Source organism: Arachis ipaensis, chromosome B2 (genome assembly GCF_059453495.1).
Source record: "Arachis ipaensis isolate K30076 ecotype BB chromosome B2, ASM5945349v1, whole genome shotgun sequence".
NCBI lineage: Eukaryota > Viridiplantae > Streptophyta > Magnoliopsida > Fabales > Fabaceae > Arachis > Arachis ipaensis.
Genome location: NC_142437.1, coordinates 28,201,824 through 28,273,912, shown reverse-complemented (window position 1 = coordinate 28,273,912; position 72,089 = coordinate 28,201,824). Strand labels below are relative to the sequence as shown.

General features: G+C 34.6%; 5 protein-coding genes and 2 long non-coding RNA genes across 7 annotated transcripts; 5 read left to right on the top strand and 2 right to left on the bottom strand.

The window, feature by feature from the left end:
* The first annotated feature begins 19,719 nt into the window (after positions 1-19,719).
* LOC148573415 (uncharacterized) lies at positions 19,720-22,332 on the top strand. The gene is made up of 4 exons (XM_088505764.1): positions 19,720-21,544; positions 21,635-21,839; positions 21,922-22,088; positions 22,181-22,332. The coding sequence occupies exons 1-4, from the start codon at positions 19,720-19,722 to the stop codon at positions 22,330-22,332; spliced, it is 2,349 nt and encodes a 782-aa protein (XP_088361890.1).
* Positions 22,333-23,805: 1,473 nt separating this feature from the next.
* On the bottom strand, positions 23,806-24,897 carry LOC148573414 (uncharacterized). Its single transcript, XM_088505763.1, has one exon. The coding sequence runs from the start codon at positions 24,895-24,897 to the stop codon at positions 23,806-23,808; it is 1,092 nt and encodes a 363-aa protein (XP_088361889.1).
* Positions 24,898-24,963: 66 nt separating this feature from the next.
* LOC107627067 (uncharacterized) lies at positions 24,964-27,462 on the bottom strand. The gene is made up of 5 exons (XM_088505762.1): positions 27,240-27,462; positions 26,961-27,146; positions 26,462-26,852; positions 25,628-26,283; positions 24,964-25,496 (listed from the first exon to the last, which is right to left on the bottom strand). The coding sequence occupies exons 1-5, from the start codon at positions 27,460-27,462 to the stop codon at positions 24,964-24,966; spliced, it is 1,989 nt and encodes a 662-aa protein (XP_088361888.1).
* A 25,736-nt stretch (positions 27,463-53,198) lies between these two features.
* Positions 53,199-54,215, top strand: LOC107628264 (uncharacterized). Its single transcript, XR_001617665.3, has 3 exons — positions 53,199-53,643; positions 53,880-53,973; positions 54,104-54,215. It is a non-coding gene; the product is annotated as an uncharacterized LOC107628264 (long non-coding RNA).
* A 426-nt stretch (positions 54,216-54,641) lies between these two features.
* Positions 54,642-56,817, top strand: LOC107628263 (protease Do-like 2, chloroplastic). The gene is made up of 9 exons (XM_088505760.1): positions 54,642-54,698; positions 54,850-54,894; positions 55,040-55,060; positions 55,209-55,316; positions 55,487-55,564; positions 55,672-55,738; positions 55,899-55,957; positions 56,565-56,615; positions 56,731-56,817. Exons 1-9 carry the CDS (start codon positions 54,642-54,644, stop codon positions 56,815-56,817), a joined length of 573 nt encoding a protein of 190 aa, XP_088361886.1.
* A 5,043-nt stretch (positions 56,818-61,860) lies between these two features.
* Positions 61,861-62,358, top strand: LOC107628262 (uncharacterized). Its single transcript, XR_001617661.3, has 3 exons — positions 61,861-61,946; positions 62,152-62,225; positions 62,343-62,358. It is a non-coding gene; the product is annotated as an uncharacterized LOC107628262 (long non-coding RNA).
* A 3,388-nt stretch (positions 62,359-65,746) lies between these two features.
* On the top strand, positions 65,747-66,151 carry LOC148573413 (uncharacterized). Its single transcript, XM_088505759.1, has one exon. It carries the CDS (start codon positions 65,747-65,749, stop codon positions 66,149-66,151), a length of 405 nt encoding a protein of 134 aa, XP_088361885.1.
* Positions 66,152-72,089: the final 5,938 nt, after the last annotated feature.

Sequence of the window (72,089 nt, the reverse complement as noted above, 5' to 3'; positions counted from 1 at the left end):
AAGATACAATGAGCAACCTTGTCCGGTGGGGCGAGTAGATGCTCGGCATGATAGTTCCTCTCAACCATGGCGGGGAACACAAGTTCATAGAAGCATTTGGGGAATCTTGAAGAATCCTTTGCCGGTTTGCTCTTCTCTTTCTCATCAATAGGAGCGGGTGTCTTCGCCTTCTTAGACAGGGGTCTGGCTCCTAATGAAGAGTGCGCCTTGGAGTTTGACTTTTGGGGTGCCATCTTTGTGGCTGGTCTCCTTGAAGCTTTCTTCTTGCCTTTTTTGGTGGCCATCCTGAAAAAGGAAAGAAAAGAGGGAAAGCATTAAACCCAAAGAATCATCTCAACAAAAACATGCAAGTGAGAAGTAGTGCCCAAAAGAAATAGTGCAACAAAGTAATCACAACACTTGGCATGGGATGCAAGAGGGAGTAAAGCATGCAAGATGGCATGAGAAGAGTAATCTCAAGCATCCATAACAAAGAGCAAGTCATGTTCAATGAGTATCTAATTAGCAAGCATACACGCTAAGCAAGCGAAGTGGACTCAATGCATGTATAAGAAAGCAAGTGAGTGAGGAGGAAGCACCAAATTGAAGGTACATGATTAAAATAAACCAAAATGACATTTGTGCATTTTCTCGAACACTTGGTGTGCAGTTATCAAGCAATGAGCAATTATGAGATACTCAACCAATTGGAAGCCTAAAATGAAATATCAATCATCACACAACATCATCCACTGACAAAGATAATGAAAAACAATCAAGAAGATCTATTAAAGCAAATGAAAACTCAAATTCAACATCCATGGAGAAGCAAGAAAAAGGAAAAAAGTAAACAAACAAAAAGTAAGTAGTATAATCATGCAACTAAAAGAGAAAATAAGAGAAAACAAAGAAACATGTAACTAGAGAAAGAATACTATGCAAAGAGAGTAAGAGATGAGATATAGAAGAAGTAGAACCTTGAGAAGTGTAAAAGAACAAGGTGGAGTTTTCTTTTTGTGAAAATGAGAAAGAGAAAGAAGATGTAGTGCCACCGGAGGTGGTGGTGGTCACCGGTGAGTAGCCGGAGATGGTGGTAAAGTATTGAAAAAGAAGGAGAAGAGAATAGGTGATGGAGGAAGAAGAAGAAGAAAGGAAATAAGAAAAGAGGTTAGAAAGAGGGAAGGGACAGGGCGTACCAGGTTTAAAATTGGGTCGCGCAATCACATAACCAAGAAAACTATCTACAATATTCACATTTTCACATAACCAATATCAAGGCATATGTTGCAACCACTCCCCGGCAAAGGCGCCAAAAATTTGATGGCTCCGGGTTACAGTCGGTAAGAAATTTCACAAGATTTTTCGCGTTGCAAGTATAGTCCTCAACCGAAAAATAATTCGCAGATCAAATTTAGAAGGAATTGGTTGTCACAAGTTCAACCCCAATAAAAGTAACCGAAGTATTCAAACCTCGGGTCGTCTCACAAGGAATGGGCAAACATGTACATCAACATTGGTTAGAAATCAGGGGTTGCAAATCATGAGCAAGAAATTAAACTAGGAATCCTAATAAGCAAGTAATCTTGAAGTGCAAGAAACTAATTCAAACAACTAAAGCAAGATGTGAGCAATTCCAAACTAATAAGATAACATCCAGTATAATTCTACTCTAAACTAAGCAAGTAACTATAACTCTAGACAAGCAACTCTTGGCTAGACATGGGAACTGGGGTCACTGTCCTTGTCTAATAACTATATCTTGACAATTATGAGGAACCAAACTCATTAAGTTTACTTCTATACTTGAAGTATATTAAATGGTTTAGTCAACATCAACCCATAAGGTCCAACCTAGCTACTAATTGACTTAGTAGTAGGTTAGTGTCAATGGTTATCAAATTGACCACTAAGGTTTCCTAAATCATCAAATCCATTAGACCCAATGACTCAAGTTTACCCAATTCCCTTAGCCTAGGCCAAGAGTAAAGAGAACTACTCCATAATCAAAGGAAACATTTCATCAAACACATGGTAAGCATTACTAAAAGACATAATTAAATTGCAATTAAATTGAAATTAACAAGTACCCACTAACAATTATCAACATACAATCACTCAAACAACACAATTAACCATGAAAATCATCAATGCAACATTAACAATTCAAGATTCACAAGATTCATGAAATGGGTATAAAATGACAATTGACAAGAGAACATAAAACTAACATAAGATCTAACAAAATTATGCTAAGGAATTCAAATTAAGCAATTAAAACTAGTAATTAACAAGATCCAATTTAGAATTTAACAAGAAAAGATCAAATTAAACTAGATCTAGAGAGGAACAAGGGTTTCTCTCCCTAGAAGAACAAAAACCAAAAACTAGCTAAAAATTATGTCTATGTGTGAATGAATGATCACCCCTTTTCCCCTAGCATCCTTGGGTCTTTTCCATGCAGAACCAGCTTGAATTTGGGCCTCTTGAGCCTCAGAAATCGCCAGGCACGATTTCCTTTAATGAGGTCACGTGCAGCTTGTCGCGCATACGCGCCATGCGTGCGTGCGCGCCGATTGATTTTGTGACCCACGCGTGCGCGCCATGTACGCGTGCGCGCCGGTGTGGATTTCTCTAATCCGCGCGGATGCGCCGATCTTCACGCGCCATTTCCAGCTGTCCACATCCATGCGTGCGCGCAAGGTGCGCGTGCGCGTCCATGCTAAAATTCCCAAAATCCAAATATTCATGTTCCTTCCTCTTGTGCATGCTTTCTTTCTCTCTTCTAGGCCATTCTTGCCCTATAAATTCTGAAATCACTCAACAAACACGTCACGGCATCAAATGGTAATAAAAGAGGATCAAAATATAGCAATTCTAAGGCAAAATAAGCATGTTTTTCATCATGAAGCAATTTTAGGAAGAGAACACAAAACCTCGCAATTCTTGTGAATAAGTGCGGAAAATATTGACAAAACCCCCCAAATTCTACACAATATAAACCACAAAATTGGGGTTTATTACTATCTCGCCGACTGTGCGTACGCACACAGGTCTGTGCGCACGCACAAGTCGCAAAAAGGAGAGGGTGCGAACATACAAGGCATGCGAACGCTCCCAGCAGAAGAGGTGTAAGCTGGTGTGCACACGCACAGCTGGGTGCACGTGCACAGAACGCAAAAATTGGGGTTGTGTGCGTACGCACAAGTGTGTGCGCACGCACATGCTCTATTTTTCTCAAAAATATTTAATGCTCCAAGGCACCAAACATGACATCCAAAATAGTTTTTCAACCCCACATCATATTATTCATCAAAAACACATGATCTAACCTAAAATCTAATCGAATTAAGCTTGAAATTAAACTAAACCTAAGCTATCTACAAGAGACAAAATGCAATAAATTGAAATTATGTACAAAGAGATGGTTAGAAAGGTGTTACCATGGTGGGGTGTCTTCCACCTAGCACTTCTATTTAGAGTCCTTAAGTTGGACTTTATTGAGAAGCTCTAACAATGCTTGGGTCTCCAAACTCTCCATTGATTGCACCAAGCTTTGATGGTGTGTCCCACAAGCCATAAGCTCCCAACAAGAGGAAGAAAAAGCAAACAAGAGAAACATATTTACAATAGCAAACAAAAAGCAAGCTATTCACATATCAACATATTTACAAAAGCCGAAAACAAGTAAGCAACATATGTACAATCAACCAAAAATAAGCTATTTATATATTATCATATTTACAATAGCCAAAAACATACACCATTGCAACTCCCCAGCAACGGCGCCAAATTTGATAGTGAGAGAATTTATTGTCGATCTAGAATCAATCAAAACAAGAATCAATTCGTTGGTAGCATAGTCCAAACCAACAATGAATTCTCATAATCAAATGTTTAAATTCAAATTAAGATTAACCGAGAGTAATGAAATCTCGGGTCGTTCTTCCTAGGAGTTACAATGAAATAATCTATTATTGGCTATGGGGGGAATGGGGATTGTGAATGCCAGAGAGAAGCAAGTAATTTAAATAGCAAAAAAGTAGAACAAGCATGCAAGAATTTAAAAGGAAGCAATTAAAAGCAATGAAAATGGAAATTAAATACTAAAAAGGACTCTTGGTGAGAATAGGGTAATTAAGAGTTCATATCCTAGTTATGGACCATAAACATAGTAATTGTGTGTGAATTAATCCCAATTAGTCAATCCTACATCGAGAATTAGTCAAAAGGATATAATTGATCCCAATCCCCAAGTCCTAGTCAACACTAGTGGGTCAGTTAGAGTTAGGGGAAACCAAACCAAACTAATTAACAATCCTCACACAATGTGGAATGGACATCCACAACTCAATTCTACCCAAACACCCAATTTTTCAACCAAGAGTGTAAAAAACTAAACATGCAAGAAATTAAACATCAAAGCAATAAAAGTCAAAGCAATTAAATACAAGGAAAGGAAACTTCAAATGTAAGAAACCTCTTGACAAGTAATTGAGAACTAAGGTTACCTATCCTAGACATTGACCACAAACACATGGTGATTATGAAGAGTTAATCCTACTTAGTCAATCCTAACATCGAGGATAAGTCAAATAGGCATAGTTGATTTAAATCCCTAAGTCCTAAGTCAACACTATTGGGTCACTTAGAGTCAAGGGAGAACAAATCAACTAACTACTTTAATGTATCAAACAAGAATGGACATCAATGACTCAAGGGTCACCAAGGTCATCAATTCCAAGCCAAGAGTGGGGGAAAACTAAGCCAAGCATTTTATCAAACACTTGGGAGGCATGAAAATAAAGCATGGTAAAATAACAAGGAATGATAAAAGCTACAATTACCAAAAGCAAGTAAAGTAAGATAACAACTCAATTAAACAATAAAGAGACATAAAACATAAATTGCATTAAATGTAAATTAAAATAACAAGAGTGTTCATAAATATGAAAGCAACTAAATGAGAAATTAACAAGATAAACAAAGGAAATTAAGACAATAGAACAAGGAAAGGTAGAAGAAACTAGATGAAAACAAGAATTAAAAATAGAAATTATAAAGAAAATAAACTAAAAACCCTAGGTTCTAGAGAGAAGAGAGAGCTTCTCTCTCTAGAAAATGAACTACATGATGCTAAACTAACCCTAATTGCTCCCCTCCCCCCTTCACATGGAAGGAGGCCCTCTTTGATATAGCACTCAATCAGCTTCAGAAGGTCCAAAATTGGGCTCTGAAGGCCCAAAACTCGCCCCAGCAATTTGCAATAAATGAGTCACGCGCTGGGACCTGTGCGTGCGCACAGATGCGTGCGTACGCACATTTGCTGATTTTCTTCTTGTGCGTACGCACAGGGTGTTATGCGTACGTACACATGGCTGTGTGGTTCTTATGCGTACGCATGGTAGGTTGTGTGTACACACACGCCAGTGTGTGCTTCTTCTTTGATTTCTTCATGTTTTCTCCCAATTCCATGAGCAAGATTTAGTATAAGGGTATATGCATAGACCATGATTTAGAATTTGTGGCAACACAAAATGATAATAAAGCATGCTATGTAGTGGAGTGACTCTTGTCTTCCATCATAAAAATATTTTTCTCTGAAATGACAAAGCATAGTTAACCATAATAAGAGCACATGTATCTTATTTCAGCCATCAAATCATCAAAAAAGTGTTGATAACACAAACTTCTGCCTCCTTTTCTTCTTTGTCGCCGCATTCCGTGTTCAGCATTTTTCAGAAGATAATCTTAAGGAAGGTTAAGTCCAAAAATTACAAGAATTAAAAGGAAAAAATTCAGAACCTAAGTGCAAGACAACTAATAAATTTACTATCTTGATAACATAAACTGAATCAAACTGCTTCTCCTACAAGGATGTGACCCACTGGAGTCTCTTAGAAAAAAGGAGCTCTATGGGGTGTTCCCTTTCTACTTCTCTTTCACAGACTCGCCGGATTAGCATTTTTCTCCTGTCTTTCCCGAGGAGGAATCTCCTGTCCTTCCTGAGAAGGATTCTCCTATCTTTCTGAGGAGCATTTTGGTTCTCGTTGGGAATGACAGCAAGAACCAAATCCTTTACCTGAAAATTCAGATTCAAAAGTTAGAAAACAGCAAGTTACTACTAAGTTAATATCATAGATTCATAGGAAGCATGTAGAGGGGAGAAAATAAAATGATTGTGATTCTCAAATATCTGTCATCACTCATTTCCTTGCAAGAAATGGAGCAGTAGAGTACGTTGTAATCTGACCACCCAACTTTCTAGGGTTGATGTTGCATGATTCTAAACCCGAGTGTTTTCAGAATAAGAACATTTTTGTAATTGCATACGTAGGTAAGGTAAGGTATCTGGTTGAGAAGATTAATGCATTCTACATTATCTAATCAACAGTAAGAAATGCAAGATGGTCTATGAGTTTTTCCATTTGCAGATAAATATATACCTCAAAACATCACAACTATCTCGTTTTCGATTAATTGATATGCCATGGGGAAAGAGAAAAGGGTAGTGACAAACAATGAGGTTGGGAATGATTAACATCAGAGAGTATAAGTTTAGAACTTCATGCATATAATCAGCACAATATTCCAACATTATCCATTGAAAGATTTTGTTCATAACTAATAATAGATAGTCACTTGAGCTAAAGACAGAGTTACTCAGGTTATTCAACAAAACTATAATGCATATACCACTTCTCCAGGTGAAAGTAAAAGATAGAATATCATTTCGTACCCAGATTTCAGAGCAGTCAAATTACTTCTTCATATCAACAACACAGACAGAATCGTGATACGAAAGTTTCCAGACCCTAAGTATCTTGTGGTCACGTGAGGACCTGATGATGACAGATAATGTTTGCAAGCTGACTAAAGGCAGTTTATACAGTATATATTCAACTCATTTCCTTCGAATGCGTGGTACACACGGCAAAAAAGGATTCTTTTAGGAAAGCATCAAGCCAACTGGGTTTCTTGATTTCACACTTGGGGATTTGATTATCCTACAAAGTAAACCATGTCAATTAAGTTTATACTGGAAGTTACAGCTAATTGGATGAACCTAACTGATGGATAACAAAGAAAAGGGAGAAAGGGGTTAAAGGACTACCATAGGATGCCACTATTCCCAAATCATGCAAGCTTTCTGAAGAAATATAAATGAATCGGAGATGAATAAACCGATGAAAGAAAGGTATTTCTGTTGAATTTTTTCTTTCTTGTTTGATAACTGCCTAGGAAAGGTGTCTGATCAGTAATGGAGGTAGTCTGTCTCATGATTCAATGAACATCGTCACCAGCTAAAATCCATTTCATCATATTACAGCCACAATTACTACCCTTCCTTAGAAGACATACTATTGGGATGCAAGTCAAAGAATTGTATATTTGTATTGGTATTTGTTTACAAGTATGTATATATATATATATACATAATAAATCACATTAGGTGTAATAAATACAAGGCTCCATTTCAATGATTTGTGAAAAATATACTAAGCTAGAGTACAAGGGTAAGGAGGGAACAACACATTTTCATGTAGCCGTTTATGACAATTGCCCCCAACAAAAAAAATTGAAAGAGGTAGATATGATTATGATCATCGCAAACGATTATAGTCGAATTTTCTAAATTTTCAATTTGAAAAAACCTTAAAAATTCACTGCAAAACTAAACTCTTTCTTTATACGTTACATCCATAGAATGGAATTGAATTTTGCACCATATATCAATTATTAGTTCAACCTAGTGTATAACCCGCGCATAGCGCGGATGTAAAAATTTTAGGACATTTTTCATATACCATATCAATTATATATAACTGAAGTATATATATTTATTGTTTACTTAGATGATATTTAATAAATATTTTATTATTAGAATTATTATTTTTGTGACTTAATGATATAAAATGTTTACAAATAAAATATAAAGAAATTATAATAAAAAATTAATTAATGATATCATTTTTAAAATTTAACTCCTTTTAAGATACATGATAAATAAAAAGTAATTGATAAAAGTTATATCAAATTATAGAAATTTGTATATCTTTATAAAAATTTATGTAAAATTGACATAAGAGTTACTTTATAAATATTCTATTTTTACAAAAAGACACAACATATTTTTAAATTGACAAAAATATGCTTATAAGTATTGTAAATCCTATGATTGTGTTTAGATGTACTAATTTGGGTTTTTAGAATCTAAATAATTAATTGATATTCTTTTTTTTGAACCAACTGTTAATGTAAATATAAATTTATACTTAGATAATAAAAATTAATATTTTTTAAGAATAATAAATTGAATAATACATTAATTATTTTAGTCCTGGTAATTGATTATTAGGAAGAAATTTCCAAGACTAAAATAAAAAAACATGTGAAAAATCTACATGTTTGTTGTTGTTAATTACTTAATCTATCATGGTACCATATTAAATATAAAATGTTTAAATACAAATATTAACTAATATTATAATTATAATTTTAATATTATATAACATCGGCGGGAAAATTAGAATTTTGGTTGGGCATTCATTCTAATATCCCTCTCTCTTTGCCTCATCAATCACCAATCAGGATCTCCTCCTTCGTCTCCTTTTCGTCTTCTTTGATTTGGGCATATTGGTCAGCATCTTCCTTTGCGCTGACTTCGCGATTGTTGTTCGTCTAAGCGTATCTTCACTGCATCGATGCCGTGTGCCGTCATTGTTTCTTCGCTCACTACTCGCATTCAGTGGTTCTCCACTCCCCGCAGTGTCTCGCACTGGCTGAATCTCTGATCCCCGATGTCTCTGTTCGTCGCTGCTTCTGTGCTCTCCACCATCTCTCGCCGTCGTTGCTTTTGTTGTAGTTGCTTCTCTCCCCGTTGCAGCTAGTGGTCTCTCGCCGTCACTCTTAATTTGACTTCTAATGTCTTTAGTAACCATGTTGTTCAAAAGGTAACTATTACTCTACTCTATATATTCCCTTTGGACACTCCAATTGATTCTTTTTCAGATTTTGTGAGTGACTGATGCACCACTATTTCGTGGTACATTTTGTATTTAATTTAGTGGATAAAATCTACTAAATTCACACTTATTCATATAATTTGTATGTTTTACATTTTCCTTCCTAATTATGTGCTATGATTGAAAACATACTTCTTTGGCCTTAAAATTGTTAATTATTAATCATCTCTCATTATCATTCGATGCCGTGATCCGTGCGTTAAGTGTTTTCAAGCTTTTTGGGGCAGGAATTGCTTAAAGGATAGAAAGGAAACTTGCAAAAATGGAAGGAACACAAGAAATAAAGGAGACAACCAGCGAAGATCGACGCGTGCGCGTACCTGATGCGTATGCGTGACTAGCGCAGAAGACAAGCGACGTGTACACGTGACTGACGCGTACGCGTGACCAGGATTTTTGTCAATCGACGCGTACGCGTGATGGACGCGTACGCGTGACATGCGCTACCTACAGAAATCGCAGAAAACGCTGGGGGCGATTTTGGGCTGAGTTTGGACCCAATTTTCGGCCCAGAAACGCAGACTAAAGCCAGAGGACAAGCAGAGACTCGACACACATTGAATCATACTTTCATTATTCACAATTTAGGTTTAGATGTAGTTTCTAGAGAGAGAAACTCTCCCCTCTCTCTAGTTTTTAGGATTTCTCTCAGTTTTAGGTTTATTTCTTCTCAATTCCAGGTTCAATGTTCATTTAATTTAGTTTCTCTTCTACTTTTATTTGTTCTAGCATTCTAGTTTATTTCTTTTCCTTGTTGATTACTTTATGTTGACAATTTGGTTTATGAATTCTCTTGTTAGATTTTATTTCTTTATTTATCGTAATTTGAGGTATTTCATATTTATGATTTTAAATTAGCTTTTTGCATTCTTAGCTTGAATTGATTAATTGGAGACACTTGAGTTATCAAACTCCTTTGTTGATTGATAATTGGAATTTGCTGGTTGATTTGGATCCCTCTAAAGCTAGTCTTTCCTTAGGAGTTGACTAGGACTTGAGGAATCAAATTGATTAGTCCACTTGACTTTCCTTTATTTAGTAAGGGTTAACTAAGTGGGAGCAATGAACAATTCTCATCACAATTGATAAGGATAACTAGGATAGGACGCCCAGTTCTCATACCTTGCTAAGAGCTTTATTAATTACTAATTTACTTTCTTGCAATTTAGAATTCTTGTTCCTTACTCAAAACCCCAAAAAGATAATCTTCCATAACCAATAATAAATACACCTCCCTGCAATTCCTTGAGAAATGACCCGAGGTTTGAATACTTCGGTTATTAATTTTATTGGGTTTGCTTTAGTGACAAACAATTTTTTTGAACGAAAGGATTCTTTGTTGGTTTAGAAACTATACTAGCAACGAGGCTTCATTTGCGAAATTCTTTACTAGCAAAAGTCCGTTCGTCAAAATGGCGCCGTTGCCGGGGAATTGTAAACGTGTGCCTTATTATTGATTATTGTAAATATTTGCTTTTTGCTTATTTGTTAGTTTTTGTTAGTTTTAGGACTTTGTTGCTTAATTTTTATTATTTTTTGTTTTTATTTTCTTCTGTTACCATAAATTCTCACCCCTTTGGCTATGAGTTTGGTTATAATCATGTTGTAGGAAGTGGAGATTACAATGAAGGCTTGCATCAAGGATGGGACAATCAAAGATGGGAGAAGTCACAAGGATCTGATCAACCCTCTTGGCAACAACCACCTCCAATGGACTATCAACAACCATTCTATGATGCATACCAAGACAATGGTTATGGTGGACCTCTCCGTGACAATCAACACCCACCACAATATACCTATGAACCCCCTCCTCAACATAATTTTGAACCACCATCTCACAGGCCCCTTACCACCAAACACCCCCATATGACCCTAATCCTTACCCACCATACCAAGAGCCTTACGAGCCATACTTCTAAGAACCACCACCTCAATATACACCATCTCCATATCCTTATCAAGATGAACCACCTTCCTATCATGAGCCCTTTCTCCCAATAAATGAACCCTCCTATCCACCCCAACCTCCGTTGGATAACAACACACTTATCTCTAATCTCATTGGTCTCACCTCTAAACTCCAATATCTTATATCCCGCAGGAACCAACCATTTACCCCCAATATTCAACTCTCAAGCTTTAATGCACCACCGCCCTCCATGGAAGAGCACCCACATCCAGCAATCCAAGAGCAACACAATTCCAATTATGCTAGTGACATGGAACAAGAGAAAAAGGATCGTCTTAGGGACGTAATGGATCGGCTTCACGAATTCATACTGCAAAAAAAGCTAGAGGAGGCCCAAAAGGTAGAGGTAATAGAGACCCTTGAAGGCAAAGGAGTGGTTGAAGAATTAGTGAAGGAAGACATCAAGGAGGAGTTTGATTTTGTATTAGAGCAAGTGGAGAAAGCCAAAATTATCACAAAAGAAGAAGTGGTTGAAGACTTGGGAGATGCGAAACCTCCATGGGAAAGTCCAGTCATAGAGCCTCCTTCCAAGATGTTTGATGTTGATGTTGAGGAGGGTGTACAACCTCCGAGGCATATCATGGTTGAAGACTTTGCAGAGGTTAATCAAGAGATAGAGATTAAAGAAGAGGAAGCACAACCTCCCATGCCCTTGGTAAGTAATGAAGAAGAGATTGAATTGAAAAAAAGCTACCAAGAGGAAGAGGTTGAAATTGAAGAAACTTGCAAAGAGGTGGAAGTTATCAAAGAGGAGCCCAAGAGAGTGAAGCATACATTGGCAAGGCCGCCACTGGAAATACTCCCCCTTCCCAAGCCATTACCATCCAACACAACATTCAAGTGGGTAAAATTCTTATCCTTGAATTGTATATTCCCACTTGAATATGGTCTACTTGAAACGGATGGACAACTTAGAGCTATCTGCGGTTTTAAGAGTAAAAGGGAGATGGTTAGCAGTTGGCAACACTATCCTAGGTTTGTTATGGTTGGAAGCTCAAGGCCTAACTGAAAGGGTTGGTATAATTATCAAGTGAATGGGTCTAGGAGGATGTTTGGCTGCTTAAATGAGAATTCCAAGGCTAAACCACCCAGATGGAATCATGGTGATCCACTTCAAGATGGGTGTAGAAACAAGATTTAGGATCCGGGCATACAAGATGATCAACTTTGGGAGCTCAAAGCTTGTGGAGAACTTCATCAAGGCTTGGTGAATTTATTTGGAGATGTTGAAGCCTATTGGAATTGCAAACATTGGTGGAGATTCCTAGATGAGTTCAAGCATAAGCCACCATGACAAGGAGCTCACCAAATGTCCAACTTAAGGACAATAACTAAAAGTGTTAGGTGGGAGACAACCCACCATGGTATGATCGTTCCTTTTCACTCTTAGCTTTATTTTATTTTGTTTTTATCAGTGTTCATTCATAATTTCTGCATCATCATCTGCATTCCACATTTTACATTCTGCATAAAAAAAAGAGAGCACATGACGCGCAAGCGTTGCTGACGCATACGCATCATATGTGTCTGCGTGAAAAATAAAAATTGAATAGAGAGTTGGGCAGGAGTGGTGCTGGTGGCGTGCCAGGTGCACAAGCAAGTCCATGCGTACGCGTCCATCACGCGTACACGTAGCTTGCGTTTTCACCATTCCACGCGTATGCGTCCCTCATGCGTACGCGTAACCCTAAAAATCGGCGTAAATAAGTGTATGGCCAGAGAGTTATGATGGTGTGGAGCTGGAACTGTGCTGGGACCACAAGCCTTATCACGCGTACGCGTCTCTGACGTGTGCATGTCGTTTTCCCTAAATTGGCCATCCACGCATGCGCGTACCTGACGCGCACGTGTCGTACGAAATTTAGGCCCCATACGTACAACAAACAGAGAGTTGTGCGCGCGCGTTGATGCCTTCGCGCAAATTGCACAACCCATGTCACGCGTACGCGTCCCTGACGCTTACACGTCGCTTGGAAATCACGTGACCCACGCGTACGTGTGCCTTACGCGTACGCGTCGCATGTGACGCACAACTAAAACACCTTAGCGCCTAATTTCAAATCATCCACCCTTCCAATCCTAATTCTTTTCAATCATAATTAGTTCTTCTTTCTTCTTTATTTCTTCTTCCTTATTCTTCCTTCATATCTATTACTTTCTTCTCTCCTTCTTCATCTTCTTCATCAGGTTTCTTTTCTTTTTCCCCTTTTACTCTTTCATTATTACATTAATTTAAGTTTCTTTCTTCTTTATTTTTCTTTTAGTTTCACTATCCATGGTTTCTTTTTCTTTTCTTTTCTTTTGCTTGCATTCTTATGTTGGTATTGGAATTTTATTTAGGTGTTACCTTACTATACTAAAGCTTGTGGATATTATGAGGAGTGATTTGACAATTGATATTTTAATTTGGATCTCATATATATTTGGATTATATTATTTTCATTCCTATTTTAACTTGCTCACCAAGTGTTTGTAAAAAAGCACCTATGGCATCTTGAACTCTATTTTGTTTTACTCTTTTACTTAAATGCCTCTTTTTCAAAACACTTGCACCCCACATGTATTTGGGATTATCATTCACAATTGTCATCATTACAAATACTCTTTTATTTGGCACATTTATCACTTGATGCTTGAGTTATGCTTCTCATGCCTATTACTTGCATGCTTTCACCCTCTTGCATCTTATTATTATGAATTGCCTACTTGATCTTAATTGATGTCTTACCTACATGTTGTAGCTACTATGTATTTAAGCTATTATCTTTTTCTTGGCATTCATTATCACTTGGAATTTCTCCCTTCCGGTTCTTTAGTTATCTATATTTAATATTCTTCCTTTTCTTTCTTCTTTAGACATGGGTACCAAGAAAGGAAATGAGAAGGCCATTGACAAGACCCCAGCAAGGAGAGGAACCAAGAGACTTCCGGCTAAGGCACCTCCATCTACAAGCGTCAAGCCACCAACAAAGCGGGTGAAAAGGATCATCAAAGTTGACGAAGCAGAAAAAGCGTTAGTTGGAGCAGCCCGTCCACTCACACATCTTAGCATGCACCAAGGACAGTGCAATCTTTAAGTGTGGGGAGGTCGATACCGACTTCCATGGGTTAGTTATTTCCTATTTCAACACCAATATTTAATTTTCCTTGTTAAATTAGTTGTTGCATTTGCATGTTTGATTGCATGTTTGTTTGATTTTGTGCATGTGCTGCTTGGTTAAAGTAATGAGTTTCTTTTCAAGACCCTATTTTATGATATTTCACTAATTTAAATTGAAATTTTTGTTAAACTTGTTTGAAGACTGTAAATTGGAACATGGATTATAGCTAAGAACACACAACCTGTGAGATTTGAGCTTAATTACATGGTTACATTATTTAACCATAATATTTTATTCTTGTGTATTTTCTTCTCTATGATTGTAATCTATATTTTATTCCATTCTATATGTCCATTATTTAGTATATTTACATGCTTGCATATGATTGAGGCCATCGTTTGATTTTAGCTCACTTATCCCAAATAGCCTACCCTTTCAATCACCTTTGTTTGCCACCTTGAGCATTTTAATCCCCGTTTGTTCTATATTTTACCACATCACTAGCCCTAAGCGGAAAATAATTAATCACCCCAATTGAATCTTTGGTTAGCTTAAGATAGAGATTGTGTATCAATTAAGTGTGGGAAACCGTGGGAACTTGGGTTGATAAAAGTGTACAATGTTTCATTGACAAAATATTGGGAATTTGGGTACCTACTCATGTGAGACCAGAAAAATTAAAAATCCATGTGCATTGATATGTTATGTTTACTTTTATAATTTTAATAAAAAAACAAAAAATATTCAGATAAACAAATAAATAAATAAGGGGACAAAATTACCCCAATGCTAAGTTTAATGAAAGATCAATACATATGTGATAAAATTAAAGAAAAGTTTATGCATGAGTATGTGATGCAACGTGGGAATTTTGGGTAGCTAGGCATGATTTTGGAATTACATAGAGTGTGTGTGTATGTTAGGTGAAAGCTTAGGTTAATCAAAGATTCATATTTTAGCTCACTTGGCCATACATATATCCTCACTCTTACCTTAGCCCCATTACAACCTTGAAAAGACCTCATGATGTTTGCATTGGTACATTAAATATTTGTTGATTGGTTAGATGAAGAACAAAGTTTAGAAAGCATGACTAGAGAAGAGTAGAGTGATTAACCCTAGACACTTGAGCGATTAGAGTGCATATACACTATTAATTCTATGTTCCCTGCTTTCATAAGCTGTCTTCTTACAAGTTTACTTGTCTTTTATTGTGTGATTTAAATTAGTGGAATCTGGTCTATTTTTGTCTTGAAGAACTTATTTACTTTTAACCAAGTAGACAAAATCATCTTAGCATATAGTTACATTCATAGGTTGCATCTCATGAGTCTTACTTTCCCCCATTCATTCTTTATATCTCCTTGAGCTTAGCATGAGGACATGCTAATGTTTAAGTGTGGGAAGATTTGATGCACCACTATTTCGTGGTACATTTTGTACTTAATTGAGTGGATTTTATCCACTAAACTCACACTTATTCATATAATTCGCATGTTTTAAATTTTCCTTCCTAATTCTGTGCTATGATTGAAAACATGCTTCTTTTGCCTTAAAATTGTTAATTATTAATCCTCTCTCATTACCATTTGATGTCGTGATCTGTGCGTTAAGTGTTTTCAGGCTTTATGGGACAGGAATGGCTTAAAGGATAGAAAGGAAGCTTGCAAAAATGGAAGGAACACAAGAAATAAAGGAGACAACCAGCGAGGATCGACGCGTGCGCGTACTTGACGCGTACGCATGACCAGAATTTTTGTCAATCGATGCATATGCGTGACTGACATGTACGCGTGACATGCGCTACCTGCAGAAATTGCAGAAAATGCTAGGGGCGATTTTGGGCTGAGTTTGGACCCAGTTTTCGGCCCAACGCAGACTAAAGCCAGAGGACAAGCAGAGACTCGACACACATTGAATCATACTTTCATTATTCACAATTTAGGTTTAGATGTAGTTTCTAGAGAGAGAGGCTCTCCCCTCTCTCTAGGTTTTAGGATTTCTCTCAGTTTTAGGTTTATTTCTTCTCAATTCCAGATTCAATGTTCCTTTAATTTAGTTTCTCTTCTACTTTTATTTGTTCTAGCATTCTAGTTTATTTCTTTTCCTTGTTGATTACTTTATGTTGACAATTTGGTTTATAAATTCTCTTGTTAGATTTTATTTCTTTATTTAATGCAATTTTAGGTATTTTATATTTATGATTTTAAATTAGCTTTTTACATTCTTAGCTTGAATTGATTAATTGGAGACACTTGAGTTATCAAACTCCTTTGTTGATTGATAATTGGAATTTGCTGGTTGATTTGGATCCCTCTAAAGCTAGTCTTTCCTTAGGAGTTGACTAGGACTTGAGGAATCAAATTGATTAGTCTACTTGACTTTCCTTTATTTAGTAAGGGTTAACTAAGTGGGAGCAATGAACAATTCTCATCACAATTGATAAGGATAACTAGGATAGGACGCCCAGTTCTTATACCTTGCTAAGAGCTTTATTAATTACTAATTTACTTTCTTGCAATTTAGAATTCTTGTTCCTTATTCAAAACCCAAAAAAGATAATCTTCCATAACCAATAATAAATACACCTCCCTGCAATTCCTTTAGAGACGACCCGAGGTTTGAATACTTCGGTTATTAATTTTATTGGGTTTGCTTTAGTGACAAACAATTTTTTTGTACGAAAAGATTCTTTGTTGGTTTAGAAACTATACTAGCAACGATGCTTCATTTGCAAAATTCTTTACTAACAAAAGTTTGTTCGTCAGTGACAATTGATATCTTGCATTTTTCTGGGCATGGATTTGCGTCCCAGAGAAGCGAATTGTCCAATAAGGTTTTTGGTTATGTTCTGAGTCTCAGCTTTCAAATGTATGGTTGTGGTGTCATCGAAAAGGTATTACCCAATTTTAGTGCCATTAGCTAATACTTGTATTTGTGTCTCTGTTTTATTAGTATTATGTATATTATTCTATTTTCATTTTGGTTTTTTATTTTTTTATGTATCCTGCCTTAGGCTATAGAGGTTGCTGATTTAGATCAAAAGATAAAGATAGTTGGAGAGCTTTATGCTAATGTGATGCGCTCCTTTATTATTAAATTAGATGAATTTTGTTCTAATTTTCTATGTGCTTTATGGAAAATAATTCGGTGTTGCATTATAAATATTGATGGAAATCAGCATACTTTAGAATTTAAAAAATTACAAATTTCTTAGGCAGACAACTTATTTTGTTTTGTTTTAAATTAAAGAATGGGTAATAATTCGACCGAGATATAAATGCACAATTAGCTCTTTCAAATAAGCCTTGTACTTGGGATATGTTATTATTGTATGTTTAACCAATTTAAGGTCAATATTTAGGTGAGAATATTCCCTTTGATTTTTTTAATTACTTCCGACAATCAATTTTGAGTAAAATAGTTATTTTGTTTTGTTTTTTTTTTATGAATAGGATCTACTGAGTACAATATAAGTACTTTGAATTAGATGCTTTCTGACGACTTATAATTAAGTCTATTTTTTTTATGTATCTTGCCTTTTAAATTATAGAGGTTACTTATTTAGACCAAAAGATAAAGATGATTGGAGAGCTTGATGGTAATGTAATGTACTATGTTTGAGATCAAAATGGTAACCATGTAATTCATAAGTGTATATAACTCATGTTTGTGTCCTATTAAGGAAAAAAAAGACTTAATCTAAGCATTGTCCATTATTCTTGAATTAAATGGATTGTATTATTCTAAGTTTGAATGTGCCTTATGGAAAATAATTCGGTGTTGCATTATAAATATTGATGAAAATCAACATACTTCAGATCTTAAGATACTATAAATCTCTTAGGTAGAGAACTTATTTTATTTTGTTATAAAATAAAGAATAAGTGATAATTCGACCAAGATATAAATGCATAATTAGTTCTTTCAAATAAGCCTTGTACTCCGGATCATTGAATGTTTAACCAATTTAAGGCCAATACTCAATATTTAGGTGAGAATCATGGAACGTATTTCTTTTGCTTTTTTCTTACTTTCTAATGACCATCAATTTTGAATAAAATAGTTATTTTGGTTTGTTTTTTTGGATGAATAGGATCAGCTGAGTAGTTTATTATTTTTGAATTAGATACATTTTGAAAACTTATAATTAAGTCTTTTTTCCTTTTGGTTTTGTTCTTTATGTATCCAGATGCCTTAGGCCAAAAGATAAATATAGTTGGAGAGTTTGATGCTAATGTAACTATATCCTTCATAAGTGTATATAACTCATGTTTGTGTCCTATTAAGAGAAAAAAAAAAGGGGCTTAATCCAAGCATTATCCCTTATTCTTGAATTATATGAATGGTGATGTTCTAAGTTTTTACGTGCCTTATGAAAAATAATTCAGTGTTGCATTATAAATATGGATGAAAATCAACATAATTCACACCTTAAGAAATTACAAATTTTTTAGACAAACAACTTATTTTATTTTGTTATAAAATAAAGAATAGGTGATAATTCGACCAAGATATAAATGCACAATTAGCTCTTCCAAATAAACCTCATACTCCGGATCAGTGTTGTTAGAACCGGACCGACCCGGCCGGTCGGACCGAAAAACCGACGAACCGGTGCTATAACCGGTCCGGGTGAGTCATCGAACCGAAGAAGGAACTGAACCGGCGAGACCCGCATTGAACCGGCCGGGTTATATCAGAACCGGTGAACCGGCGGGTTTCGTTTAACCCGGACCGGTTCGAAAAATTTTTTTTTTTTTGCAATTTAAAACGACGTCGTTTCTTTAAAAAAAAAAAAAAAAAAACAAAAGCGCAGAGCTGCTGCGTTTTGTAACCCTAGCCTCCATCCCCTTCCCCTGTTTCCCACTTTCCCTTCGCATGCTCCCATACCCAAACAGTTTGAGTTGAGACTTGAGAGTTGAGAGTTGAGAGACCACCATCACCATCACCATGGCGCCATGACTCCATCCCCTGCTACTCGCATACTCTGCTTCAGCTTCAAGCTTTCAGCCACTTCGTCGCCCCGTCGGCCCGTCAGCTTCAAGCCTTCAACCACGCGGCACTCACCTCACCACCGCATCCAGAGCAGTGCGCGACTCACCCCATCCATCAAAGATTGAACATTGAAGTCGCCTCCTCGTCGCTCCTCACTCCAGGTCTCCCTCAGTCCCTCTTCTCTGCTCGACGCTCGTTGCTGATCCATCCGTGCAGGTAAGTTTTTTTTAATTTTTTAATTTTTTGAAGTTAATTGATTAATGATTATGGTATGCGGGCAGATAAGAACATGTTTGATAGTTTACATATGTTTGAACTTTGAAGTTAATTTTTTAATTGGTGGTTCACATATGTTTGAATGTTTGATAGTTTGATTTCTGTTTGATTTTGGTATGTGGGCAGATGAGAATTGTTGTTTGGTATGTTTGGTATGTTTGATTTCTGTTCGATTTTGGTATGTGGGCAGATGAGAATTGTTGTTTGGTATGTTTGGTATGTTTGATTTCTGTTTTATTTCAGTTCAGTACTTCAGTTTGTTGATTGTGAATTGTTGGTTGCTGTTGGATATTATTGTTAGTAGTTAGTGGATTGTTGTTGTGTATTGTTAGTCATTTAGTCCTGGACCCTGGTTGATTAGGAATTTAGGATGGCTTCATCAAGTACACCATCAGAAACACCAACACCAACTTCTCAGGAACAAGGATCAACTCCTGATCCGACAATTGGAACCCAAAAAAATAGTAACAGAGGAAAAACTGATCCTGCATGGGGCCATTGTAAACAAGTTTTGGATAAAGGAAAAACTGCTCTAGTATGTATTTATTGCAAGAAGCATATTAGGGGTGGAGGAATTAACCGGGTTAAGCATCATTTGGCTGGAAAAGGTGGAGATATTGAGGCATGTCGAAAGGTGCCAGCTGCGGTGAGACACCAATTCTCCCAAAACATTGAAGATCTTCAAACCAAGAAAAGGAAAACTCAAGAAGAATATGCAGAAAGTTATGGTGCTTGTGATGACGTTGAAAGGGAATTTGATGAGATTGAACATAATGAGATGCGACAACAACAAGCATCAAGAATTCCAGCACCTAGCTCTAGAAAGGGAGTTGGAAAACAACTCAAGGGACTACAATCCTTTTTTCCACCGGCAGCAACACCTGGTGCTCAACCAAGTATTAAAAGTGTTCTCCAAAGCAAAGAAATTGTGGAGAAGTGTGATATTGCTATTGCAAGATGGATGATGGATGCCTCTGTGCCATTCAATGCGGTTAATTCAGCTTATTATCAGCCGATGATCGATGCTATCGCAAATATGGGTGCAGGGTATAAAGGGCCAAATTACCAAAGAGTTCGTGGATATTTGTTGAGTAAATTGGTTGAAGATGTAAAGAAGATGATTGAAGGTTATCGTGTGATTTGGAAACAAACTGGATGTACTATCATGGCTGATGGATGGACTGATCGTTGTAGGCGTACTTTAATTAATTTCTTGGTTTATTGTCCTAAAGGAACTGTTTTCCTAAAATCAGTTGATGCTTCTCATATCTCGAAAACTGCTGAGGCTTTGTTTAAGTTGCTTAGGGATGTTGTGTTATTTGTTGGTCCTGAGAATGTTGTACATGTAGTGACGGATAATGCTGCAAATTACGTTGCTGCTGGAAGGTTGTTGGAATCAGAGTTTCCTAGATTGTATTGGTCTCCTTGTGCGGCACATTGTATTAATCTGATGTTGCAGGATATTGGAAAGTTTGTGGAAGTGACTGAAACTGTGTCACAAGCTTCAATGATTACGAAGTATATCTATAATCACTGCCATCCTTTGTACTTGATGAGGCAGTTCACAGGCAGCCGAGAAATACTTCGTCCAGCTCCAACTCGATTCGCCACTAATTTCATTGCTTTGCAAAGTATTTTGGCTCAAAAGGATGCATTGAGAGCTATGGTGACATCTAGAGAATGGACAAGTTCAGCTTACTCTAAAGAAGCCAAAGCAAAAAAGTTTGTGGATCAAGTCTTAGATTCTAAATTTTGGAATCAATGCACTGATATTGTTAAGCTTACGGAGCCACTTGTTCATGTATTGCGTATTGTGGATAGTGAAGATAGAGCTGCAATGGATTTCCTTTATCAAGCTATGTATAAGGCTAGGGAAGACATGGTGAAGAGGTTTCAAAAAAGAAAGAGGGTTGTTGAACCTTATTTGAAGATTTTAGATTCACGTTGGGATTTACAACTTAAAAGAAACCTTCATGCTGCTGGTTATTGGTTAAATCCAGCTTTTCGATTTAATTCTGCAGAATTTGACAAGCACAAAGAAACAATTTCTGGCCTATTAGATGTGATTGAGAGATATGCTTACGATGATGCTGATTTGATTACTAAATTGACAAGTGAGAAGAGAATCTTTAAGAATGCTGAAGGAGACTTTGGGAGACAGTCTGCAATACGTGAGCGAAGCACAGTGATGCCTGGTAAATTTTGTATTAAAATTAGTTTTTTATGATTGTGATATGTTTAAGATTTGATATTTATGATTGTGATTGTTTTCTTTTTATGTTAAGATCAATGGTGGGAATCTTATGGATGTGGAGCACCAAACCTGCAAAAGTTAGCAATTCGTGTTTTGAGTCAAACTTACAGTTCTTCAGGTTGTGAGCGTAACTGGAGCATTTTTGAACACATTCACTCAAAGAAAAGGAATCGGTTAGAGCATCAAAAGCTTAATGATCTTGTTTATGTTCATTACAACTTAAGGCTACAACAAAGGTACTTTTTATTATTCTTTCTTGAAGGCATTATTTAAAATTTTTAGTCATAATAAGAATAATCAAGTTAATTGATAACATAGGAACCGAATGAGAAAGCAAAGTTATGATCCAATTTGTCTTGATGCATTTGAGGATCATTCGGAATGGATAATGGAAGATTCACCACCATTTTTAACTCCTGAAGAAGTTGATGCTTTACGGAATGATCTTGCAAATATGTCTCTTCAATCAGCTTTAGATGATTTGGGTATGTTGTTGTTAGGGATATTTTGTAATGCTTTAACCAAATATTTTGCCTTATTATTGATTATGATTTGTGAAACATTATTGAAATGCTAGATGAATTGAATCTGGAAGAAGATCGAGATGATGGTGAAGCTAATAATACTTCTGTGGAAAATGCAAATCAGAATGAAACCAATCAACATGTAGCTCCAGATTTGTCAGATGAAGAAAGATATCCAGACTTTGAAGTTACTCCTTGGATATAATCCATGAATTGTTATTTTCATTATGTTAAATTGAGTTGTTCATGTAATAGACTAATAGTACTAAATTTTATGTTTATTCTCGGATTACTACTTATTTTTAGGATTTGAGATTTAATGTTTATTAAAATGTTACTGGAGATATATTTTTTAACTGTTAATTTTTAAGTTTTTAGGCTTTTAGCTATTTTATACATTTTACTTATGTGGGACCGGGTTAACCGGTTCAACCAGTGACCCACCGGTTGAACCAGTGACCCAGTAGCCTGACCGGTTCGATCACCGGTTCGGTTCTGACAACTATGCTCCGGATATGTTATTATTGTATGTTTAACCAATTTAAGCCCAATATTTAGGTGAGAATCATGGACCGTATTTTCTTTGCTTTTTTTTTATTTTCTAATGACCATCAATTTTGAAAAAAAAAAGTTATTTTGTTTTGCTTTTGGATGAATAGGATCAACTGAGTAGTCTATCATTTTTATGTTAGAGAGTATTTTTGGGCTGAATATTCATCTGAAGCAACTAAGGTATGTTGTTTGCCATCGAACTTTTAATTCACACACACACACACACACACACACACACACACACACATATATATATATATATATATATATGGCATACTTTAGAAATAATTACGGTGGGTATTTGATTATGTATGGGCATCAATTTGATGATTACAACAAACTATTATTTTAGGAAAAATGTTGACGATGAAGGTGTTACATCTAGGATGTGGATTGGAAAAACTTTGGCATTGAAAGTAATTGATCTATTTATGCCATTTGTTCGTATTGTTTATTTCGTGAAATTTACGGTCTATATATATGAATTATAACAAAGGTTGGATTTCTTTATCCATTTGCATGTATTAGTTGTTTTTCTATCTCCTGTTATCAGAGTATATGTTGTTATCTTATTGAGATATTACTTGTATAATTTATTCATATATAAATATGATTATTTAACAAAAAAGCTTAAAAAGAGAATCAACGAATGAAACTTCTGAAAAAACTATAGGAAGATAGAATCTGCTACAAACCAACATGGAATAGAAGTAAAATAATATTTTTATGATAGTGTTTTGCAAATTGGTAGCTTCCATGAAGAGTTTGATGTAATTTTAAGCAATATCAGTAACTCATGTTTCTATTTCCAATTAAAAGTTTACATTTACGGAGACAACATAATAGTATGTTTCGGAGACGAAATAAAAATTGTATTATTATTTCTATACCTGGTCATTTAAATAGTTGATTAATCAGTGGATTATTAGTAGAACCGTTTAGTAATATAATGATAAAATAAGTGTATAAAAATATAATAGAAATCAAAATTTAAAAATAATTTATATGCAGAAATAAAGTATAATTTAAATTTCATCATTTTCGAAAATCATGATAAGAATAATCTAAAAGATAAAAATGTTAAATATAATTTGTATGAACACTTATCAACCACCGTGCGCAACATTTAGCTTACATTTCTAAATACTTCCTTATAAACAACATTATGTGTGTCATCGACACATTCGTCCTCTTTATGGTCATGCGCAACTACAATCTTGAGACCACTCCTACTCGTCACTCTTGTAATAGCAACATATAATTGACCATGACAAAAAACATGATTCTTTAGCAATAAACCTACTCGAGACAATGATTGGCCCTGGCTCTTGTTGATGGTCATACCATAAGAAACCATAATTGGAAATTGTCTTCTTTGAAACTTAAAAGGTATTCTATGGTCTGATAGTGTCAGTGTCATTCTTGGTATAAAGAACTTTTGACCCATGCTTGTCCCTGGTAGAATCTTAGCTTTGATAACTCTTTTACCAAGCTTGGTTACCACCATTCTAGTTCCATTGGATAATCCAGCTGAATGGTCTATGTTTCTTAACAACATTATTGGGATGCCAACCTTCAACTTCAACACATGATTTGGGACTCCAGAACATTTTATTGTATTGATAAACTCAGGAGTGTGGATACTTGCAATGAAATCATTTTGAAACTTAGATTTAGATACAGTATCCGAGCTTAAGAAAGTCTCTATGTCATTAGAACTTAAGCTCATCATATAATCATTGATGTCATCAACTATTTGCAATGTTGGTGCCAAGACAGCAACCTTTTCAAGGTGGTTGTCATTGCTGGGGTCATTAATGTATTCAGCGTAAGTATGATCGACTATTGCCTTGATTGGATCATGCCACTCTCTTATGAGAATGTCGTCTGGGATTTTAATTGTACATGCATATAAACCATCCGTTTTGTTGCCAATTGCACCATCTTCAACTTTAAGGATCCACTCAGCAAAGTCGCCAAGGCCAGCTCTATCAACGCTTGTATGTGCAGCTTGCAATCGCATGTTCTTGGTTAATTTTAACACTTGACAATGGTCCCATATGTAGGATGCATTTATGGTTGCATTTACAATGTCTTGTCTTCTGCCTTTAGGAATAACTGGTAGGATTTGCCGAAAGTCTCCACCAAATACAATAGTCTTTCCACCAAATGGCATTGATTCACTATTTCTGTTGCTAAAATGCATAATATCCCTCATTGTCCGGTCTAGCGCTTCAAAGCAGAATTTATGGACCATTGGGGCCTCATCCCATATAATTAGCTTTCACCTTGTGATAAGCTCAGCTAGTTGGCTTCCTTGCTTGATATTACATGTAGAGTATTCGTTAAGGTTCAATGGGATACCAAATCTTGAGTGTGCTGTCCTACCACCAGGTAATAACAATGAAGCTATTCCACTTGATGCAACTGTTAGGACGATATCACCCTTTGATCTCAAAGCTGATGCCAATGTATTCCAGACAAAGGTCTTACCTGTACCACCATATCCATATAAAAAATATACACCACCAGAGCAACTTTCAACACTGTTGATAATCTTTTCGTACACAGACAATTGTTCAGAGGTCATCTGTTTAATCAATCTATTGTGCTCTATATGCAAGGAGCTTCTATCATATCCAAGCTCGTCAACTATCAAACGATTCAATGAATTAGAATAAGGATCCCAACTCGATATATTGTCTGAACGAAAGGGCATCGTATCCCAATCTTTTAAGCTCCTGTTGTTAATGTTCAAAATTTTCTCAATTTCAATAAGGGTAAGGGTTTCAATTTGAGAAGTGGTTAATTGCAAGCCTGTAGAAAATAAAATCATGTTAAATCTATATCCATAAAAAATGATATCTAAATAATACAATTAGAAAGAAATTAGTAATTGGTTGATTAGCATGGTAAAATTATAACTAATCCATATAAGTTATGAATACCTGGATAGTTAAGTAGTTTCCTTTGATGGTGGAGGATGTCCTCAGATAATAACATCTTTGTTTCTTCCCATACATATTCACGTCGTTCAATTGATTTTGAGAATAACAATGTAGCAAATAGATTTCTTAAGTAAGGAGCAGCACCCCACTGACGGGCTTCTTTTATTGCATCAATGTATTCCTTGTCATCATCCAACAAACCTCGTACATAACATGCATCTCTGAAAGAACCATGAGTGACACCATTGTGAAAACGAATGTCTGTATAACATGTGGGGCACTTTACCAAATTAAGAAGAACTCTTAGGTAATACAACTCTCCAGATGAAGGTGGCACAAAGAAAATACGACTTATGACATTGTGTGAACGCCTGGGCGCCCATTCCCTCTCTTTAGCGTTCCATACAAACTTTGAGGGAAACTCAACATAAGTGAGTTCCTTTGCAGAATTGTACTTCTTCTTTGCTTCAAACCATGCTAAGAACATTGACTCTTTGACAGTTGCCTTTTCTTGCACTTTATCGAGAGTGACATTGTCATCAAAAACTACAGTTTGTTCCTCTGGAAGATGAAATGATAGTCGAACAACAGAAGGATCTCTATAGTGGATATCATATCCAATGATCCTCCATGCAGTTTCACATGGAGAAATGTATCTACAATCATAATACATGATGATCTCATCTATAGTATCCTGGTTGATATCTTGTGAAGAACTCTGATAAAAGGAAGCAGTTACCCAATCATTTCCTTTGTTTACATACTTGAATAGATATTTGTTATTTGATTGATCTTGATTGGTTACACCACTCAACATTTATGTGAGCACCATACCTCATAAGTAACAACCTATTGTGAGGAACAACATAGCAATTGTCTAGATCGACACCATTTATGTTGATAAATCGACCATCATCTCTGCGACGATATACCGGATATCCTTCATCGTCAAGGGTGGTAGATTCAACATACCTCTTGAGAAAGTTATGAATGTATCTTCCATCCTCCATGCAAGGAGAGTCTTTGCGAATGATGCCACATGGTCCGTGCATCATAAAGGTCTTGACAGCTTCGTAGTACTCAGGGTCTGTTGTTTGATCTGGTATTTCTGCTGAAATGATTTGATCAATATCTATACCAGTAGGGTATTTGTCTTGCTGATGAAGGAATAATAGAATGTGTGCATGTGGGAGACCACGCTTCTGGAACTCAATGGTGTATACAACTGTTGAAATGAATAGTAGATAAGTAATTGACAATTAATAAATGAAATAAGGGAATTATAATATATGGTTGATGTATAATTAAGAGTTTATTATTCATAGATACTCACGTGCACGGACTCTACCAAAAATCTTGTTGACACAAATGTCCCGTAGCATGTGGTCAAGCTTAGCCTTAAAAACCCTGCATACGATGTCTGGACGATCTTCTGCCTTTAATCCACGATTGGAAACATGATCTTCGATTTCTTGCCACTTAGGATTGCATGTAAGTGTGATGAACAAATCAGGGTAGCCTACCACTTTACATATAGCCACGGCATCTTGATAATTTTAGATCATATATCTAGCTCCACCTGTGAAGGAAGCTGGAAGCACGATACGCTTACCCCTAGAAGCAGGATCAGTCTCTCCATTCAGAACGGCTTCACGAATGCCTTTATACATGTCACAACGAAGTTCTTTTTGTTTGTACCTAATATAATTCAAACGACATGTCTCAATCATTGTGTAGGCATCTACTATGAACTGTTGGAATAACCTTCCAGAACATAGTAGAGGGGATGCATCTGCAAACCTATCTTGTATCCTATATGCAAACCACTCCCGCATTGTAACATACTTGTCATCTTAGTCATCCTTTTTATTAGGAGTATTCTTTACTATATTCTCTCTAAATCCATCGTCACCGTAGGGAAAAAGCAATGGGTATTTGATAAACCACTATTTTATGGTTTATCTTGTGCTCAATTGAGTGGTTTTTATCAACTCTTTACCCACTTATTCATACTATTTGCATGGTTTTACATTTGCCTTCCTAATTATGTGCTTTGATTGAAAACATGCTTCTTTGGCCTTAAGTTCCCTATGTTTAATCCTCTCTTATTACCATTAGATGCCTTGATATGTGTGTTAAGTGATTTCAGAGTTTATAGGGCAGGAATGGCTCAGAGAATGGAAAGGAAGCATGCAAAAGTGGAAGGAATATAAGAAGTTGGAGAAATTGCTAAGCTGTCCAGCCTAACCTCTTCGCACTCAAACGGCTATAACTTTAGCTACAGAGGTCCAAATGACGCGGTTCCAGTTGCGTTGGAAAGCTAACATCTGGGGCTTCGATTTGATATATAATATGCTATAGTTTCCTTGACGCTAGGCGACGTGAACGCGTGCCCCACGCGGACACATCGCAGTGGCGAAAATCAGCGTGGCAGATTTCTTCTCCAGCGATTTCTGGGCTATTTTCGACCCAGTTTGCGGCCCAGAAAACATAGATTAGAGGCTATAAAGTGGGAGAATCCATTCATTCATAATCACCAGCTCACAATTCATAATTTTGAGGATTAGATGTAGTTTTTAGAGAGAGAGGTTCTCTCCTCTCTCTTAGGATTTAGGATTAGGATTTCTCTTAATTTTAGGATTACTTCTCTTCAAGTACAGGTTCAATGTTCCTCTTATTTATTTTCTACTTTTATTATATAATTTTAATTATTATTTATCTTTTCAATTTGGCTTATGCTACATTCATGTTATGATTTTCTTAATTAATATTAATTGAGGTATTTGAGATTTAAGATTGCTTTGCTTTATTTATATTGATGCTTTTAATTTAATTTAGATATTTTCTTCCTTTTGGCTTTGGTTAAGTAATTGGTAACACTTGAGTTGTCAAATAAAACAGTGGTTGAAATTGGGAGTTGCTCCAATAACTCTAGTCTTTCCATAGGAATTGACTAGGACCTGAGGATTAAGCTAATTAATCCACTTGATTTACCTTCATAGTTAGAGATTAACAAAGTGGGATTAAAATCCAATTCTCATCACAATTTATAACAATAGGACTTCCAGTTCTAATACCTTGCCAAGAGTTTATTTTATTATTACTATTTTATTTTTCTTATCATTTAACATACTTCTTCCTTACTTTCAAAACCCCCAATTTATAAGAGTCATAACCAATAATAAGAACACCTCCCTGCAATTCCTTGAGAAGACGACCCGAGTTTTAAATACTCGGTTATCAATTTTTAAAGGGGTTGTTACTTGTGACAACCAAAACTTTTGTAAGAAAGGTAGATTGCTTGGTTTAGTAACTATACTTGCAACGAGAGTTTAATATAACTTCTAAACTATCAATCTTCAGTTCTTCAAAATGGCGCCGTTGCCAGAGAATTGCAAACGTGTGCCTTATTATTGGTTATTGTAAATATTTTTAAAATTTTTTCTTATCTTACCTTTGTTTTAAATTTCAAAAAAAAAATCAAATTTTTTTTTCAAAAATCATATCTTTTTTTCAAAATCTTATCTTATTTTTCAAAAATCATATATTTTTCAAAATATTTTCTTTTTATTAATTTTTGTTTTTATTTTCTCCTACTATCATGAACTCTCACCCCTTTGGCTATGAGTCTGGTTACAATTATGTTGCAGGAAGAGGAAATTACAATGAGAACAGGCATCAAGGTTGGAACAATCAAAGATGGGAGGAGCCACAAGGATTTGATCAACCCTCTTGGCAACAACCCCCTCCAATGCACTATAACCAACAACCATTCTGTGATGCATACCAAGATGATGACTATGGTGGACCCCCTTGTAGTTACCAACAAGCCCCGCCATTTGCTTATGAACCATCTCCTCAACACAAATTTGAACCACCATACTCACAAGCCCCTTACCACCAAACACCACCATATGACCCTAACCTATATCCACCACACCAACCACCATATGAACCACACCCAGAACCACCACCTCAATATTCACCATCTCCATATCTTTATCAAGAAGAACCACCTTCCTATTATGAACCCTTTCTCCAAAATAATGAACCCTCCTATCCACCCCAACCTCCAATGGATGACAGACTTCGTGTTATTCTTCAAGGGCAAGCGAAGATGCAAAGGAGTGTACTGGAACTCACTACTGCCTTAACCGAGGTAGTAAATATAATAGCCTCCCGACGTCTGAGCACTCAAAGTACTCCCATGGTTACATGTGGAGAATCAAAAGAAGAGTGTAGCATGAAGAAGACACTGGAAACTTCGATGGACAATGAAGAACATGACTTTGTATTGAAACAAGTGGAGGAAGCCATAATAGTTACAGAGGAAGAAGTGGTTGAAGACTTGGGAGATGCTGACCCTCCATGGGAAAGTCAAGACATAGAGCCTCCTTCAAAGACGTTTGAAATTGATGTTGAGGAGGGTGTACAACCTCCAAGGCATATCATGGCTAAAGACTTTGAAGAGGTTGATCAAGAGATGGAGATTCAAGAAGAAGAAGCACAACCTCCTATGCCCTTGGTGAGCAATGAAGAAGAGATTGAATTGGAAGAAAGCCACCAAGAGGAAGAGGTTGATATTGAAGAAACTTGCAAAGAGGTGGAAATTGTCAGAGAAGAGCACAAGGGAGTGGAGCTTACAAATTCATTAGAAATACCTCTCCCAAGGCCATTACCATCCAACACAACATTCAAGTGGGTAAAATTCATATCCCTTAGCTTTCTAATTCCACTTGAATATGGGCTACTGGAGACGGATGGTCAACTTAGAGCTCTTTGTGGCATTAAGAGTAAGAAGAATATGGTCAGTGGTAAGAATTGTCCTGCAAGGTTCAGTATGGTTGGAAGCTTTAAGTCTAAATGCAAAGGTTGGTGTAAAGCTCAACTGAATGGGTCTAGAAAGTTGTTTGGCCGCTTTAGTGAGAATTCAAATTGCTTACTACCCGGTTGGAACACTAATGATCAACAAGAAGATGGGTGCAAAAGCAAGGTCTGGGACCCCGGAATCCATTCTACCAATCACCACTCTTGGGGCCTTGTCACTTGCTTCAACTTGCTTGAAGACTTTATGCGTCTAATTTGGGACCCCGGAGGTTACTGGAAGTACAAACATTGGTGGAGATTCCTGGATGAGTTCAAGCACAAGCCACCATAACAAAGGACTCCCCAAATGTCCAACTTAAGGACTTTAACTAAAAGTGCTAGGTGGGAGACAACCCACCATGGTATGATCGTTCCTTTTTCAATTTTAATTTTATTTCGTTTTGTTTGTTTTCGAGTTTTATTTTATTTTATTGAACCTGGAGTTTTGTATAACATTCATATTAGCATTGCATTCTGCATAAAAAAAATAAAATAAAATAAAATAAAAAAAAGAAGCACGCACGCGACGCGGCAGCGTTGCTAACGCGTCCGCGTCACAAGTGCATTAGGAAGAAAAGAAAGTAAACAGAGAGTCACGCAAAAGCGTGGCTGGAGGCACGCTTTAGGCACAAACATGCCCACGCGTCCGCGTGACCCATGCGGCCGCGTCATTTGGAAAAATAGCCTCCTACGACTCTGCGTTACCCACGCGAACGCGTGCTCCAACTAATCGACGTAAAAGGGGTGCATGGCCGAAAGTTATGCTGGAGTAAGGCTGAACTGGCGCTAGACGCACAAGCCTTACCACGCGAACGCGTGCCCCACGCGTCCGCGTCATCCTCCAATCTTGGCCATCCACGCAATCGCGTCACCCCAGATTTTTGACAAAAATGCATTTAAACAGAGAGTTGTGCGTACGCGAGGCTGCACTCGCGCCAATCGCACAAATCAGGTCACGCGATCGTGTGACCCACGCGTCCGCGTCGCCTGCCCCGCACAACTTATCCAGATTAGCGCCAATTATCTTATCTTTTTTTTCTAATCCTAATTTCTTCTATCTTTTCTTCTTTCCTTCTTACTTTATTTCTTTACCTTCTCATTCTTCTTATCTTTCATTCTATTTTACTTAATTTATTTGCATATTTCATTCATTGCATTTTAAATTTTGTGCATATTTTTATTTTCTTTTCTAAATTTATTATTTTACCATTGGTGTTTAAATGTTCTTATTCAACTGTTATATCTTTTTTGGTATTGTCTTGGTGCTTATGACTTGTTTTATTCTGATTGGGTAACATTATTTCAATCAATGCTAATCTTTTATGATACTTGTACTTCTCTTGCATTGATATGAACTTATACTATCTTGCATTACCCACATTCTCCTCTCCTTTGTTGCAAATTTTGCACCACTGGTACACTTGCATGTTGTAGCTACCATGTAATTAAGACCTTTATTATTTGGCATTAACACCCATATTTTATTGATGTTCTTATCTTTATTTTTGGGTTACTGTTCTTCTTTTTCTCTTCTTTCAGGCTGGCCACTGAAGACGGAAAAAGGGAGAAACTTCTAAAAGGGGAGACAAACAAGTCCATCTGCACAATCCTTGAAGAAAAGCATCAGTTGGAACAACCCGTCCACCTGCACATCTCAGCATGCACCGAGGACGGTGCAATCTTTAAGTGTGGGGAGGTCGATACCGATCTCCATGGGTTGGTTATTTCTTGTCTCAACACCAATGTTTAAATTTTCTTTGTTAAATTAGTTGTTGCATTTGCATGTTTATTTGCATGTTTATTTGATTTTATGCATTTAGTTACTACTTGGTTAAAGTAATAAACTTCTTTTTAGGACTCTATTTTTGAAAATTTTCACTAATTTAAATTGAAAATTTTTATGTTAAAACTTGTTTGAAGTTGTATTTGGAACATGGTTTTTGAGCTAAAGAACACACAACCTGTGAGACTTTGAGCCTAAATATATGGTTACATTATTTAACCATAAATTTTTATTCTTGTGTGTTTTCTTCTCTATAATTGTAATCTTTGCTTTGTTCTATTCTATATGTCCATTATTTAGTGTATTTACATGCTTGCATATGATTGAGGCCATTATTTGTTATTAGCTCACTTATCCCAAATAAGCCTACCTTTTACATCACCCTTGTTAGCCACTTTGAACTTTTTAACCCCTTTCTATTTTATAACCACATTACTAGCCTTAAGCAGAAAAATAAAATAAAAATCCCAAGTTGAATCCTTGGTTAGCTTAAGATAGATATTGTGTATAATTTAAGTGTGTGGAATTTTATGGGAACATGGGATGATATGAAAAAGTAGGGAATTAAATTGAATAAGTTATTTGAAAATTTGGGAAGCATGCTCATGTGAAATCAAAATAATTAAATTACCATGTGCATTGAAAAAAATTTTTATATATTAAGTAATTAAATAAGGGGATACAAAAAAAAAAGAAAAATAAGAGAAAAAAAAAGAGAAGAAAAATAATATTACCCCAAATGCAAAATAAAAAGAATCAATGCACATGGGACAAAATTCAAAAATAAGTTTGATACTTGAGCATGCAATACAAAAGTGAAAAAAATTTGGGTAGCTAAGGTAAAGCATTTTAATTTATATAAAGTATGAATATGTTAGGTGAGATCTTAGACTAATCAAGGATTCACTTTATAAAGCTCACTTGGCCATATATATATCCTTACCTTTACCTCAGCCCCATTACAACCCTAAAAAGACCTCATGATGTTTGCATTGGTACATTAAATATTTGTTGATTGGTTAGATTAAGAACAAAGTTTAGAAAGCATGATTAGAGAAGAGTAGAGTGAATTACCCTATACACTTGAGAGACTAGAGTGATACACACTACCAGTGATGGTTCAATGCTTGATTCTATGTTCCCTGCTTTCATGAGCTATCTTCTTACAAGTTTACTTGTCTTTTACTGTATAATTTGAATTAGTGAAATTTGATTTATGTTTGTCTTGAAAAGCTTATTTACTTTTAACCAAGTAGGTAGAATCATTTTGCATGTAGTTGCATTCATATAGATAGGTTGCATTTCATACTTTCTTACATTCCTCTTCATCTTTATAGCTTCTCTTGAGCTTAGCATGAGGACATGCTAATGTTTAAGTATGGAGAGGTTGATAAACCACTATTTTATGGTTTATCTTGTGCTCAATTGAGTGGTTTTTATCAATTCTTTACCCACTTATTCATACTATTTGCATGGTTTTACATTTGCCTTCCTAATTATGTGCTTTGATTGAAAACATGCTTCTTTGGCCTTAAGTTCCCTATGTTTAATCCTCTCTTATTACCATTAGATGTCTTGATATGTGTGTTAAGTGATTTTAGAGTTTATAGGGCAGGAATGGCTCAGAGGATGGAAAGGAAGCATGCAAAAGTGGAAGGAATACAAGAAGTTGGAGAAATCGCTAAGCTGTCCAGCCTGACCTCTTCGCACTCAAACAACTATAACTTTAGCTACAGAGGTCCAAATGACACGGTTTTAGTTGCGTTAAAAAGCTAACGTACGGGGCTTCGATTTGATATATAATATGCCATAGTTGCCCTGATGTTAAGTGATGCGAATGCGTGCCCCACGCGGACGCGTCGCAGTGGCAAAAATCAGCGTGACAGATTTCTTCTCCAGCGATTTCTGGGCTGTTTTCGACCCAGTTTACGGCCCAAAAAATACAGATTAGAGGCTATAAAGTGGGAGAATCCATTCATTCATAATCACCAGCTCACAATTCATAATTTTGAGGATTAGATGTAGTTTTTAGAGAGAGAGAGAGGTTCTCTCCTCTCTCTTAGGATTTAGGATTAGGATTTCTCTTAATTTTAGAATTACTTCTCTTCAAGTACAGGTTCAATGTTCCTCTTATTTATTTTCTACTTTTATTATATACTTTTATTATTATTTATCTTTTCAATTTGGATTATGCTACATTCATGTTATGATTTTCTTAATTAATATTAATTGAGGTATTTCAGATTTAAGATTGCTTTGCTTTATTTATATTGATGCTTTTAATTTAATTTAGATATTTTCTTCCTTTTGGCTTTGGTCAAGTAATTGGTAATGCTTGAGTTGTCAAATAAAGCAGTGGTTGAAATTGGGAGTTGCTCCAATAACTCTAGTCTTTCCATAGGAATTGACTAGGACCTGAGGATTAAGCTAATTAATCCACTTGATTTACCTTCATAGTTAGAGGTTAACAAAGTGGAATTAAAATCCAATTCTCATCACAATTGATAACAATAGGACTTCCAGTTCTAATACCTTGCCAAGAGTTTATTTTATTATTACTATTTTATTTTTTCTTATCATTTAACATACTTCTTCCTTACTTTCAAAACCCCCAATTTACAAGAGTCATAACCAATAATAAGAACATCTCCCTGCAATTCCTTGAGAAGACGACCCGAGGTTTAAATACTCGGTTATCAATTTTTAAAGGGGTTTGTTACTTGTGACAACCAAAACTTTTGTAAGAAAGGTTGATTGCTTGGTTTAGTAACTATACTTGCAACGAGAGTTTACTATAACTTCTAAACCATCAATCTTCTGTTCTTCAGTATTGCAGAGGCAAGTAAGCTGAGTGTAGCTCGGTTATCCGCTTGAGTGCTCCAGAACGGGACTCAACTACTATATCCCTCTCTAGTCTGGATGAATCGAAATCTCCAACAATTAATGCTGCAACTTCTGATACGGTCGGTAAGTTGTATCTCCTTCCATCCTTCCGTCTTTTTCCAATGAGTTTCAACTTAATGTTTGTTTGTTGACCATTATGTAGTGAATCTCAAACCATGCGAAAAGATTTAACCAACACATTGGTATTGTCTAATGTCTCCTTAAGAGACTACACAATAGATGCATGGATCGTATTTGATGTTGTTGACTCACTGCATATCAAAGAAAGAATCATTATAGTAACTATGCATTCGTGCATCAGAATAAAGCTTTTATAGTAAATAAGTATTTTTTAGGTGTGTACCCCATGACATGCATCTGATTCTCGATCTCATTCTCTGTATCATATATATACAGTTGTGCAAATTTAGTAGGTGATCCTTTAGGTGGTAATAAGCTACCCATGAGGTGGTAATTCTAACCACCTAAAATGAAAGTTGGTGGGCCTTTACTTTTTCTTGTCCCTTTCTGAATTCTACCACCCATAGATGTAAATGCAAACATGCTATTGTACAATCTGACTTTCTCCCGAAAATGCTTGCTTAGTGTGTTACGACCAAAAATCAACTCGTTGAGAAACTGAGGGTGTTCCTTAAATGGAGGTAGTTTGACCTTACCACCCTACAACAAAGAGTATATTTGGGATTGGTAGGGTTGGTATGTTTGCCAATGCGTTCCTCGTACCAAAAGAGTGCATTACAGTGTTGACACTCGTATGTGGCTTGCCCCATGTGCCAATATTCTGCAAGTATAGATGGTCGTAATTAATTAGTTTGTTATGTCATTTATGGAAAATAGTTAACAATGTGCCACAATATGTTTAGATCATTTGTATATATTGTAATTAACATGTTTAAATTAACTTTGTTCACCTGGGTTGTGGCGCTCCTGAAGTGGTTCATCTTTTTGTTAACTATGAATGTGATATGTTGTGAAATAAAATCAGGAAAATACCTGGCTCATTACAATATTCATCTTCCTCGTTGATCTCTTCTGTGGCCATAATGTCATTGAAGTAAGAATTGTTAATAATAATATAGCAAAATAACTGGTTATTTTTTCTTCAATAATAACTCTTAAAATAATAAGCAGAAGTTAGATAAAGTTACTTTCTATTTGGTTTGTGTGCATAAGCTAATGAAATGGAGAATTTAATGATAATTATAATAATATTATACCTATATGGTTCTATTTAGGCAAGTACACTTGGTTGTAAAAGTAAATACTTTTCTTTTTATAATGATCGACTGCCTTAATGATAAATCACTATTTTATGGTTTATCTTGTGCTCAATTAAGTGGTTTTTATCAACTCTTTACCCACTTATTCATACTATTTGTATGAGTTTACATTCTCCTTCCTGATTTTGTGCTATGATTGAAAACATGCTTCATTGACCTTTATATTGCTAATATTAATCCTCTCTTATTACCATTAGATGCCTTGATATGTGTGTTAAGTGATTTCAAAGATTACAGGGCAGAAATGGCTCAGAGGATGGAAAGGAAGCATGCAAAAGTGGAAGGAATACAAGAAGTTGGAGAAATTGCTAAGCTGTCTAGCCTGACCTCTTCGCACTCAAATGGCTATAACTTTAGCTACAGAGATCTAAACGACGCGGTTCTAGTTGCGTTGGAAAGCTAACATCCGGGGCTTCGATTTGATATATAATTTGCTATAGCTACCACGACGTTAGACGACGCGAATGCGTGAATGACGCGCCCGTGTCGCATCTGCGAACTTCAATCCGCGCGGACGCGTGGACAATGCCTCCGCGTCACTTGCCCGTGACCTGAACATAACATAAATCGCAGGGAGCAATTTCTGGGCTGCTTTTGACCCAGTTTTCAGCCTAGAACACACAGATTAGAGGCTATAAAGTGGGAGAATGCATCCATTCATAATGAGGCTTTTCATAATTCACTTTTCATAGGATTTAGATGTAGTTTTTAGAGAGAGAGGTTCTCTCCTCTCTCTTAGGATTAGGATTTAGGATTTCTCTTAGTTTTAGAAGTGCCTCTCAATCCCAGGTTCAATATTCTTTTTATTTCTTTTCTCAATTTAATTTATGAACTCTTTATGTTTAGATTGATCTTCTATTATTAATGCAATTCGAGGTATTTTCAGATTTAATTTTGCTTTGCTTTATTTATAAATGCTTTTGATTTAATTTAGATATTTTTTTCTTTTGGCTTTGGTTAAATAACTGGTGACTCTTGAGTTATCAAACTCATTGTTGATTGAAAATTAGAATTCTTCAAGAATTAATTTAAGTTCCAATAACTCTAACTTTTCCCAAGGAAAGACTAGGATCTGAGGAATAAAAATTAATTCATCCACTTAACTTACCTTCATAGTTAGAGGTTAACAAAGTGGGAGAAAAATCCAATTCTCATCACAATTGATAAGGATAACTAAGATAGGACTTCTAGTTCTTCATACCTTGTCAAGAGATTTTATTATTTTATTTTACTTGTCATTTAAATATACCTATGCCCATTGCCCAAACTCCAAAACCCCCAATTTACAAAACTCATAACCAATAATAAGAACATACCTCCCTGCAATTCCTTGAGAAGACGACCCGAGGTTTAAATACTCGGTTATCAATTTAAAAGGGGTTTGTTACTTGTGACAACCAAAACGTTTGTACGAAGGGATTTCTGTTGGTTTAGAGACTATATCTACAACGCGACTGTTTTTATAAAATTCTTTACTGGCAAAAATCCTAATGTCAAAATGGCGCCGTTGCCGGGGAATTGCAAACGTGTGCCTTATTATTAGTTATTGTAAATATTTGCTTTTTGCTTGTTTATTTGTTTTTATTTTTGTTTTTATTTTATTTTTTTTGCTTTTTCGTAAATTAAGAGGTTATTGGTTTTAAAATTTTTATCTTATCTTATTTCAAAATCAAATTTTAAATTTCAATAGTTAAATTCCAAAGTTCAAAATTCAAATTTCAAAATTTAAATTAAAAATTTAAAAAAATCAAATCTTTTCAAAATTTATATCTTTTTCAAACCTTTATCTTACATTGTTGACTTTTTCAAAATAAAAAAATTTAAAATTTAAAATTCAAATTTCAAAAATTTAAAATTCAAAATTTCAAATTTCAAATTTTAATTTTCAAATTCAAAATTTAAATTTTAAATAACCTTTTAATTTAAATTTGTTTTTATTTTCATTTTTAAATTTTATTTGCTACTATGAACTCTCACCCCTTTGGCTATGAGTCTGGTTACAATTATGTTGCAGGAAGAAGAAATTACAATGAGAACAGGCATCAAGGTTGGAACAATCAAAGATGGGAGGAGCCACAAGGATTTGATCAACCCTCATGGCAACAACCACCTCCAATGGACTATCAACAACCACCACCATATGCCTATGAACCCTTCCTCAACATGACTTTAGACCACCATACTCACAAGCCCCTCACCACCAAACACCACCATATGACCCTAACCCATATCTACCATACCAACCTCCCTATGAACCGTATGAACCATATATAGAACCACCCCAATCCCACCCCAATTACTCCCAAGAACCACCACCTCAATATACCCCATCTCCATATCCATCAATCCAAGAGCACTATGATCCTACTTATGATACCCAAGCGGAACAAGATTCAACGGATCGTCTCAAGAAAACAGTGGAAAAATTTAATGCAACCCTTCGCCAACTGGATCAAGCGATAAATCAATTAGCTTCTCGACATTCGGACACTCAAGGAACCCCATGGCCTCATGTGAGCAATCTAATGAAGAACGTAGCATGAAGGAGACATTAGAAACTCCGGTGGACAGTGAGCAGCACAATTTTATATTAAAACAATTGGAAGAAGCTACGCCTACCATTGAGGAGGAAGAAGTGGTTGAAGACTTAGGAGATGCTGAACCTCCATGGGAAAGTCAAGACATAGAGCCTCCTTCCAAGACAGTTGCATTTGATGTTGAGGAGGGTGTACAACCTCCAAGGCATATCATAGTTGAAGACTTGGAAGAGGTTGGTCAAGAGATGGAGAGTAAAGAAGAAAAAGCACAGCCTCCCATGCCCTTGGTAAGTAATGAAGAAGAGATCAAATTGGAAGAAAGCTACCAAGAGAAAGAGGTTGAAATTGAAGAAGATTGCAAAGAGGTGGAAGTTGTCAAAGAGCACAAGGGAGTGGAGCTTGAAATCACCTTGCCAAAGTTATTGGAGACCCCTCCCCCTAAGTTGCCATCATCCTTCACAACATTCAAGTGGGTAAAATTCATATCCCTTAGCTTTCTAATCCCATTTGAATATGGGCTACTGGAGACGGATGGTCAACTTAGAGCTCTTTGTGGCATTAAGAGTAAGAAGAAGATGGTCAGTGGTAAGAATTGTCCTGCAAGGTTCATTATGGTTGGAAGCTTTAAGTTTAAATGTAAAGGTTGATATAGAGCTCAATTGAATGGGTCTAGGAAGCTGTTTGGTAGCTGCAGTGAGAATTCAAATTACTTATCACCCGGCTGGAAAAATACAAATCCCAACAAAAATGGGTGTAAAAGCAAGATTTGGGATCCTAGAATCTGCTCTGACATTTGTCACCCCGGGAGCCTAAGAATCTGTTTGAAGCTTCTTAAGGGCTTTACATGTCTAGTTTGGGACCCCGGAGGTTACTGGAAGTACAAACACTGGTGGGGATTCCTGGATGAATACAAGCATAAGCCACTATAACAGGGAGCTCACCAAATGTCCAACTTAAGGACTCTAACTAAAAGTGCTAGTGGGAGACAACCCACCATGGTATGATCGTTCCTTTTTCATTTTTATTTAGTTTTATTTGTTTTCGAGTTTTATTTTATTTTATTATATTGAACCTGGAGTTTTGCATCACATTCATAACACTGCATTCTGCATTTTTTCAGATTTAAAAAAAAAAAGAAGCACGCACGCGACGCGGCAGCGTCGCTGACGCGTCCGCGTCACCAGTGCAATGGGAAGAAAAGAAAACGAACAGAAAGTCACGTGAGAGCGTGGCTGGAGGCGCGCCTTTACCATAATTTGACCCCACGCAACCGCGTCGCTAACGCGTCCGCGTCAGGTGGGAACATTGACCTCCCACGCGACCGCGTCACCCACGCGGCCGCGTGACTTGAAAATCGACGTCAAAAGGGTGCATGGTCGAAAGATGAGCTGGAGTGATGCTAGACTGGCGCTAGACGCCCAGACCTTACTACACGAACGCGTGCCCCACGCGTCCGCGTCATATTCCCATATTGGCCACTCACGCGATCGCGTCGACCACGCGATCGCGTCACCCCAAATTTTGGCAATAAGCAAACTGAACAGAGAGTTGCGCGAACGCGAGGCTGCACTCGCGCCAATCGCACAAATCAGGCCACGCGATTGCGTGACCCACGCGTCCGCGTCACTTGACTTTATCGCACACCACGCGACCGCGTCACTCACGCGTCCGCGTCACATGCGGCGCACAGGTCATCCCCATTAGCAAAAAAATCTTATCTTTTCTTCCCCAATCCTAATTTTTCCTCCCTCCTTTCTTACTTACTTCTTCTTCCCTTCTTTTCCTTCTCATTCTTATTATCTTTCATTTTATTTTATTTTAATTTATTTGCATCTTTCATTCATTGCATTTTAATTTTGTGCATATTTTTCTTTTCTTTTCTAAAATTATTATTTTTTCATTGGTGTCACTTGCTCATATTCAACTGTTGCATCTTATCTTGAATTATTTTGGTGCTTAATGACTTGTTTTACACTATGGGATGATATTAATTATCTTCCAATGCCAATCTTTTATGATACTTGCACTTCACTTGCATTGACATGAACTTATATTGATATTTTCATTACCCACACTCTTCCCCTTTGTTGCAAATTTTGCACCACTGGTATGCCATGGCTTCTATTGTTTTCTCACGTACATGTTGAAGCTTCCATGTAAATGAGACCCTTATCATTTGGCATTAACCCACCCATACTTCATTTATTTTCTTATCTTTACTTTCGGGTATTACTGTTCTTCTTTTTCTCTTCTTTCAGGCTGGCCACCAAAGACGAAAAAAGGGAGAAACTTCTAAAAGGGGAGACAGACAAGTCCATCTGCACAATCCTTAGAGAAAAGCAACAGTTGAAACAACCCGTCCACCTTCAAATCTCAGCATGCACCGAGGACGGTGCAATCTTTAAGTGTGGGGAGGTCGATACCGATCTCCGTGGGTTAGTACCTTTCTGTCTCAACACCAATATTTAAATTTTCTTTTATTAGTTGTTGCATTTGCATATTTAATTGCATGGCTATTTGATTTTATGCATTTAGTTACTACTTGGCTAAAGTAATAAATTTCTTTTTAGGACTCTATTTTTGAAAAATTTCACTAATTTAAATTGAAAATTTTTATGTTAAAACTTGTTTGAAGTTGTATTTGGAACATGGTTTTTGAGTCAAAGAACACACAACCTGTGAGATTTGAGCTTATTTATATGGTTACATTATTTAACCATAAATATTTTATTCCTGTGTGTTTCCTTCTCTATGATTGTAATCTATATTTTGTTCCAATCTATATGTCCATTATTTAGTGTATTTACATGCTTGCATATGATTGAGGCCATTGTTTGATTTTAGCTCACTTATCCCAAATAAGCCTACCCTTTAAATCACCCTTGTCAGCCACTTTGAGCCTTTTTAATCCCCATTTGTTCTGTATTTTACCACATCACTAGCCTTAAAGCAGAAAAACAATTAAATATCCCAATTGAATCTTTGGTTAGCTTAAGATAGGGATTGTGTAACAATTAAGTGTGGGAAAACTGTGGGAACATGGGTTAATAAGGGAATGTATCATGTTTCTAATTTATTTGAATATTGGGAATTTGGGAACTTACTCATGAAAAACCAAAATAGAAAAATAATGGAGAATCCATGTGCATTGATAAGTTATGTTTGCTTTTATGATTCAAAAAAAAAAAGAAAAAAAGAGAAAAATCCAAAAATATTCAATAAATAAGTAAATAAATAAGGGGACAAAATTACCCCAATGCTAAGTTAATGAAAATATCAATGCACATGTGACAAAAGTAAAGAAATATAAAAAATTTGGTACATGAGTATGGGAATCATACAAAAGTGGGAATTATGGGTAGCTAAGTATGATTTTAAAGTTTTATAGAGTGTATGTATGTTAGGTGAGAACTTAGGTTAGTCAAAGATTCAAATTATAGCTCACTTAGCCATAAATATATATCCTTACCTTTACCTTAGCCCCATTACAACCCTGAAAAGACCTCATGATGTTTGCATCTGTATGCTAAATATTTGTTGATTGGTTAGATGAAGAACAAAGTTTAGAAAGCATGACTAGAGAAGAGTAGAGTGAATTACCCTATACACTTGAGAGATTAGAGTGATATACACTACCAGTGAGGGTTCAATGCTTGATTCTATGTTCCATGCTTTCATGAACTATCTTCTTACAAGTTTACTTGTCTTTTATCGTATGATTTGAATTAGTGAAATCTGGTTTATGTTTGTCTTGAAGAGCTTATTTACTTTTAACCAAGTAGGTAGAAACATTTTGCATGTAGTTGCATTCATATAGATAGGTTGCATTTCATACCTTCTTACTTTCCCCATTCACCTTTATAGTTTCTCTTGAGCTTAGCATGAGGACATGCTATTGTTTAAGTGTGGGGAGGTTGATAAACCACTATTTTATGGTTTATCTTGTGCTCAATTGAGTAGTTTTTATCAACTCTTTACCCACTTATTCATACTATTTGCATGAGTTTACATTCTCCTTCCTGATTTTGTGCTATGATTGAAAACATGCTTCTTTGACCTTTATATTACTAATATTAATCCTCTCTTATTACCATTAGATGCCTTGATATGTGTGTTAAGTGATTTCAGAGATTACAGGGCAGAAATAGCTCAGAGGATGGAAAGGAAGCATGCAAAAGTGGAAGGAATACAAGAAGTTGGAGAAATTGCTAAGCTGTCTAGCCTGACCTCTTCGCACTCAAACGGCTATAACGTTAGCTACAAAAGTCTAAACGACGCAGTTTCAAGTGCGTTGGAAAGCTAACGTTCGGGGCTTCGATTTGATATATAATTTGCCATATCTGCCCCGACGTTAGGTGACGCGCTCGCGTCGCATCTGCGAACTTCAATCCGCGCGGACGCGTGGACGACGCCTCCGCGTCACTTGCCCGCGACCTGAACGTAACAAAAATCGCAGGGAGCGATTTCTGGGCTGCTTTTTACCCAGTTTTCAGCCCAGAACATACAGATTAGAGGCTATAAAGTGGGAGAATGCATCCATTCATAATGAGGCTTTTCATAATTCACTTTTCATAGGATTTAGATGTAGTTTTTAGAGAGAGAGGTTCTCTCCTCTCTCTTAGGATTAGGATTTAGGATTTCTCTTAGTTTTAGGAGTGCCTCTCAATCCCAGGTTCAATGTTCTTTTTATTTCTTTTCTCAATTTAATTTATGAACTCTTTATGTTTAGATTGATCTTCTATTATTAATGCAATTCGATGTATTTTCAGATTTAATTTTGCTTTGCTTTATTTATAAATACTTTTAATTTAATTTAGATATTTTCCCTTTTGGCTTTGGTTAAATAATTGGTGACTCTTGAGTTATCAAACTCATTGTTGATTGAAAATTGGAATTCTTCAAGAATTAATTTAAGTTCCAATAACTCTAACTTTTCCCAAGGAAAGACTAGGATCTGAGGAATAAAAATTAATTCATCCACTTAACTTACCTTCATAGTTAGAGGTTAACAAAGTGGGAGAAAAATCCAATTCTCATCATAATTGATAAGGATAACTAGGATAGGACTTCTAGTTCTTCATACCTTGTCAAGAGATTTTATTATTTTATTTTACTTGTCATTTAAATATACCTGTGCCCATTGCCCAAACTCCAAAACTCCCAATTTACAAAACTCATAACCAATAATAAGAACATACCTCCATGCAATTCCTTGAGAAGACGACCCGAGGTTTAAATACTCGGTTATCAATTTAAAAGGGGTTTGTTACTTGTGACAACCAAAACGTTTGTACGAAGGGATTTCTGTTGGTTTAGAGACTATATCTACAACGCGACTGTTTTTATAAAATTCTTTATTGGCAAAAATCTTAACGTCACTTAACATGTAAAGACACAGCACCAAGTTTATTTGTTATCTGTTAGGATAGGTGTAAATAGAACCTACATGGAAATATATGATCTAATCATTCATGGGGGTTATTTACCTTGGTATAGATAGTCTATTTCATTGTTGTCCTTGTGCATAACGTGATCATGATCTTTTGGTGTTAGGTTATGAAAGCACAAAAAGTTTTTCATTATTAAAAAGATTGATACTGGGTAGAAATATAAATGTAACTAAAGTTTTAAAGTTAAAGATTGATACTGGGTAGAAATATCTCAGTTGGCTGATTTAAAACACATATTAAATTTAAAGTTTTAATTTATTCCACATGTTAATATTGATAGGAAGATTCAATTTATTTCCATTATATATAAACGAAATATCCTTTCAACATACCTGGCTCATTTCAATAGTCATCCTCTTCGTTGATCTCTTCTGTCACATTAATGACATCAAAAAAATATTTGTTAAAAATTTTTCGTTAATCGAAATATAATATATAGAAATATAGTTTGGTATAGTACCATGGAGGATAACTCCTTTAAACTAATAAGCATAAATATTATGTAAAATACTTTGTCCAGGTAGTTTTTTTTTACTAATACGAAATAGTATAATTTCTGCAAATCTGTATGAAATTGTAGGATATAATGCATGATAGTAGTGGTAATTATTTACCTTGATATACATAATTTGACTCATTGTGTTCGTCGTCTATGTGGTCATCAATTTGATTTTCTGCTGTTAGATTATGAAAGCACATAAGTTTTCTCATTATTAAAAGACGTGGTATCGTGTAGAGGTATATGTAACTAAAGTTTTATATAATATCGTGGTTAACTAAATTAAAAAACAAAAAAAAAACTAAATGTTCTTTCTTTCAATTATATATAGGTTTAATTACTCTGTTGGTCCCTATAGTTTCGTGAAATTTTCAATTAGGTCCCTATACTTTTTTTCTTTTTAATTGAATCCCTGCACCAAATTTTTTTTTTCAACTAAGTCTCTCTTTGTAGTAATTGGCTTAATTTTATAGGGACCCAACTAAAAAAAAGAATTAGTACAAGAACCTAAATAAAAGGAAAAAAAAAGTGTAGAGACTCAATTAAAAAAAAATGGTGCAAGGACTCAATTAAAAGAAAAAAAAAGTATAGGGACCTAATTGAAAATTTTGCGAAACTATAGAGACTAACAGAATAATTAAACCTTATATATAAATAGATATCTCATATAAATTTGGAAGGGTAACACCTGTTAGTGTATTTTTTGCAATACGCGTATTCAATTATATAATTTGAAAAGGTGTTTCTTTCTCTTGCCAAAATTTGTTTGACCTGTTTGAAAATTATAATCCACTTATATAATATTGTTTAAAGTAGGTATATATATTTGATACCTTGCCGTGTATTGGATTTGTCCCTATAAATTGGGGATTGTGAATCTGTAGCTTGGCCATCTAGTGGTTGGTAATGATGCTGTATTATATTTCTGGAGCAAACATCACATGAGATAGTTTGACCAGAGATGTTCTTTGTAATTATGGAATGAGTGGATATGAAGTGTTGTCTTGGGCTTAACTTTTTCATCCTCGATTCAATTTGGTTGATTAAATTATCACCAACGGTTCCTGAGTAGTATAGTCAAATTAGATTTCCTCTAATAAATTAGTTTTATATAGTTGCCACATTCTTAGGTGACGGATGGGATAATTAAAATGGTTGTTGAATCTGTGCTGAAATTAACATATTAATAATATATAATTCATAACTAATGTTTTGGCTAGACATGTAACCTATATTGAAAATAACCTGTTGTGTTGATGGCATGATCGTCAGTTCCCGAGTTACTGTTACGTCTCTTGGTTTGCCGCACATTTGCTCTAAATTGTCGAGCGTTCATACTTTCTGATTTCAAATATGCATTTGAATATGAAATTTACTTAGTTTATCAGAATTTGATAAGTTGGAGTTATAAGTGTTAAAGAAATGAAGTTGATTAACCTGATATAGTTATTTCGGCGACCGTGTGATTGTCTTCAATGGATTTAGTTACTGCTGTAAGTTTGTTGGAGTTAAACTCCTGACGCATAAATTTTGAAGAGGAAGTACTGGCATCATTCGGTAGCTTTGAAAGTTGATGCATTGAGGAAATACATATTAACGTATTTTGGTGGTGACTCCTTAAAGGGATCAATGATTGTGTTAGATCTATAAACCTTTTTCTTCTACCATTGTTAGATGCATTTGTATTCTCTTGACTATTCTAATCGAACTCTGGTTAAGATAAGAAGTATGAAATATATTACAATAATAATGTCAGAGTATATGATGGCAAAAATTACAGAGGATAAATGTAAAATAGTTTATACTAATATCTGAAAATGAATTTTCTTTATTTAATTAATTAGTAGTACTGTAATAACTTATAGTAGAGAAATATACAACTAAGATGAGTATTGGGAGGTATCTAAAAAAGAATGACAATACTAAAAGAAAATAAAAGCATGTTTAGTCTTTTTTTAAAAAAAGTGTAGCTCTATAAATCACAATTATATGTCTATTAAACTGAATTTTTGCGTATTGTTAAATATTCAATTTAATTTTTATATGAACAATATATAATATAGTTTATGAACAAATAATAAATTACATTTATTAGCCTTCAAGTGGAGTACTGGTTTTTTATATCTACAACATACTTTGTTTTTAGGTGTGATTGCTTAAGAATACAATTATTATGTTTTGGTTCGTCGTCAGCATATGTGGTTAGATAAATAATTTTTTATGAGTTGTGATAACTTAGTTGTGAAAGATTGGTAATGGTTATTGAGTCATCTGAAAAAAATTTGATACCATGTTTTTAATATTATCCTCTTATATTAGAAGTTTGAAGTATGCTTAAAATAAGAAATTTATTTTCAATTAGAACTTTGGTAGCTTCCGAATCCAAAGTATAATAAATCTATTATATTTGGTTGAGAACCCTATAGTCCTTAATTGTTGGGGTGTTCATAAAAAAACCAAAATGTGGTTAACCGGTTAAAAAATCATAACCACATTTTGGTTAACCAATTTAATAAAACAATTTTAAAAATCATATCCATATTTTTTAGAATTAGTTAACCAAAACCAAATTAAAAAAATCGATTTTTAACCAGTTAATCAAAACCAAAACCAAATTAAAATCAAAACCTAATTTCAAAACCAAATTACATACTCTCTCTCTCTCTCTCTCCCTTCCTCTCCCTCTCTCTCCCTCCCTCTTCCCCTTCCTCTCTCTTTCTCTCTCCCTCCTCTCTCTCTCTCTCTCTCTCTCTCTCTCTCCCCCTCCTTTTCTCTCTCTCTCCCCTATCTCTCTCTTTCCCTTTATTCCTCTCTCCCTCTCCCCTCTTCCTCCTATCTCTCTCCCCACCCTCTCTCTCTCTCTCTCTTTCTCTCTCTCTCCACCTCGTCTTTCTTTCTCTCTCCCTTTTCTCTCTATCCTTCTCTCCCTCTCTCTCCCCTTCCCTCTTTCTCTCTCTCCCTCTCTCTTTTTCTCCTTCTCTCTATCTCTCTCTCCTTCTCTCCATTCTCTCTCTCTCTCCTTGCCCTCTTTCTCCCCCTCCCTTCTCTCTCTTCCTCTCTCTCCTCCCCTTCCTCTCTCTAATCATCTCTCCCCTTTTTCTATCTCTCCTCCTCCTCTCTCTCCCCTCCTATCTTTCTCTCCTCTCATCTCCTCTCTCTCTCCCATCTCTCTCCTTTCTCCTCTCTTTTCCATTCTCTCTCTCTTTCTCTCTTTCTCTCTCCCCTCTCCTTCCTCTCTCTCTCCTTTACCTCCCCTCTCTTTCTCTCTCTCTTTTTTCTCTCTTTCTCTCTCTCGCTCATCTCTCTTTCCTTTTCTTCTTTCTCTCTCTCCTCCTCTTCCTCTCTTCCTTTTCTCTCCTTCTCCTCTTTCTTTTCTTACTCTCTCTTTTCTCTTTCTCTCTCAACCTTCTCTCAATCTCTATCCATCTTCTATCTCTTTTCTCCTCTTCTCTCTAAAGCGAGAGAGAAGAGAGAGGAGGCAAAGATAGAAGAGGAGAAAAAAAGGAGAGAGATAAAAAGAGAGAAGAAGGATAGGAAAGAGAGAAGAAGAGAGAGAAAGAGGAGAAAGATGGAGGGGAGAGAGAGACAGAAAAAGAGAAGGAGAAAGAGAAAAGAGAGGAAGGGAGAGAGAAGGAGAGAGTGAGAGGAGGGGAGAGAGAAAGAGGGAGGGGGAGAGAGAGGGAGAGAAGGATAGAGAGAAAGAAATGGGAGGGGGAGAAAGAGGGGAAGGGGAGAGAGATAGATAGATAGAGAGGAGGGGGAGAGAGAGAAAAGAAAGAGAGGAGGAGAGAGAAAAATGGGAGAGAGAGAAAGAGAGAGAAAAGAAAGAGAAGAGGAGAGAGAGAGAGAGAGAGGAAGAGAAAGAGAGGGGAGGGGGAGAAAGAGGGGAAGGGGAGAAAGAGAGAGAGAGAAGGAAGAGAGAAGAGGAGGCGGAGAGAAAAGGAGAGAGATGGAAAGAAAGAAATAAGAAAAAAGTTACTCGTATCATTTAGAAAGAAAATTATTTATATTAAAAAAATTATTTATAGAAAATACTGAAAAGAGATAAGAAAGAAAAAGAAACGAAAGCAATGGAAGGGAATTCATTATTTACAAATGTTTCTCGTATCATTTAGAAAGAAAAAAAATAGATTAAAAAAATTCAATTAAAAAAGGTTTAAAAATTTGGGTTTTTGTATGTAAAAAATATTAATTTTTGTGTAAAAATCTATTTTTACATGTAAAAACCAATTTTATGGTATAAAAACCAATTTTTTAGTATAAAAACCTGTTTTTGGTAAAAAAAAAACCGGTTTTTTGTGTAAAAATTTGGGTTTTTATATGGAAAAATTTTAATTTGTGTAAAAATTTATTTTTACATGTAAAAACCGGTTTTATGGTACAAAAACCAGTTTTTTAGTACAAAAACCAATTTTTTGGTACAAAAACTGATTTTTTGGTACAAAAACTGATTTTTTGGTACAAAAACCGGTTTTTTGTTACAAAAACCGGTTTTTTATATAAAAACTGGTTAATTTTTAAAAATTGGTTTTTTTTTAATAACCGGTTAAAAATCGATTTTAAATTTCACTAACCGGTTAATAATCGGTTTCATCATGTAAAATCAATTTGGTTAATTAACCAATACTATATTTTTGGTTAACCAAAAAACTGGTTTAGTTTTTGGATTAACCAAACCATAAACACCCCTAGTTAATTGTTACTAAATTTTTACAGTCTAAATTTATGGGGCACCTAAGAAAAGATGTACTTTGGTAATTGAAAGAATTTTAATATTTATATTTATAGTAGTTTAATTATGATAAATATTTACTTGTAGACTTTGTTGGGATGTTAAATATGTTGCTTAAATTCTTTTTTAGTGTTAAATACATGGTTTTTATTTTTTTCATTAAATAATGGGATATATTTTAATAAACTATGAGAGATAGAATTTTGAATCCATATATTTCTGGTTGTGTTATCTTATTTCTACATTAAAATTTGACATTAACATAATATTTAAAGACTATTAGATTACCCATGTCTGACATATACGAATGTCTTTATGAAATTAAAATAATTGAAGGACAAAAAAGTCTAATTTTAAGTATCTAAAATAGTTAAAAATAAAATTTCAAAGTATATAAATATAGTATTGTAATTAATTTTTTAAATATCTATATTCTTGAGAGGATATATGTAAAATGGTTTATAAAGATCTTTGAATCATAGTAAATTCTTTATTTAATTAATTAGTGGTACTGTAATAAATGATAGTAGTTTGAAATCTAAGAGTAAGTTGAGTATTGAGAGGTATCTAAGGTGAATGGCGCCAAAGAAAATAAAAATATGATTAGTCTTTTAATAAAAAGTGTAGTTCTAAATCTCACAATTATATGTCTATTGAAATGGAATTTTGTGTATTATTAAATATGCACTTAATTTTTTATATGATCAATATCTAATATAGCTTATGGAATATTCTAAGCTTTTGTAATATATTATATTTATTAATCTTCAACCAAAGGACTCATTTTTTATATCTATAACATACTTTATTTTTTGTGTTGGTTGCTTAAGCATCCAATTCTTATGTGTTGGTTACTCCTTGAGTTAGAAGATCGGTACTTTCAGAAATATAGTACATCTTTTCTTTTGTTGAGAACTAAAATTTTTTGGACCATCGATGAAAACTTAAGTATTTTGGTAATTGAAAGGATTTAAAAATTTTATATATTTATAGTGGTTCAATTGTGATAAATATTTACTTGTAGATTTTGCTGATGTGTTAAATATGTAGCTTAAACTCTTTTTTCTTGGTTCAAACTATGTTTTTTTTTCAATCGATTAACAGGAGATATCTTAATTAATTTTGAGATTAAAGGGTTTGAATCCATATATTTATGGCTCTGTTATCTTATTTATACCTTAGAATTTGACATTATGGTAAAGACTATTAGATTCCATTCATTTCATAATATAAATGTATTAATTCCATTTAAAATTATCTGCATGATAAAACTATCTAATTCCCATAAATAACAAATAAAATTCACATCAAATATACATTAATTGAAGATAATAGATTCTACGATAAATAAATTACAAAATATCAGAGTATACAAATGTAGTACTGTAACTAATTTTTAAAATATCTATATTTAAGTTGAATAGATGGCGATGACTTTTATATATTACAAAATCTTTCACTCGTTCATTTATCATGAGTTAAGAAATGTAGAAGTTTGTTATGTTCAATAGTTTGAAAAAAATGGCAATAATAGATATTTAATAATTTATCATCCTGGACTTCAGCTTCTTTTGAAGTGTGTTTCTTGGAGAGTGAAAGATGAGGTATTTGGTTAGAGGTTTTAGAAGAATAAATTAGGCTAAAATATTTACCAACCTTTATTGTAGAGAAGTGTTGATATAGTAAATTTAGGTTGAAAAAATACAGAGTAAAAGTAATTTGTGGATGAAAAGTATATTGTTCTTACTTCTTACACATGAAGGTTTGAATTAAAATTATTTGATACTTATATGAAAGAGTTGGAGTTATATTCTAATGATAATAGAATACTAATTTCTATATCTACAACATGCCTTGTCTTGGTGTTATTGCTTAAGCATGCAATTATTATGTGTTGGGGACATTATATTAGTTGAGGAGCTAATATTTTGAAATATCTTCCTTGTTTGAGCTGTTCTTGACGCTTCAATAAAAACTAAAGGGTATGTGAGAGATTAAGATAACAATTTAGAATAAAAAATAAAATATTCACCATACATATGACTTTTTTATTATGTTAAGAGTGAACTAAGGTAACTAAAAAAAAATTTTCTTACATCGGGATATTGTAAGGTAGTTTCTTCGTTGTTTGATTATTGCCATTCTATTTTTGCGAGCAGTTCTAGTTACAGATGGATCCATTGGATTGGTTGAACTGGTGTTAGCAATATTGATGGAGAGAGTATAATGTATGATTTATGCAACAAATTTTAAATTGTATGGATTCAAGAGGGAAGGAAGATTGATGAGAGGATGTAAGAAAGGCATAGGTTTACTACAATAAAGGTAAAATGAAGATGAAAACTAATAAAAGTTGAGTTCCAGCCAAGTTAAATTCTAAAAAAATCTGAATTTAGATTTTAAAATTGATTAAAAAGAAACCTACGAATAGGGTGATTTTTTTAATAAATCACTAAAGCTACAGTTATTACTACCTAGCTTTTTAAGACATATAGACTTTTGAGGGAAAAAATATAATAAATAGTTGCGATAACCAAAGTTTGTGTTTGTTGATTATTATTATTATAGTTATAGTAATAGTAATACCACAGTAATAGTAATAGTAATAGTAACATATAAATAATAAATAGATATAGGGAGTCATGTTTTTAAATAATATAAACATAGATGAGGATATATGTAATAGTATTTCTTGATACTGATTATTATAATCATGGGATAATATGGAAAGGACAAAATAAAACCGTAAAAGACTATCAAGCAATATACTTCAAATCCGAATAATTAACACTGATCAATAAATACATTTCGTGCTTTGGATAGTGCATCATTAATTTGTGTTAGTTTGATGTCAAAGTTATAGTTCAAATCTTTTAAAATAAGAGGATAATATTTTTATTTTATTTAGTTGAATTGTTAATGATATTTTAATATGTGAAAATATTTAAAATTATATAACATGATTCGAATATAATCAATAATTTGATATAAATCCATATGAATCGTAAATATTGTTAAAAAAGAAAGATATAGGAGATATTAGCATGAACCCTTGTCAATATCATATTACCAATTGACATTTAAAAAGTGTGGGGTGTTTCAGTTGTTACCAATGCTTACATTTATATTCTTGTAAATAGTGATTAAAATATATGGCTAAAGTTATTTGTATGTATTAAATGTCACTATTAGAAAACTAGTTATTACAGACGGATATTTCCGACGGATTTTATCCCACTGAAATACAGAGGGAATTTCAGAGAGATTTTTTGTCGGAAAACAAAAAAATGGATTAGCATAAATTACAGACGGAAAATAGAATCCGTCGATAATTCCGTCGGAAAAATTAATTTTTTTTCCGTGAAAAATGGTTACAGACAGAAAATCCGTCTGTAATTAAATAGACAAAACGCTGCGTTTTATTAAATTATTACAGACGAAAAATCCGTCTGTAATTTAAATTTTCCGTCGGTAAATATTGAGATAACACTAATCTTATCTCTATCCACTCGATCCATTTACACTCCACCCATATCAAATGAGCTTGTTCCTCTCTCCGTCACCGAGTTGCTTCTTCTCTCCGTCGCACCAATTTCTTCTGCCGCTGGCGTCACAGATCTCTCTCCGTCGTCCCTTGCGTCGTACGGGCTCCCTCCGCCGCCGCATCCAACCCTAACCCCAGAGCTTCGTCATGCCTCCAACCCTAATCCCAGAACTTCGTCGTGCTTCCAACCCCTGCTTCGCCGCTCTCTCCATCGACGCTCCCTCCGTCTCAAAGCCTCCGTCGTGCTCACTCTGTCGTAAGCCTTCAAACGTCGCTCCTTCCTCCATGGCTGAAACCCGTAACGCTCTGCTTTTTCTCCTGTGTCGTGGCTTCACCTTCCTCCAAACAAAATTGAAAAACCCTAACCTGGAGGCCTTCCACTGCAAACCTACCGATCCCTAATTCCGTCTCATCATCAGAGGTAAAATAAAATCCCTTTCGCCCATTTCAACCCTTCTCCACCCCCAACAATCTCTATATCCTCTCTCTAATTCAATTGTACAATTTTATTTTCCTCTTTATTCTCTCCCTTTCGATGTTCTGTTTTTATTCTGCTGAGAATTGAAATTGCTGGCTGAATTAGCTTAATTTTAGGTCTTCTAATCACCTTTCAGTTTTATTGTTGTTCCTTATTTTTCGATTATTTTATTGCCGCAGATTGAAAATGAGTAGGCGTGGGAGCAGAATAGTCTACGTTGGGAACCTCCCTGGTGATATTCGTGAAAGAGAAGTAGAAGATTTGTTTTCAAAGGTACTTTGCTATTTTCATTCGTGAAAGAGTTTGATTTTTCATTTGCTTAATACTTACCAATAGAAACTACTTTACACCTTGTGCTGCCTTTGCTGATTTTTCGTGTCCTTGTTCATTTTAATTTTGGCAGGTTGTTTAAATTTGAGCTCTTGTGGTTTTAGGAATGTTAAAAGCTTTGATGCAAAATTTAGCATATAAAGTTGTTAAATTGCTTGCTGCAGAAAATTCAGCAGATTGGCGCCAACTTGTTTGAAATTTTGGGAAAAATATGTACGGTAATTTTTAATGAAATTAGTTGAATAACGAATCTGATGATGATTTGCAGAACTGCATCACACTAACAAAGGAGAATGTTAAAGGCATAATCATGGTAACTTTTACTTTCTATTTGGAATTCATTTTCATTCAAATATATATCAGCTTTTTCTAGTTCACTATTATCCGTTCTCTTCAAACAATTGTTCATGTTCGACCTAATAACTAATAACGGAAATTAATAACTAATAATATTTAACTGCCATATTTTCATATTAAGAAAGGTCTTTATTTTAAATAAATTATATTAATCATATAAAACTATCCTCTTTATCTTTTGAAAACCTTAACAGTAGAATAGTAAAAATGGATTCATTCTTAATCTTACAAGCCACCTTTTTTGCAGTGCATTTATGATTGGAGGTAGGAAACTAATAACCAATGCACATTGTGTGGAACATGATACACAGGTAATTTCCTTAAGGGTCCTATTTTCTCCAGGATGTAGATCCTACAATATAAATTTTATTAATAAATTATATTATGTTCATAGATCTTAGAATTAGTTGCCGAAAGGTTATAAATAGCTGCCAACTTTTTCATTGTTGTGGTTTATTGCAGGTTAAAGTTAAGAGAAGAGGGGATGATACAAAATACATGGCTAAGGTGTGTCTCTATGAAGGTCTTGTCCTTTTTTCATTAAAAAAATGAGTATTACGTGAAGAGCAGTTTGCTTAAATATCTCATATAGTAGTGAGTAAGGACATTAAGAAGTATTAGTGAATAAGTCGCTAAAATTGTATTATTGTAGGTAAAATTTGATATATCTGAGGTTTACTTGTAAGCTATACCTTGCTTTTAAACTTGGAGTGAATTCATTGTAAAGTGCAAGTTTTGCATGTTTGCTTAGAAGGATATATAGCTTCTAACTCATGATATGTTCATATAGTTACTTTACTCTCAGTGAATGAACTGTACAGGTTTTAGCCAAAGGTGTTGATTGTGATATAGCTTTGCTTTCAGTAGAAAGTGATGAATTCTGGAGAGATATGGAACCTCTCAGATTAGGACGATTGCCACATCTTCAGGTTTGAAATAGCTTTCTTTTTATTTTTTTCCCTTTTTTTTAATTTGAAAATTCTCAGTGTTTCAATGGAAAATGTTAAAAGAATATATACTATATAATTTGTCATAGAATATATTTCTATTTGCATGCTGATCAACTGAAATTTCTGTATACTTGTCTTGTAACTTGTAGGATTCTGTTACTGTGGTGGGATATCCACTTAGAGGAGACACAATTTCAGTGACAAAGAGAGTTGCATCTCGCATTGAGGTTTGATATATTGAACATAAAATTACCATTTTTATATGCCGTAAAATCAATAAAAGTGTTTTACTCTATGGTTTTAGTGCTCAGTTATTGAAAAAACCTGTAATCAGGTCACATCATATGCTCATGGATCGTCTGATTTGTTGGGTATTCAAATTGATGCTGCAATAAATTCTGGTCAGTAGATCTTATAGTTGTTTGATTGTTTCACCTCCTCTCCAGCAAAAAAAATTCTCCAGCCTCTTATTATTCTAAGAACTGTTGGAAAAACAACTTCTTCTTATATGGAACTATGTGCATTGATTTAATAGCCATCGTTTACAACTTTTGATTTTAGGCAACAGCGGTGGCCCAGCATTCAATGACCAAGGGGAGTGCATTGGTGTGGCATTTCAGGTATATTTTTTTACGGCCTTCTGTTAACAGACTTGTATATGCCTAAACCAGCAACAACAACAAAACACAAGTTATTGAAAATGAAAGTTGACATGGTATTAAGGGAAGGGAAACAATGAAAAATTGACGCAGGCGTCTAGTGAGTCTGATTTTGTAATTTTTGTTGCATACGCCCGGAGTTGGGGTTCATATGCATTGTTTCAAGTAATATGGTGTTTTAAATTCTTCAATTCTTAAATTCATGCTTGATGTTTAGAATCCTTCAATACTATGGTTGCAATGTTTCACTCCTAGAGATGATTGGACTCAATGATCGATTTTGTATCTTTAACATGCTGAATCATACTGGAGCCTTTTTTAATGACTAAGCTGCATATTTGGTCATAAAAATTATTTTGCTGGAAATCTGAATTTCATTTAAAGGTTTGGTGTTGGTTAATGCATATTTTGTATAGCATCAAGCTTTGTTTGTTGTGTGTGCAGAGCATCGAGCTCCTCCATGGCTTAATGGCGCCCACTAGCAGTGACATTCTGTGTGACATTGGCTGCATCATTGGTAGCAAGATTAGGCCCAATTCCAATGGCTGCATTCCAAACTTGTCTTCAGGTCTGGTTGACATCCTCCCTTCTAGTTGATGGTTTAGCTGTTGCTGTACAGGTACTGCCAATATACCATATATTATTATTAGTTACTTATTATAGAAACTTAAAGCACATATATATTTACAAAAAATTGAAAGGAGTATCTAATAATAAGTTTGGTTGGGTGACAGGCAATTCTAGCATGTGCCTTTGCTGAGAAAAATTTTGACAAAGTAACGGCTGAAGGATCAAAAGGAGAGGAAAAAGCAGGAAATTAAGACTCATAATGCTCAGTTGCATGCTGCAGTATCCGTGACAGGCATAGCTGCTGCCGTTGCGGCCATTGCAGCTTCAATAGAGTGTACATTGTAGAATCAATAGAGTGTACATAGCAGCCATAAGAAAGTGTACATAGCTGCCATAAAGTTCTACACTTACCATATGAGTGGTCTCTAGCTTAGCTTGCATTGTTCAAGAAATTTTAGAAAATTCTAAGGATACTACTCTACTAATGTTTGTGAGACATGAATGTAATTTTCACTCCATATGGATGTACAAGTGTATATTATTGAATAAGTAGAGTTATATGTAAAGAAATATTATATAGATAATCTATTTTTCATATATCTCAAAGAAGAAAAAAATAATATATAATTTATTTGAGTTGAGTTGAGTTTTTTTATATTTATTTTGTATGAAAACAAGTTTATTTTGCAATTAGAAAAATAAAAAAATTATATTTTACCTTATTGACGGATTTACAGACGGATTTTCTGTCTGCAATCAGAACGTGGGATGATTTTCCAAAGTTCAAATTACAGACGAAAAATCTGTTGGAAAATCTATCTGTAATTACAGACGGAAAATCCGTCTGAAAATCCGTCTGTAATTACAGACGAAAAATCTGTCGGAAAGTTCGTCGCCTTTGGAAAATGGATAGAAAATTTACAGAGAGAAAATTCATCGGTAACTGGTAAAAATTCGTCTGTAATTTTCCGACGAAAAAAAATCCGTCGGTAAATAATTTCCGACGGGGCTTTTACAGAGGGACAAAATCTGTCAGTAATTTCGTCGGTAACCAAAAATCTGTCTGTAATAAAGACCGAATCCGTCTATAAATCTGTCTGTATTAATCCATTTTCTAGTTGTGTGTATGGCTTTAATTTATTCAAATGTCTAATCGGAGATATTCTATTATTGATCTGTTTTGAAAACGTAATAAGATGAGAATTATATATATATATATATATATATATATATATATAGTTGTTGGTTGAGATTGTGGAAACGGTACGGTCACAGTTTTTTATATACATGCTTACTCAATGAGTGCCATAATGGAGTTTGAATTTCAAACTTATGTATATTCTTTGGAATTTTAGTTTGGTTTATTACAAAGTTAAGTGATATATATATTGGCATTATGTCTAGTGTTAATTACTTTATCTATTAATTATTTCGATATTTGACTAAAGTTTTTGTATGATTAAATATAAATTTTATTAACAAAAACATAGTGACAAAATGGCTGCAACTAATGATTTAAAATAGATGAAGGATAAATCTAAAACTATCACTAAATTGTAAAGACAATTGTTAACTATTTGGTGAAAATTACTTATAATTTGGGTCACCAAATATGTAGTTCAAAGGAACTAAAGCTTATAGTGAATATAATCATAAATTTTAAAGCTAAGATATATAACAAAAAGATGAGGAATGCAATAATATAAGGAAAGTACTACATTTGTAAAGACAATCTACCATAGTGATTGCAATTTCAGAGGTTGCTCTATCATTGGCCCTCTTGAGGCTTGAGTTATGCTCATGCACTAAGATGAAATCTATGCCAAAGAATATGTCTGGATGGTCATGAATGACAAGACCAGCAAGCATAGCATATCTCTCCCATTATAAAGCAGAAATATATAACATGTAAAGCAGAAATATATAACATTATAAATTTCATAAATTAAAATTTTTAAATAACACAAAAGCTGGTGATAGAACGGGTTACAAATCCATTGGCTATTAAAAGGAATAGATTGACATGAGAAACATAACTAAGTCTATTCTAGATACCAAAAGTGAATATATAACTATTTTTAATTTGTAATCCTAGTTTTTAAAGGTAAAATACAACTTACTCCTATTAATACCATGACATATGTAGTGGAATAATCTTGTAGATTATGGAGTAACACTACTACATTTTTAACATTTAGTAACATTTATTTGTTAACATTTGTTAAAATGTTAGTAATTATCATAAAATTAAATTTTAGGTAACATTTAAACTCAAATGTTAATAAATACGTCTAAATTTTTAAAAAACTTCAAGAAAATGTTACCTATTCTCAATTAGCTAACCACGCGTGTTCTCGGTTCTCACCGTCACTTTTACTGTCAGTGTTCTAAAACGGTGAAACCACCTCTCCATCCTCCTCAATTTCTCCTCAATCTGTCGCTCCCCTCATCGATCTCATGGTTCGCAAATGGAAACTACAATCGTGTGTTCTGAATCCACCTCTTAATCCTCTTCAATCTCTTCCTTCTCCTCTTCGATCTCTCCTTCGCCACTGTCATCGAAGTCGCCATCGCTGCCATCGTCATCGTCAGGGTGAGATCTCTGCTCTAGGATCTGAATTGGAAACTCTCAAGGTACTTAGAATTTAAGCTATTGTTTTATATTTGTGTTCTTGTGTCTAAAGTTAATCTCATTGAATTAAATCTCTGTCTTTTGAAAATTATTTTTGTTAATCTCATGCTTTACTACTCATTTCAATCATTTTGAAAATGGAAAGGTTGATTTGATAGGTTTACAAGTATTTCATGCTTGTTCTCTTACCTGATTTTACAGTAAGCTATTCATCAACATCATGCAATGAAGTTTTTTGTTGTAGATCGAAGAGAAACTTCAATTGCACAAGTAACTTCTTTTATCTTTCACGAAATTTGTTTTTTCATTTGGCTTCTCAATTATAGCTGAAAATTATAGTTAATGGATTTTCATTGTTATGCGAATGAATGCATATGCTGTGTTTGACGAAGAATTCAAATTTTTTTAGGATCAATTTTTTTCCGAAAGTTCTTTGTGCTTTTGGGAATGCATTTAAATTGTTTGATGAAATGCCTCAAAGAATTTTATGTTACTATATATCTTATATCTTATAACTTTTCAATGGTGTGTTTGTTTGTTTTGGTGAAAAGTTTCATGAATAAACTACATGTATAAAATTACACCTTGTGTTTATCATGAAAACTTCCATATCAATTTAGCCCCAACCAAATGTGCCCTCATTGTATTCGGATAAGTGTGCTGCCTAGTTAACTAACTAGTCAATTAATGGTTTCTAGCTTTTATGTCAACTCAAAAATATGCCACTAGATAAATGCTAAACACAATTATTCTTAGTTTTCTTTCCTCTATTTTGGCAGAAACTTATAAGCCTATTGTTGCAATTTTTTAATGTTAACTAATGGTGACTTACATTTAATTAATTTTAGCAACGTTGGCAGGTGTTAAATGGTTGCATTTCTAAATTAGAGACTTGTTTATTAACATCAATGACTTATTGTTATGTCTTGATTGATGGCATAGGGAAAGTTTATAGAGATTTGTAACATAAATTGAGCTTAAATTTGAACTTCAAGATATATGCACCCCACAATGTAGCTTAATGTAATACAGTAAGTATTTTCAGTATTTCTTTGTGTTTATAAAATTATGCACTATCTTGATCATGTCTTGTCTTTTGAGAGAATAATTTGATTCTCTGTTTTTGCTATTATGTATATAATCGGTAATCATTTTCTTTTTGTTGTTCTTGCATAACGGAGTGGAAAGTGAAAACATTAGAAGGCTGAGATGGAAAGGCAAAGAGAAGTCAGGAGTTATTTGAACACCGCGAGCTATATCCCATTTCCCCCCACCGGTATCGCATTCAGGTTGTCTACAAAATGTTTTGTATTTTTCTTTTTTCCTTCCTTTTATATATATATTTTTTATATTTACAGTATTTGCAGAATATGTGAATAAATTCTAGTTCTCTTGTTCAGTTAGCTTCTTACACCTTCAATCTTCTTTAATCTTTACTTAATAAATAATTTGATTTATAATTATTTGTTGATTTAGGGTTTTTATCAGCTACATCTGTTGTAGAAATTAATAAGTTCTGGATCCCTTGTTGGAACTACTAATGCTACTGATTTGATATAACACATAACTTATTTTCTCTGTTTGGCTAAAATACATTTAAGTTGGACAAAATTGACCAAACAATGTAAAAATGAGGGTATATTGAAGTGGAAATCATTTTCTTGGATGATGCCAGTAAGTGTCTAAGTGAGGTCTAATTTAGAGCAGCAAAAATGGTGGACAAGAAAGATAAATCAACAGAAAGTTTAAGCCAAAAAAAAGAAAGCCGTGAATTTGGGACTAAATCAACATTAAGTTTAAGCCAAACAGTGTGGTAGAAGATGCTCATGAAGTGATTGATATAATGCCTCCATGATTTTCAAAGTTATACACATATATTTTTTCTATAAAAATGTTGCTTCTGTTGTGTTGTGATTTGTGAGGCAGTGATAATCTGACCTAATAGCATGTTTTCTAAGTAAAGTTATTTGTAAGAGAATGTGAAAGGAAGCATCATGTCTTTATACTTCTACACTATTTTTTCACCTTAGCTCATATTATGCATCTGAATAATATAAGGAAAACACGCCACTAATTTATAATAGAAAGAATTGTCCTCGTACTATTCCACTTGAACATTGGAAGATTCTTAATTTTATTCCTAATTTCTTGCGAATTCCTCCATATATATAGCTCCTTTTTCTTCTTTATTCTTTCTCCCTTCCTGCTTTGCTAGATACCAAGTTTTCAATCTAAATTGTCTGAATTAATTGGCACATCATCACTAGCTAGTAGAGTGAACAAACTTTCCCATCATCTTTTATTTAATTATCTTTCACTCTTGTATATTTTAATTGATGCATCGTTTCTGGCTGTTGGGTAGAAGTAGTAGTAGTAGTAGTAGTAATGTTGATAAATTAATATATAGGCTTATGAATTATTATAGTGCTATACTACTTACATATATAGTGACACACACAACTAAATATAAAATAATGTTTGATCAACTCTTGGGCAGGTTTTAGATTACACGAAGCTATATAAGAATTAAGAAGATGATTATCTCAGTATCGGTCAATCATACAGAACCCAATGGATATGGCTACTGTGTTGCATCATGTTGATAATGGTCATTATAAAAAGCAGAATCCAAAGAAAAGCATATAAAAAGAAGAGAAACTTACCATTGCATTTGAAAGCAAATTGAGGGCAAGCCACATGTCTCATGCTTATGATTTTTACAAGTCTAATCTTGCTAGTGAATATCCAGTAAGCTTTCTGACTGTACTCTTTTTATTTTCTGTCACAAGATTTTACCTTTGGGATCATGTAATTTGAAAGATAATTTCACTTTGTTTCTTATTATTGTGATAATTAGATTATCCTTAAAAACTCATTAGTGTCTAAATATGGCATTTGAATGAGAATCTAAGGATATCCATTGCAATAATACTCTTTATAATTTCTCTTGTAGGTTGTTGATGGAAAACTTTCTCAAACTTGCTACCTTATGGCTCTTGATTCATGCTATAAACAACTCAGTCACAAGTAAGTGTCTAACTAATTTTATTTCTAGTGATCTCTTGATTTTCTATGCACAGTATTTGCAATTTCTGTTATCAAAATATTAGTAACTAGCAATCACCTAACTCTATTTATCTTCAGATATGAGAAGCTCATTTTGGCTTTCTGAAATTTGGAATCTCCTACATCCTTACAGACAAGCCTCATCAAGGGACAAGTTTACAATGACTATATTCAAGTATTCATCTCTATATTCAAATAAAAAAGCTGTTTTATTGCTTGTGCCAAATTTCACTTTTTGAGTGTAGGTTGTTCTTTTGTTGAACTAATTCTTGTTTACCTTGTCATGAAAATAGTTTTTGATGCCAAATGTTGCATTTTTATTTACTCTTCTATTGGTTTGTGCATTTCTTGATGCCATAGATTTAGTATTAAATATGTTTTACCAATGCTCAAAGTTCATATATAATTATGATTTGATAGATGATTGTGTGTCAGAGGACTTTAGTACGGATATTAATATTCATGATACACTTTTAGAAGGTTGTGACTATGTATTACTTCCTCAAGAAGTTTGGAACCAACTTATTGCATGGTAAGCTAGCTTGCTTAGTAAACATGTCAACTTTGGTTAATCTAAAATTTGAAAAAGTTTCTGGTTATCATTTATGCTCTTTCTTTTGCTATTTTATTTTTCTGGTTTGTTGTGGAAGTTTGTAAATGGTTACAAACTTGAATGCTAGAAGGTCAGTAAACCTTTATCTGGTCTTTAATGTGAGCTTCTTGACTTTGTTTTTGCCTTTTGCTCAACTAGGTATGGTGGTGGACCTACATTGCCAAGGAAAGTTATCAGGACAGGTCTTTCCCAAACAGAACTGGCAGTAGAGGTGTATTCTTTACGGCTTCAATTACTCATGTTGCCAAGAAATGATCGTATCAACATAAGAATAAGCAAGAAGAAAACATTGCCAATTACTCATATTTTATGTACTTTGTATTACTTTTTCTTTTCGTTTTTATATGGAATGTTGATAGAGTTTAAGTGCTATAGGTATTTTTTTCTTTTTTCATTTTATTTGCATCAGGAAGCAAACTTGTACAATGATTATTGATTAATGAAAGAGGTTATAAAAATTTTATTTTGTGAATTTGTGAATTTAATGAAATATTTCATGTTGTAGTATTTAATTTTAGTATATTTATATTGTGTATAATATAAAATAAAAAATAGTATATTATAACTAAAAAAATATTACTAAAGATCTTTTGTAACATTTTTGAAGTGTTACAAAAAATATCTACGGTAACATTTTTCTAAATGTTACGTAAAATATCTATTGTAATATTTTTGAAGTGTTACAAAAAATATCTACAGTAACATTTTTCTAAATGTTACATAAAATATCTATTGTAATATTTTTCAAGTGTTACAAAAAATATCTATGGTAACATTTTTTAAGTGTTACAAAAATTATCTATTGTAATATTTTTCTAAGTGTTATCAAGAAAGGTCTATTGTAACATTTATTATAATATTACTATAGAATATCTTTTGTAACATTTTTACTAAATGTTATTAAATCTTTAGAAAAATGTTAGTAAAACTCTTTAGTAACATAGGGTATATTTAACATTTGTTAAAATGTTACTAATATACATAGGTAACATTTTAATATGATTTAGTAACATTTTTTAAATGTTAGTAAAAATCAATTATGTAGTAGTGTAAGTAGGCTATGATTATGCACTATTAGAGAATTCAGATGAACCTCTTCATGCCAATGCCTATAGAAGATGTGCTTTAATTCTTCTGTATATATATTTAGGGTAGTGAGAACAACTTCTGTGGTCTTTCTTTCATTGTCTCTTATGAGATTTCCACTATGCTCATAAAGTAGCAAAACATTGTTACCAAGAAATAAATCTGGCTTGTCACCAATGCTAATCCCGCGTATCCGTAAATACCTCTCCTATAAACCAATGGAACCTTCAGGATTTATTACCTTCCATAGCGTCAGTGAGGAATTAGGGAGTCCAGTGGCATAAGATACATAGCACAAATAACCTATAAATATTATTGTACTCTAAATATTATTGTAATATTTTATATTTTATGGTTGATGGTTGCATGTTAAAAATTAATGGTGATGTCTTCTATTAATCCGTTAGGTTTATAACAGATATACTTGAAAGTGTAGAAGTCAATTATATGATCCTATTGGATTTTACATAGGGTAGTACTAATTTATTGTTTTGGATTATGATTAATAAATGCATGTCATTTCTTCAATAGGAGATAGTATATGGCTCATGTATAGTATCAAATTTGATTTTATTTATTTAGTAAGACTTAGGTGATAATGCTTCTATGTAGCATAGAGTTATGATTAAGACTAACACTCAGGTATTAGAACCTACATTATAGGAAACTTTTTGTGCTATAATATAAAAAATGTTCTACATGAATATGATATTTGAATTAGGATACTTTTCACTGATAAGAAAATGCATTTCATGCTTGCATAGTATATAATTGATGAGTTCACCTCTCGACTGTATTGAGCCTCAAAAACATTAAAAGGTCTAGTGTCATTGAAAATGAAGTATGTGTTGATCATATTAGTGGAAGTTTCTGGAGCTAGTATCTTATTTACCAATAGTACCGTGAGGTCATGATATTGGTACTTGATTCACAAAATCTTAGTCTTTATTGAGAATGATCTTTTCTGACCTATTAGATAGTTCAAAAAATTTATTTCATTCTTCATTCATGAAGGACTGTAACTTAGAATACCGTAAAGGGTGGTTGATGAAAGAAAATGTCATTTCACAGTATAATCCAATAAATTGTATTTCAGATGTAGGAATAACATGAAATAATATATATCTATACATCCTATATGTCAAATTTAATGGCACAATTTGAATAAAAGTGGAAGCTATAGATACTTTAACATTTATTTTTTAAAATTGTTCATTGGATGTTTCCATTGAATCACATCAATTAAGAAAAAGCTTTTTGCAAAAAGTAGGATTAATATATGATAATATAGAGGAAGATATTGTAAGATATTCTGCATGTATAGTGCATGATTCATGAGTTAACCTTTGATTATATTGAGTCTCAAATAGAATAAAATGTCTGCTGCCACTGATTAATTTAGTATATGATATTTTATTGGTAGTATATGAAGTTCTATGAACTAGTATCTAAAACATTTATGGATAGTCCATTAAGATACATTAAATATTGGAAGTGCTTTCTTATAATAATAATAATAATAATAATAATAATAATAATAATAGTTTCTTACTCTGTTACTGTAGAAGGTCAACCTCATGGTTTTTTTAAACCATGTAGAGGATTACGTCAGGGTGATCCTCTCTCCCCCTATCTATTTTTGTTCTGTGCAGAGGGTTTTTCCCGTCTGCTCCACAGAGGAGAACGGAGGCTAGAATTTTCTGGTTTGAGACTGAACCCCAGATGCCCTAAGGTCAGTCATTTATTCTTTGCAGATGATTCTATTTTGTTCAGTAAGGTGACAATGAAAGATTGCGAAAGTTTACTAAAGTTGTTTAGAGACTATGAAGAAGTGAGTGGTCAGGTGATAAATTTAGATAAGTCTTCTGTTTTCTTTAGCAAGAACACTCCCCTATCAGTCCGTGATCAGCTAGCTGCCCTGTTGTCTATACCACATGTTGGCTGCCAGAACAAGTATTTAGGCCTTCCAGCAGTGGTCAATAGATCAAAAAAAGAGACATTTAACTTTGTCAAAGACAAGGTTTTGCAAAAACTACAGCATTGGAAGCGAGCTTTGCTGTTAGCTAGTGGCAGAGAGGTTTTAATAAAAGCAGTGGCAACTGCAGTGCCTCTATACACACTGAGCTGCTTTAAACTCCCCGAGACACTATTAGAGGACATCCAAAAGTCAATAATGCAGTTTTTCTAGGGCCAAAAGAACGCAGAGAGGAAGATGCAGTGGATTAATTGGCGGATTGCTTGTAGACCAAAGAACCAAGGTGGTCTGAATTTTAAGGATCTCAGGGCTTTTAACTTGGCAATGTTAGGAAAATAGGGCTGGAGGCTGATCTCTCGACCTCACTCTCTAATTTACAAGGTCTATCAAAGCAGATATTTTAAAATTTCAACCTTTCTACGCGCAGAAACAGGTAATAATCTATCTTGGGGCTGGAAAAGTGTTCTGGAAGGTAGAAAAGTTTTGGAGAAAGGCATTTTTTGGAAGATTGGACGGGGACATTCAGTTAAAATCTTAGAGGACAACTGGATAAAGCAAATTCAACCAAATGAAATTCAAATTATCAACCATTCACACAATAACCCGATTTGGGTTTCTGAACTACTCCTACCAGATCAAAATTGGAATCAAGAGCTAATCACCTCAACATTCACACAAAAAGTAGCGCAGGCAATCATGAACACAGGCATCAGAACAACAGAAGATATCGTTACCTGGAGTAAAGAGAAGAATGAATGCTAATCGGTTGCCTCTGGATATACGTTAGCCTTTCAGTTCTACCATGCACCAGTTGAATTTTTGCCGGAACAATACAGAAAAAGAGAAGTCTGGAGTTCAATTTGGAAGTTAAAATGCCAGCCCAAAATTAAAATTTTTCTATGGAAAGTAATGCATGAAGGCTTACCAGTTAAAGAAAGATTGCACTCTAGAATCCAAATGGTGAACCCAATCTGTAATCGTTGTGATACTACAGTAGAATCAATTCTCCACTGTCTCACCCAGTGTCCGGAATCAGAGAATGCTTGGAAAATAGCAAGCCTTCCCTGGACAAACCAAGAAACAGAAACATGGAGATGGTAGTTATGGCTCCAAGAACAACTCAAAGAGCGTAGGCAGATGCAAAAAGAAACTCATTTGGCAGCAATACTAACCTGGCAGATTTGGAAGATGAGGAACTTGAGAATTTTTGAAGCCAAAGTCATTTCTCCTCAAGAAGTAGTAGCTATTGCAAGATCCGGAACTTTGGAAGCAGTGACTCACCTCCATTGATGAAGCTCCAAGAACGACACTCCTTCTCCAAAAACTCTTCCTTTTTCACTTTACCCTTTTTCACGTTCTATGTCTTATTGAGGAGATAACATCTAATACTTTTACTTAGTTGCGGAATTCCCATTTCTCTGTTGCTGTAAGCCCAAAATGGGCCTTTTATTTTATTACACCAATAAAATTTGTCTTTTGGAAAAATAATAATAATAATAATAATAATAATAATAATAATAATAATAATAATAATAATAATAATAATAATAATAATAATAATAATAATAATAGATGTGAATTCATTAGTTTCGTAATACACCTGATTTTTTGTATTAATAGATCTACATATAAAATTTTATTTTCTACAGTTCAAATAAGATTTTTCAATCCAACTGTTATGTTAAAAGATTCTACTGACATTGTTCACCTATATTAGTGTGAGGTCATGACATTAGAATTTGATTCACAAAATCTTAGTCTTTATTAAGAAATCTTTTTTTTTACCTATTAGATAGTTGAGGACATTTATTTCATTATTCATTCATGAAAGACTATAATTCACAACTGTCAAAGATCATTTATGAAAAAAAATGTCACTTCACAACAGCAATCTAATAAATTATATTAAAGATGCAGGTATAATAGAAAACAGTAATAAGCGTATCATCAAATAAGATAGATAAATAAATTTATAGTTAGCTAAAATTAATGAAGACAAATTCTTGTGACATGAAATAGTGTTTATATATTTCTTTAGGGAGCTGTTATGGTACTGAGTGGAAGATTCTTCAGCAGGTGAGGATGCTGCCTGTCCGCACTTGGTAGAGACATCTGTCCTGCTAAAATATTAAACTCCTCTGCATGTGTCGCATCTGGGGGCAGCTGTTGTAGGCACGGTCCCACAATTCAGAAGGACTTTTCAGAAGTGGAGGTTGTTAACAAATCAGTTAAGATTTATTAATAAGTTAATTAATTGGAAAATAAAAATAATGTGATAGAGTAATTTTTTTGTCTTCACATTCAGACTTCAGTCCGTGGACCAAATTGGATGGGCCTGGGGGAAGTTTACGGTGATGGGCGAGAGATGGACTGCAGCCCTTAACCGTTTAGATTCAAATGATCCATATGGTTAATGTTTTTAAGACAAAAAAAAAAGAGGGCCTAACCTGCAGGAACCCTCTACCCCCGCTGATTTGTGGAGTCAATCCCCCGTTTTAGTGAGATGCAAATTGGTACCAAACCAATTTTCCTAGCCCTAGCCTCCGGCGCACTCTTGATGTTCGCCGGCCGTCCGTCAACGTAGCTTGCCGTCGTGATCCAGCTCTTGAACCCCTCGGATCGTGGCTGCTTCGTGGAGCACGGCGTCCGTTGTCTCTGCATTTGCACTCGATTTTCAGGAAGGGTTCGTTTGGTTGCTGTCGTTGGGTTCCCCTCTACGTTCAGCAGTCGGCTCAGTTCCCGTTCTTCGCCGCCGTCGATTGATCAGCCCTCACTGGTCGCGTAAGTCGCCGTTGACCGTTCGAGTTCGCGAAGGCGTTCGCGCGAAAGCCACATCGCTCTCCCCTTATGGCTGGGTCGACACCGCGAGGGACCCCACATGTGGTACTGCTAGCTTACTTCGTCTCCGTGAGTTTCTCAAACCCGCCTCCCCACATTACACCCACGGAGCCAATACCCTGCTTCGACGTCGACAGCTTCCAATTAGCAACACAAGAGGTAACAGTTTTATTTGGTAGTGGTTTGGACTTATATTTGAAATTTGTTTTTGTTGTTGTTGTGATTCTCTTCCTATGGAACTGGCAACGGGATAATGGGCAAAATTGTTGGGGTCCTATTTATTATTTTTTTTCTGTTAAGGGGTTAGATTGCTGTGTGGTAATTTGGTGGATTTTGTACTGAGGTCTTGTTCTTGATTATTTGGGCAGTTATTTTTCCGGTTCAGGTGTTGTGCTTGAGATTATTGGGGGATGTAATTGATCAGGGAGTTATTGTATGCGTCTTGGTGTCTTTGTGTGAAAGCAGAGAAACAGTGTTCGTTGTTTTGTTGTTTCCATGTTTGTTTTGTTGCTTCCATGTTTGTTTTGTTTCAGATATCAATTTTATTCTCATCATTGCTCCAGATGTGGGTCCCGTTTTTCTGGTGTTGTTATGTTTATTTTTCGTATGGTATGCATTTTATGTGATGAATGCCGATACTCTGCAGGTGAGAAAACTGTTTTTGTTTAGTTAATAGGAATCAACTATCTCTGATTGATTTTTGAATTCCGAACCTCGTTCTGCTACTTGTGTTGTCAGCGAAATGAATTTTGTGTTTGTATTGCGTTTTGTGGATGATTCGGTTAGGCATATAAGAACTTAGAGTGAAAACTATGTGAATGGTATTACTCTGGTGGGTGTCGTCTCCCACAAGCTTGAACATGGATTTGACTGTGAGAATCGTCGCTGTTTTTGTTGATTAGCATATTTTTGGGCATTGCATTTCAGTGTAATTTGTTTAGGCATGGTACAAGTTATTTATGATCCGCTGCTGAAGGAAGTCAATGTAGACGAAGAGTGTTTGGAAGAAGTTGCATTATTTATTGAGTTTAACTTAGATCAGGAGTGTTGGGAAAATAGTTTTAGTGTAGTGTTAATTTTGGTAGAAAGCTGAATGCAAATAAAGGAGATGGCAAAGAATAGTATATGGATAGCAAACCTTTGATGTTTTTTGGTGTTGCAAGTCCTGATCTAGTCGATGTGTTGTTGAGGTACAGATGGAGGCGGACCCAAGCGAGGGGGATGATGACCCTCGATGGACTCAAAGTGATGCGTTTGAGGAGGTCCATCGTGCAGAAGAACGTGGGGTCGGGGTGGATGATGAATCTTGTGACTTCGAAGACCTTCGCGGAATGACTGTGGATGACATTTTGAAGAAGGTTTGGGTCAGCGTGGAGACTGCATACGAGTATTATCGAAGATTTGGAAAAATGCATGGGTTCGGTGTGCGAAAGGGTGACTCAGGGAAAGACTGCGAAGGGAACTTGGTTAGATATAGGTTTTTTTGTAATAAGGAAGCTTTTAGGGATCATAAACACTATGAAAGGATTGATAGAAGGAGGGAACACAAACCGGAGACAAGAACTAACTGCAAGGCAATGTTATCGATTTTTTTAGACAAGACTGATAAATGCTGGAGGTGAGGAAACTAGTCACCGAACACAACCATGAGTTGACACCGACAGGAATGGTGCACTTGATTGCCAATCATCGTGGGTTAACGGAAACGGCAAAGAGTCAGATAGATGGGATGCAAGCGCATGGTATTGCAACGGCTAAGATTGTAGGGTACATGGCTGGTATGGCCGGTGGGTACCCGTTGTTGGGGTTTCTGAAGAAGGATGTCTACAACTACGCTGACAAACAGCGGCGTATTAAAATATCTGACGGTATATCCCGGGCTCCCTTCCTCTCCTCACCACATAGTACCGGAAACGACCATGTTCCATGTGTGCTAGTTCTTATGTGGGAATGGGTTCCTAAAAACCCCCTGCCGAATGAAGCTACGTCAAAATTGTAATGGAAGTCTCCCTAGCGTCCCCTCGCAGCCCCTTGGTTGGAACTCTCACTTTCGTTTTCAATTTGAGTCAATATCTCCTGGTTGGTCTTCTCTAAATATTCTGCATTTAATAACTTACACCATCTAACCGTATACCTTCCATGACCCTTTGATTATCCACGTGTACTAAAGATAGAACCAACTCACATACTTACCACAATCACGCCATCTTAGTAAAACCAACGGTAAACCTCATGGCAAATCATTGGTTTACAAATGGTTCTATCCCATTTGATTAGGATATTTCTGCGTTAAATGTCTTCATTTATTATTATAAAAACCCTCCGAAAAATGTTTACTTTGGAATTGCTATTATTATGTATATTAATTATTATCTAAGTAATGAACATAAGTCAATTATATAATTTTTTTATTAAATACTGATATATCTGTTTAACTCTGTTCCTAATATAAATATCCTAATTAAATAGTATGCTATAATATAACTTACTAATATGTTGTATTGTAACTTTTAATAATTTTCATAGTATAACCGAAATATAGAATACGAAGAATGAAATAAAATATTGATTATAGTCAAAGTATAATAAAAGTGTTGACAAGCTCCATAAAAAAAATATTACTCAGTCATTAGATGTATCATACTCCTTAATATTTATTATAGTATGATAAATATTTTATAGTTTAAATATAAATATTTGTCTATAGTTATATCATCATAATGCATTAATTACTTATTCATTTTATTAATATCTATTCAAAGCTTCATTAATGTAATAGCTTTTCAGATACCGTATCAATAATATTATAATATTAATAATATAAATAAGAATCAAAACTCCAACCAATAGAGGAGTGTTGTGACCAGAGACGGACCTAGAGGGGGAGGCGAGTAGTGGTCTTGACCCCCTAAAACTTTTAGAAACTATATTTAGATATATGACATACGTGTTTAAAAAAATAAAAAATATTATGTAATCTAGTAATTTTATACGTATTATTTTTTATTATGTGATATATTTATGTCTTAATTGTTTAATTTACTAATAATTTTCACTTAATTAATTTAATATCATACTCTCAAGTCCTTGTATGTTTTTAAATTAGTTTTTATATAATAACTTTTTTATTTACTACAAAAATCAATTTTTTAAATAACGTATCTAACATTTATATTATTATATTAATAATTACTTGCCTTGTGAACATTTTCATAATCACGTTACGTACTTTACATATTCTTCTCTTGTAAAAATTATTTCTTCACCTTCTAAACTTACGTTGTAAAAAGAAAAATTTTTACAAAGATATCTT

Excerpts from the sequence above, each read along its gene's own strand:
- LOC148573415 (XM_088505764.1), top strand. The coding sequence starts at position 19,720 with ATGGCTTCATCAAGTACACCATCAGAAACACCAACACCAACTTCTCAG. Across the intron at positions 21,545-21,634 it reads GCGAAGCACAGTGATGCCTG|ATCAATGGTGGGAATCTTAT; the intron begins GTAAATTTTGTA and ends TTTTATGTTAAG. Across the intron at positions 21,840-21,921 it reads AACTTAAGGCTACAACAAAG|GAACCGAATGAGAAAGCAAA; the intron begins GTACTTTTTATT and ends TTGATAACATAG.
- LOC148573414 (XM_088505763.1), bottom strand. The coding sequence starts at position 24,897 with ATGAGGGATATTATGCATTTTAGCAACAGAAATAGTGAATCAATGCCA.
- LOC107627067 (XM_088505762.1), bottom strand. The coding sequence starts at position 27,462 with ATGCGGGAGTGGTTTGCATATAGGATACAAGATAGGTTTGCAGATGCA. Across the intron at positions 27,147-27,239 it reads GACTGATCCTGCTTCTAGGG|GCTACCCTGATTTGTTCATC; the intron begins GTAAGCGTATCG and ends GTAAAGTGGTAG. Across the intron at positions 25,497-25,627 it reads GAAACTACTTAACTATCCAG|GCTTGCAATTAACCACTTCT; the intron begins GTATTCATAACT and ends TATTTTCTACAG.
- LOC107628263 (XM_088505760.1), top strand. The coding sequence starts at position 54,642 with ATGATTGGAGGTAGGAAACTAATAACCAATGCACATTGTGTGGAACAT. Across the intron at positions 54,699-54,849 it reads GTGTGGAACATGATACACAG|GTTAAAGTTAAGAGAAGAGG; the intron begins GTAATTTCCTTA and ends GGTTTATTGCAG. Across the intron at positions 54,895-55,039 it reads ATACAAAATACATGGCTAAG|GTAAAATTTGATATATCTGA; the intron begins GTGTGTCTCTAT and ends GTATTATTGTAG.
- LOC148573413 (XM_088505759.1), top strand. The coding sequence starts at position 65,747 with ATGAAAGATTGCGAAAGTTTACTAAAGTTGTTTAGAGACTATGAAGAA.